At 39.3% G+C, this 57,500-nt stretch overlaps 6 protein-coding genes across 10 annotated transcripts in view; 2 read left to right on the forward strand and 4 right to left on the reverse strand.

The window, feature by feature from the left end:
* Positions 1–11,278, forward strand: part of LOC111337898 (uncharacterized) — an 18,854-nt gene extending 7,576 nt beyond the window's left edge. The window contains exons 2-4 of one of the 3 annotated variants that reach the window (XM_088752273.1): positions 9,444–9,649; positions 10,428–10,561; positions 10,595–11,278. In XM_088752273.1, coding sequence (XP_088608399.1) covers positions 9,444–9,649; positions 10,428–10,561; positions 10,595–10,712 — 458 coding nt within the window. In that variant the 3' untranslated portion in view covers positions 10,713–11,278. Of the gene's footprint in view, positions 1–1,469; positions 1,629–9,443; positions 9,650–10,427 lie in introns of those variants that run through there. The other 2 variants (XM_022944287.2, XM_022944296.2) reach the window with 2 other exon arrangements.
* Positions 11,279–19,714: 8,436 nt separating this feature from the next.
* Positions 19,715–28,545, forward strand: LOC148736543 (uncharacterized). The gene is made up of 2 exons (XM_088752276.1): positions 19,715–20,412; positions 28,074–28,545. The coding sequence occupies exons 1-2, from the start codon at positions 20,224–20,226 to the stop codon at positions 28,326–28,328; spliced, it is 444 nt and encodes a 147-aa protein (XP_088608402.1). The 5' UTR covers positions 19,715–20,223; the 3' UTR covers positions 28,329–28,545.
* Positions 28,546–31,927: 3,382 nt separating this feature from the next.
* On the reverse strand, positions 31,928–38,805 carry LOC111336650 (uncharacterized). The gene is made up of 2 exons (XM_022942775.2): positions 38,676–38,805; positions 31,928–34,420 (listed from the first exon to the last, which is right to left on the reverse strand). Exon 2 carries the CDS (start codon positions 34,411–34,413, stop codon positions 33,535–33,537), a length of 879 nt encoding a protein of 292 aa, XP_022798510.1. The 5' UTR covers positions 34,414–34,420; positions 38,676–38,805; the 3' UTR covers positions 31,928–33,534.
* A 415-nt stretch (positions 38,806–39,220) lies between these two features.
* Positions 39,221–44,990, reverse strand: LOC111337650 (neuronal pentraxin-1-like). Its single transcript, XM_022943996.2, has 4 exons — positions 43,096–44,990; positions 42,470–42,530; positions 40,708–40,927; positions 39,221–40,197 (listed from the first exon to the last, which is right to left on the reverse strand). The coding sequence occupies exons 1-4, from the start codon at positions 43,486–43,488 to the stop codon at positions 39,813–39,815; spliced, it is 1,059 nt and encodes a 352-aa protein (XP_022799731.1). The 5' UTR covers positions 43,489–44,990; the 3' UTR covers positions 39,221–39,812.
* A 147-nt stretch (positions 44,991–45,137) lies between these two features.
* On the reverse strand, positions 45,138–54,439 carry LOC111337261 (von Willebrand factor A domain-containing protein 2). Of its 3 annotated transcripts, none has more exons than XM_022943554.2 (5): positions 54,303–54,439; positions 48,337–48,421; positions 47,515–47,572; positions 46,156–46,517; positions 45,138–45,731 (listed from the first exon to the last, which is right to left on the reverse strand). In XM_022943554.2, the coding sequence occupies exons 2-5, from the start codon at positions 48,397–48,399 to the stop codon at positions 45,438–45,440; spliced, it is 777 nt and encodes a 258-aa protein (XP_022799289.1). In that variant the 5' UTR covers positions 48,400–48,421; positions 54,303–54,439; the 3' UTR covers positions 45,138–45,437. The 3 variants fall into 3 exon arrangements, with proteins under 3 accessions (XP_022799289.1, XP_022799280.1, XP_022799272.1); XM_022943545.2 differs by lacking the exon at positions 54,303–54,439 and adding an exon at positions 49,785–49,942; XM_022943537.2 differs by lacking the exon at positions 54,303–54,439 and adding an exon at positions 49,680–49,934.
* A 1,898-nt stretch (positions 54,440–56,337) lies between these two features.
* The window catches only part of LOC111337634 (uncharacterized), a 21,539-nt gene continuing 20,376 nt past the window's right edge, over positions 56,338–57,500 (reverse strand). The window contains exons 10-11 of the mRNA XM_088752275.1: positions 57,445–57,500; positions 56,338–56,992 (exon numbers count right to left, since the gene is read on the reverse strand). The exon at positions 57,445–57,500 is cut by the window's right edge and continues 72 nt beyond it. Coding sequence (XP_088608401.1) covers positions 56,742–56,992; positions 57,445–57,500 — 307 coding nt within the window. The 3' untranslated portion in view covers positions 56,338–56,741. The remainder of the gene's footprint in view (positions 56,993–57,444) is intronic.

Consider the following 57,500-nt stretch of genomic DNA (forward strand, 5'->3'; position numbering starts at 1 on the left):
TCCCCCATCCTAGCATTAGCACTGCACTGATGAGGCCCAGAAGGCCGAAACAGTACTGTCTGCAGTTAGTTATATATATATATATATATATATATATATATATATATATATAACTGCAGTTATATATATATATATATATATATAGGAAGTCTGCAAGTCGATTTTCGCGTGGAACAGTGCTCAATACGTTGAAGCAGAGCAGAATAAATATTGTGAGAGGAAATGTAGTTACGTCCTTTTTTCCTCTCACAATATATATATATATATATATATATATATATATATATATATCTAGGATATAGCGGTTATAAATTGAAATATATATATATCTATATATATATGCAGTTATACATATATATATATATAAATATTCCATCACCTGGCGCATCCTATCTTCCCACCTGCCCAACAACAGCTCAAGCAAACGATGCAACCTATGCCTTAAAGAGAAATTCCTAATCATCTGCCACCCAGACCTATCAACACTCAACAATCGTAACGAACTCGTCTCTTCCTGCCGACACAGAAGCAAAGCACTCCCACGCAACAGCTGACTTGACGCTTTTCACACTGCATAAACCATGTTAATTAGCAATTAGTGTAATATATAAGCGATGGTATCATCGCATTATTCTGCCATTAAAATCCCCTGATGAGTGGGCAACCACGAAACAGGTCTGAAGGGATGTATATATAGTTGTCTTTTTTCCGACTACCACAGTCCAAACCTCGATAAATGGTAGGAGAAGTAGTGTGGCACACGATGACGGACAACTTCGAGCGAAGGAAGACATATACTCAATAAAAAGTCTAAAAAGTTTGATAAAAAGCGTTTCGGTCCGAGACCTTCATCAGTTTTCAAATTGGGCGGGCATCAAAGGTTCCAGTCTCAGCGTTAATTGGGAATTTTAGTACAATTCTCGCCTTTCAAGTCAACGCTGGTTCCTTTTCATTTTCAGTGGATTCCACAATTTTTCTATTTCTTTTTATAGTGATAATTTTTCGCGTAGTAATTACTGTGTTTGTTTACATGTGTCATCACGCCCTATATAAATCTATTTAAGGAATTTTTAAGTCATTGTATTACAACTGATGAAGGTCTCGGACCGAAACGTTTTTATTAAAGAAACGGAAAATCCGCAGACCGCAATGAATATCAAAACCGAAATACCGAAGTTTTTTAGCGCAACAACCGAAAAACCGATCTTAAAAATAGCCAAAATCGCAAAACCGAAAATCCCAATGCCCCCCTCCTTATTGAATGTGGGTGAATCTGTAGAAAGGAAGCCTGAAAATAAATATTTGCAAAACCTTACACTTTGCAACTCCTGATAACTAAAACCTTTCTCAACCTCCCTCGGAGATTTCGATATTCCCGTTCTTTGTGGATGTTTGGTTATGTTAAGGAGGTCGTTCGTCGGTTCGGCTAATATCGGAAATTTTCCGATTAACACTTCGGCTTATCGGAACAACATAATCAAGTTACATTACCTATAGTGGTTTTTGTGGGTGTTGTAAAACGTAGGTTATACTTCAATTCCCGACAGCGGTGGTTTCGCTCGAGGTTCTCCAAATCAAGATGAACGGCTATCTTCTGTACATTTTGCCATTGCTCACCTTACCAAACAGTAAGTGAATTGCCGATTGAATTCGCATTGAATTCCTGCGATAGATAGTCTCGCAAATTGGGGTAAACCGTAAAGCCCAGAGTGTGGCAGTTTATAACAGGGTTTGCTAAACAGTTGGGAGTGTTTTAAGACTCAGATAGCAATGGACCTAAAAAAGATAGTTCAATGTCCAAAAAAGCGATTGTAAACAAAGTAATCAAAGGTGAATTTTTGCCGTGGTGCTGTTCAACGTTCGTCTGATAAAAGATGTGAACTGATGAACCTCACCGACTTCACGGGCGTTAAACTGGCACGAAGGAAATTTTTTCCCGAAAGGCTAACCTCTGTTGACTAGAAAGTTAGATTGCAGTTAATGCATGCAGTCCTTTCATTTTTCGTCTCTGCCTAGTCAAGGCTGCAGTGATATTTAGACAAGCGAATTCTAATTTACACAAGCGAATTTTAATTTACACAAGCGAATTTCGTCCCGACAGTAGATTCAATTCAATTTATGCCAGCCAGCGCCCTAATTACGTAGGCAGAGACCAACAGCGCACGTTTTTATAGGTTCTGACTGATCTTTAAATTTATTTCATTTAACTAGATTTATCTAACGTTTCCAGTAGCTATTCACGGAGTAATTATTCAGTTTTGTGCCCAATTATGTTTTTTCACTCTCTTAAATTCACACAGATGTGTCACGCGCATACCGTCTGCATGGGGTTGTTACATTTGAACGTGGAATGTTAATTTTTTAGCGAAAGCAGGGCCGAAAAAAAAGGGGAAAAAGTCAGTGTAAGCATTTTTTTTTTTTTCATTCAGTTATCTAGTCTCGTTCCTAGGGCCTTTTCCTTTTTCAGTTATCAAATCTTCTTCACGTTGAATACCGAAAAATAATCGAAATAGACGTGTAGCTGTCGCGCCATTATACGGTGAAGGATTTTGGTTAGATATTAACGTTATTAATATCTTTAATATTGCTGTTATTTCGGGCTGAATATCTTCTTGGAGCGCGAGAAGGTACAGCGGACAGCCAAATCGGAACTATATAATCACGAATATAAAAGAACATGGATTATACTGAAAATCGACTAAGCGGTCACTCCGTTCTTATGATATCATTGCTGTTGTCATAGAAGGCTTTTCCCTGCGCATCCATAAAAACATGGATATTCCTTGTTATCGGATTGAAAATGCATATTTTGAATTTAAATATGCCAAGTTTGGATGAAAATAGCTTGTATTAACCGATCCTCCCAAAATATTGATGATAGCATAAGTGCATCTAGTAGCAAATCGTCTTAAAAGATTGAGATAGCTAAGAATTTAAGTAATAACAATATGATCATCGCAAAAAACGAAACAATGTTGAATCTGTTCAAATCTCAATCCCTACGCTCTTTAAGTCTATTCACAAGAGCACATGGAGTGATTCATCCTCGGAGACCCAGGGGCAGTGAGTCGATTTCAAGTTAAGGGCAGAAGAGCCCCTGGGGACATTGTCCTACAAGACTAGTTCCAAACGGTCGCAGTCGTTCTGGCATCTGATTGGTGCCAGAAAATCTTTGTTTTTTTCTGCCCAATCAGAGTGAAGTGTCGTTTGGAGTCCTTTCGTGTGTTTTAACATGCACATATTGAACAAGCCTGTTGCTCGCTATTTTTGTCTCGCCCGTGCGACGAAGCTTTGCGCGAGGGGAAAAGTTTCAGTCTCAGCACACAATGTAAGAGAAATCGATCAGATTGTCTGCGAAATCTTACCGGAAATTATACTAAATACTTTCGCAGGTATCACAAGAGAACGAGTTTAAAAGTTTGGGAGGTTCGTATAAAACACAATGGTTGAAAGCATTGATATGTCGCTTTAAACGTTAGATGAGATGTAAGCCTAGATCTTTCAAGATTTTTTTGTATAATTTGCTGTCATTGAAACTTTTCCAATCCCGTGAAGCTATTTCGTCGCACGGGCCACGCAGGTATGTCGAACAACTGGCGCTTACGCATTTTTTTGTGCACGCCCGGCCAAAATCTAATCTAATCTTCGCTTGAGAAATTAAAAAGAAAAGCTGAACGTGGAAACTTTTGTTTATTAGATGTGGGTAGATAACCCTGTACTAAGCTGACATTTGCAATAAGGCAAGCTCGCCCTTTCCATCCAATATTTCTTTGTCTTTGGTTTTGTTTTCCCCAATGAAAGCAGCATCAATTCCCAATGATCAAAGGTAATTAACTTGGTCTTCAACTATCGACAAAAGAGGTGAAGTGACAATGACCAAGGGACTAGAAGAGGATCCGTGGCCTTTCGAGCTCAAGAATTTGAACACTCAACGCAGCAGTTGAAAGATTAACTTTCTTCAAACCCCTTCGGTAACTGTCCGAAAACATATCTCCTTTCCACGATGTTCTCGATGATTAGTTTTTGTTCAGATTTTAATTAGCTAACCGGAAACACAGCTAAGCTTTCTTTAAGCGCTTGCTGGAGGTCGTCCACGTACTTAACGTTCTCTGCAAGTTTGGCCATATTGTAAAGACTTTACTACAAAGCAACGATTAGAATTTGGCGCGCACAGAAAGCTACGTAAGCGCCAGTTGCTTGACATACCTGCGTGGCCCGTGCGACGAAATAACTTCACGGGCTTGGAAAAGTTTCAGTCACAACAAATTGTACAAAAAATCTAAAAATATTTAAGCTTACATCTCATCTAACGTTTAATGCGACATATCAATGCCTGCAACTATTATGTTTTAAAACGAATCTCGCAAACTTTTAAACTCGTTCTCTTGTAATACCTGCGAAAATATTCAGTATAATTTCCGGTAAGATTTCGCAGACAATCTGATCGATTTCTGTTACATTGTGTGCTGAGACTGAAACTTTTCCCCTCGCGCAAAGCTTCGTCGCACGGCCGAGACAAACATAGCGAGCAACAGAGCTTGTTGTATAAGTGCGTGTTAAAACACACGAAAGGACTCCAAACGACACTTCCCTCTGATTGGGCAGAAAAACACAAAGATTTTCTGGCACCAATCAGATGCCAGAACGACTGCGACCGTTTGGAACTAGTCTTGTAAGACAATGTCCCCAGGGGCTCTTCTGCCCTTAACTTGAAATCGCCTCACTGCCCCTGGGTCTCCGAGGATGGGAGTGATTTTACGCCGTTGTTGATTCTGATTTAAAACGCATGGAAACGATAAATGGCTTCCCAAACACAGTGTATACTGTGCTCAATCCAAAGTAATCTGAACAATGACGAAAGAGGGTCTGGACGGGGGGTACAAATGTCAGTTGTCAGTTAAAATTTCGGCCATTTATCAGATCTCAGTTAGATTTTAGGCCATTTGTCAGTTGTAAGTTAAATGACTGTTACTAATTGACTTGGCAATTATTAAAAAGGCTATTATTGAAAGGCTATTAATGAAGGCATAGGGTAAAATATGGACTGGACTGGACTATTTTTTGGACCATTTTTTGGACCATTTTATAAGGAGGGAAGCACAACATTAGTACTCAGGGAGGGGTGGGTACAGTCTATAATTACTGAGGGAGGGGTGGGAGGTAGAGTGTTATTACTCAGGGAGGGGTGGGAGGTTGTTGTGATTGTAAACACTACTGGTTGATGGAGCTTTTACTCGATCGTGAAAATTATTTTAATCGGTTTTTCGACTGACTTTTCAAAAATTTGCGCTGGGCCGCGGCGTTTCTTTAATATTTTTGTCATGCGAAAGCGAAACTGCCACGCAAACACCGGACTTTAATTTTTATTGAAAATATCGCGTTTACGATCCTCCGCCGTTGAGTTATGCGTGTGTCTTTTAAGTCGACTTGTGCACCATCAGTTTTCCTTTGGGTATACATTATGTAATTACCAGATTTATCTATCTTCCTTTGTCAGTGATGTTATCAGACGAGGTCACGGAATTTCCGGTCCTTAGCCCTTGCTTAATAGCATATAGAATTCACAAGCCCTATCGCAATTTTAACGTTTATACGTTTACTATAGAAAATAATGGGTGTTACGAAAACGAAGACCCTCGAAAACGAAGACCTAAGACCTAAGACCCGGTCTTCGTTTTCGTAACACGAAAACGAAGACCCTGTAAACAGAAAACCGTAAAAATTACAAGTTAAACACACATTAAACAATAACAACGCTCAGTAATATAATACATTACACTTCACGCGTTTCTTCCATTATCATACTGCCCGTATTACTGTACTGCCCGTATACGGCCCGTCTTGTCAGTGTTCTTTTTCGCTATGCGAGCCAATTTGGTGTTGATATTCTCGAGGGTTTCCTCGGGTAAACTTACCACACATATTATTATTCTGGAACAGCAGGCAGAATTCCAACGGTAGCCGCCTTTGATTTATAGTTAGCATTGCGTGACAGAATAATAGAGAAGGCGTTCTGTACAGGAAAATTTACTCTTGGGTTCTGTCAATAAATAATCAATTTCTACTATATTTCGTTGCTAAAATAGATTCTGACGGTAGTTCAGCTTTCTCTGCTGGAAAATTCTCGATAAAAAATATGCAATTCTTTTGGCTAATGCAGGGTCTTTGTTTTCGTAGTACGAAAACGAAGACCCGGTCTTCGTTTTCGTACCACGAAAACGAAGACCCTGTAAACAGAAAACCGCTAAAATTACAAGTTAAACGCACATTAAACAGTAACAACGCTTAGTAATATCATACATTACACTTAGGTTATGTCAATGAATAATCGATTTCTACTGCATTTCGTGGCTAAAATAGATTCTGACGGTCGTTAAGCTTTCTCTGCTGGAAAATTCTCGTTGAAAAATAAGCAATCCTTTTGGCTAATGCAAGGTCTTCGATTTCGTAGGTCGAAAACGAAGACCCCCGGGCTTTGTTTTCGTAGTACGAAAACGAAGACCCTTTATTAAAAGCAGACAATCTTTGGAGCGGTAAAAAATTCAACTATGTCGGTTTTTCGAAAGTTTAAGCTTCCTCAGCTAATACGAAGAGGGTCACCTGGCAGCGAAATTGCAGAAGGGATTCCATCACAACATGTGGCTTAAGTTTCGCGCAAAAATGTTTCCCTCGGCCACACGTGCGATAGTCGGCCTTCCACTGTTTTGTCACACCACCAACAACAAGATCGTCTTCTCTTACTGTACACGTCCGTCACGCAATGCGTGCTAGGCCGAAAAAGAGAGTACGCGCCCGAATAAAGCCTGCATCGCGTGACAGAATAACAGAGAAAGCTTACTGTACGGGAAAAATGACTCTTAGGTTATGTCAATAAATAATCGATTTCTACTGCAATTCGTAGCTAAAATAGATTCTGACGGTCGTTAAGCTTTCTCTGCTGGAAAATTCTCGTTAAAAAATAAGCAATTCTTTTGGCTAATGCAGGGTCTTCGTTTTCGTACTACGAAAACAATGACCGGGGGTCTTCGTTTTCGTACTACGAAAACGAAGACCGGGGGTCTATTAGCAAGTAGTTCTATTAGCAAGTAGTTCTATTAGCAAGTGGTTCTATTAGCAAGTAGTTCTATTAGCAAGTAGTTCAGTTGCGAGGAGTCATTGTAGCGAAACCATTTCGGAGCCGAACGGAGTTTAGGAGTTCTCTACCCCGGAGTCAAGATCCGATGTAAGTTACGCTTGTAATATTCCTCATTTTTATCATTTATTGTTTCGTAGTCTTTCGGTTTTCCTTATATCGAACTTTCATGTATCCGTTCTATAGTTTTTACCGCCTGTGCTGTACAAAGACTACCAGCTTAAGTGAATAAAGAGTTTGATGCTGCTACTTGTCTAAAGTTGAACACTGTAGTTATACTGGCGCACTCCGGTGCACAACACCACGTGTCTGCGGCATCGGGAACGCGACACAGACCGCAGACCTCGAAAACGTAGACCTCGAAAACGCAGACCTCAAAAACGCAGACCTCGAAAACGCAAATCTCGAAAAATTTGTTATCGACATTTCGAAGAGAACTTTGGTTCACGCGCAGACCTGCAAAGTTGAGCGCGGAACAAAACCATGTATGGAATAGACATTCCCTGGTTTCAAGTCGCGGTGTACGACATTCTTTGAATGCAAATCTTCAAGTCCCTCGGCGATATCAATCGCTGCCTTGGAAAAAAGCGGTAAAAAAAATGTTGAAAGGCTTCGCCTTCTTGTATTTTGTGGAGGCAACGCAATAATTCGAGGAAATCTAAACCTGAACATCAAGACTGACCGAATGCCAGGAAATCAAAACACTCATATTCCATCATTATGGTAACCGGTTTAGGACTGACTAAAATAATTTGTACGATCGAGTTAAAGCTCCATTTACCAGTAGTGTTTACAATTACAACCACCTCTCACCCCTCCCTGAGTAATAACAATCTGCCTCCCACCCCTCCCTCAGTACTACTAGACTGCACCCACCCCTCGCTGAGTTTGAATGGTGTGGTTTCCCCCTTATAAAATGGTCCAAAAAGTGGTCCAAAAATGGTCCAGTCCAGTCCTCATTTTACCCTATGCCATTATTGAAAGGCTCATAGACAGCGTTAACTCAAGAATGAAGTAAAAAATTGATAAAATAAGAACTCCTTTTTCTCAATTCTGAAATGAAATAATTCCAAGATCTTCCAAGTGACTGTCAGTCTTTGTTTGAAAGGTGTTTAAGTAAGCTACAACTCTTCTGCACACAAACTTCTGTTTACCCATGTGCAACATGTACATTGAAGCATTCCAGATCGTCAGAAAAACGATCTTCCTTCCAACAGATGTTGGTTTAATGTTTTGTTTTGCAATACGTCGATTGCGCTTGGCACCGATGAAATGATCAGAAAGGAATATTCTTTTGTCTACTTTTCAATTAGGTTATTAGAGATATCTAATGTAAGAGTACCTTAGAAATCCAAGCGAAAATGGGCGCGAATTGGGCGCCCAGATCTAGAAACTGTAATTAGGGTAGTATCTTTATCCTCTCGGTCAGAAAAGTCATTATCTGAGTCCGTGTCATATTCGTCTGCTTACGTTCGCATTTCAGCAACTGCCACTTCAACAACACGGTCCTCAACAAATTTGACATGTCACATTCCCAGACGCTAAAATGCCGTTTCCGAATCAATTTGATAAAAGATTGCAACAGCCTTTAAAATACCAGCATTGACGGCCATCGCAGAGTTGACGATCGAGTTGGGTATCAAAGATCACATAACCGATATGTAACATATGACCTTGATGTGGATTGGTCATGTGGTAATCATTAACAAAATATGACACTGGCGTACTCCCACTGATATGTAATGAAAAACGTACATTTATTCGACAAAATACAGTTTTTAGAATATTCAGGGCGATCCAGTCTTTTGTCAGCTGTCAGCTGTCAGTAAAAGCCCACCACAAATGTCAGTTGTCTGTTAGATTTTCAGTGATTTGTTAGTTATCAGTTGTCAGTTAACCCCTTCCAGACCCTCACGAAAGCGTGAAATTCTCTTCGATGGAGCATTACTTTTACTCATGAGTATAATCTATAGATAAAGTCTATCGTCTCAATCATTCTATGTGTACTTTGCGGAAAATGAATTATAGTAAGGGAGAAAAAAATTCTGATTGGACACCATCACCACATGTGCCACAAAGCCTCGCGTCATCCTCGTTCCCAGGTTCCTCTCTTTTCCTCTCCGAGAGCGAGGTTAAAATGATGTTTGATTCAAGTCACATTGGATCCCTGTTTGGTATGTCACGATAAAATAATAAATTTTGGGGATCGAATTGTTAAGCAACACCATAATTGCCTTGATCCTGTGCAGTTAAAAATCTGGAATTTTTTGTGCTAAACTAGTAAAGCTAACTAACATTATCCTCTTTTCAGTGGTTATGGCCATCACCTGCTACACTTGCACACCAAACCCACCGACACTGGCATGCACAACAGCGGGTGATTTGAATGTCACCGATTGTGACGCAGATCCAAACATACCATCAGGCATGGCAAACGTATGCACCAAAGTGTTGGCAGTTGTGAAAATGGGACAAATGGGGCAACTGAATGCGAATATGTTTGGCTGCGGGATGAAGGTAAGCTTTGAAACTGCGCAGTTTAAAATTGGCATTTTTGTGCAAAACTGCTAAGGTTAAGTAATAGTTAAAAATTTTTAAAATTTCATGAAACTACCACTTTTTCGTCCTTTCGGCGTTACTAGGAAGCCTTTGAGAGAAGATAAAAAAATCCTGGGGTTGGGTATGAATACGGGGTGGTTCATGGTTGGAGCATAGCCAGGGTGTGGTCTGGGGGTGTCATTCAACCCTTCTCTATGTGGAATAATTTTTGCTTTCAAGCTATTCCACACAAATTTTACAATTCAGGTGCGCGAAAACGCACTAATCCGAAGAATTTTCATAGCATTGACCTTGTCCAGTTCAAGATACTCATTTACCTGGTCTTCTCACCTCGTGAGCTCAAATAAGCTCGAGCTTAATGATACACAAGAGCAGCGGCACAAGCCAATTCAAGTCGGGCGCGCGGAAATAAGCAACCGTACTTCCCTCTGAAACATTATGCTACGCCTCTGTAGTCATGTGGAAATCAAAATACTGCCAGTTGAATTTCGAGTTTCGACACAATTTGAAACTGTTTTTCAATATGATTTAATATAACAGGTTGCCAACAAACACGTTTGCTTTATGATCACAGTAAAAAATTTTCACTTTTCCATAAAGGAAAGTTTATGTCAAGAAAGCTAAAACAAATTCCCCCCTCCTCTCAACTTAGTCCTTACAAATCTTCAAGAAAGAACTCTTTTCGACCACTACTATCATTTTTTCTTTCTTTTTCCTTTTTTAAATCTTTACACAGGCAATGTGCCAAGACTCACAGGCAAAGGGTTGCAATGCCTCGCGACTGCCATCTGGAATGACCTATGAAAAATGCGAAGCCACGTGCTGTGATCAGAACAAGTGTAATGGGCTTGGAGACAGTACCTCAGCCACACCAAGTAGCCCGGCAACCAGTGTTTCTGCACAACCTACGAACGTTTCTGCCACAGGAACCCCACCAAAACCTGCCAGCGGTGCTACCGCATACAACAAAGTTGTATCATTCGCCACCATCTTAACAAGCGCACTTTGTTTTGTTTACTGACTTAAGCAGTAATCATACTGTAAGAGTGCTGTTACCATGTTTGGTAGGAGCTAGAATGTGTTTGTTTTGGTTTGTTTTTTTCACTATTTAAAGTTTCGTAGCCGATCAAATTTCCCTTTTTTTTGCAATTACTCTACATACACTATAAGTGAATGAAGTGACCTGCCGCTGGATTCCTGCCAGCATTAGAGTAGGACAATTTCAGTTAATCGCATGGGACTGTTTTTATTGTTAAACGCTATATAGAACAGAGTGAATTATCCGTGGTTTTTGAGTAGATAGAACACAGATTTCTAAAAGTCAACGATATATTCTGAACTGCAATAGGAAAAGGATTGAGCGAAAATTTCTGACCAAGTTGTTCGCTTAGAAAAGTTTTATGTAACTGAAATGGCTTTGGTATCTGCGTCTGTTGAGGACGTTTAGTTTCAGAAAGGTTCATTTTTCAATAGATAGATAATCAAAGTAATAAAGATTTGGGAATTGGGACGTATTGTTTCCTTAGACAGATTTTCGGTTTGATATGGGACCTGCTGATAATAATACAGTTTTCATTTTAGCTACTATTCTTTTGGCCTGGTCGGAATTCTTAATTTTATCTTGAATCTCAGATTATTTTTGTAAACTACCCAGTAATTTTCCCCACGTAACAGTACGTAACCTGCCTCGCAAGTGAGTCATTCCATCTGCTATTGGTACGAAATGTTTACTTAAACGGGCAACCTCTTTCACTCGGGTTTTATGGTAATGGGTTGAAAAGGTTTTAGAGAAATAATTTACGTCAATTACCCGGTTTGGCGCCACTATGACAAAAAGCAAAGTATTTTCAGTCCGCGACACAAACATCTTTGGCGATGGTGATGACATCAATGCAAAAGGGGACGGCAGGAAGACATCAAGCCAGGTTGTTTGGTCTATTAAATCTACATACTCCTAATTACGAAAGTCTGTTATGGAAAATAGCAGAAAGCAAGTAATAAACAAAAAGTAAAACCCAAATTGAAAATAATTATGCGAATTCAAAATTTCAGTTTCGTCTCGTACATTTATGAAAAATTATCCTGAGACTCTCCCGTTTGTGAAGGAATCGATTGAATTGACATTTCAAGCCATATGTCGAAAGTGATAGTAACCTAAGAAAGAGATTTATATGTTGATGAAAAGCTATCTGGGTTTATCCTTTTGTGCTGGTGGCCTTTTTGCTTACACTCATCTACCTTTGACAATGAAATGGCAGTCAGGCGTTTGTTAAAAGCTGATGTGCAGCTGAAAGTCAGAATGTATTAGGTTCAACGCGTCCATGTGACAACAATATGTGACGGATTGTTATCGCCAAATATCGAGTTTTTGAATTTTTACGAGGCACGAAAGCAAACCCTAGCCGAAAATTTATAAATTTAATGACAGTAAATAGTTATAAATTATTCAATTATGCTGATATGAATTCAATACCTAACGAAAACATATATTTAAGACCAGATCTACCAAAGGCAGTCGTCGGCTAATTTACAGCTCTAAACATGAATTTTTTTTCCTGATTTATGTTCTGTCTGTGGCAGGTTCTATACCTTGTGGTAGGTAAATGTTGTCTAGCGCTTCGTTTTATTTAGTATTTGCTTTGAAATGGGTCATTTTGCTGCAGTTTTCTGTCAAGTTACGTCTGCGCTCGAACGCCCTACTTAGGTAGCAAAGCTAGCCTTTTGAATTTCGGAACTTTAAAATATTTTTTTAATGATTTAACACTCATTGGAAAGATAATTGTTTACTTGTTCCTGACCCTATCCATTTGTTAAGTACTGCGTCTTAAAAAACACACACACACACACACACACACACACGCACACACACACACACACACACACGCACACGCACACACACGCACACACACACACACACACGCACACACACGCACACACACACACGCACACGCACACACACGCACACACACACACACACACACACACGCACACACACACACGAACACACACACGCACACACACACACGCACACACACGCACACGCACACACACACGCACACGAGAAGGAGCTTAATATTGATTTGGACGCGAACAATCTGGGAGAAATAGATGGGCTTTTGAAGATATACTTTTTCTCTGCAACTATTATTTGTTAACTATCATTTATGTTATAAATTGTGATTACTGGAAAAGTTATTTCGTTAAAAAAGAAAGGCAGAGGAGAAATCTGAGCGGTAATAAAGACTAATAGTCTAAAGTTACTGGGCCTTGCACGTGATAATTATCATACATGGTCAGTTTGATAACTTAACTATGTTGAGAAGGTGTAGTCTGATCGTCCGGGTGAGTGTAGTCCTGGGAAGGACTGTTGTCGGTGGCAGTGACTGACGTTTCGACAACCTGTGCTGAAGTCATCATCAGAGTCAAGTGAATGATTGTTGTCAGTAGAATGTTCTTATTCCAGTTCGTGTGAAATGATCGGTTGGTTTTGCCAAAAACCAGACTACACCTTCACATGTTACCCCCGGGTTCAAACCATTTACTGCATTAACTATGTTGAGCTAATCTTTTTATGATTTAACTTACAGAAAAGAGATACAAAACGATTAATAATACACGTCAGGGATTTTGATCCGCGTCATTGGTAAATCTTGAAAGTTGGGGTTTATATACTTTTATGGCGGTGGATGATGAGAGAGGGTTTTCATCTGTTGACAATACATGCACACAATATCTTTTCCCTGTTTGTCTTTGTCAGTAAAAAGGGCAAACATCCTTGTTCACATGGATGGTGGCTACATTCTATGAAAGTCCCACAAGAGGCCTTCTGCACCCCAATTTAACACAAAAATATCTCTGAGAATTGTTTGGTTGAATGGTTTGCTCGTTAGTGTAAATTGTCAAACAGATATGGTTCTTTGCAAGCAATGGTTGTGTTGTACCTTCTCGTAAATGAGATAGGAGTCTGCTCAGTGATATTATAAATTCTCTCAATTCTCTTCAGACGAAATTAATATATATATTTTTTTATGGTGGATGAAATTATAGTATTTAGTTCGATCAACATGCAACTCTTACATCACTTATCGAATGAAGGCAACGCCTACATTTTTCAACATGATCAAGTCGACTAACACAACAAAAGCATTTACATAACGAAAGTGATTTAACAGTAGTTGATGCATCTAGGGATTAACATTATCAACAAAGACGATTTGGTGGCCATTTAATTGATCTTCATAAAAAATTGTGTTATATAAGCAACTATTTTCAGAAGACGTTCTTTGGTTCTTTCTATTTCTCGCTGTTTGTTTCGTTTGATAGGAAAGTGCTGTGTAACTTTTACAAGCATGTCAGGCAGGTTGTTCCCAGTCAAGCGCTACAACTCTAACCCCTCCAAAACGCTTTTTACATGAAGCAGCTAGGTCTTAGGCTTTTTCCAAGCCATACACATTTTCAATAAATGCGCTCGTGCAATGCAAATGGTATGTACTAGTATCGTTATTCATTAGGGCTACGAGGCGCTGCCGTACAAAATAAGCGGGTATTTGAAAATGCCTTAGCATTTTCACGTTTGCCAACCAAAGAAATGGATACCATTCACATTGGTCATTAAAGGAACGAGCGATTTCAGAAGAAAAAGCGAGGCACAATGTGGCTCAAGGTGGTTTTTTTTTTAATTTGTGTGTTTGTTTTGTTTTGTTTTGTTTTTAATAAGGTTCCCTCTTCTAGCGAGACCGGGTCTAAAAAAAAAGTAAATCAATAAGCCCTATCTATCAGAGGTTATTAACATGTAACTTCTGTTTGCCGCCTTCTGTTTGGTTGACATGATAGAGCGCAAGACTGCTGCATATTACGTCGGTGGCTCAGCCCCCCTGAGCGGACCAACGCTTTGACATGTAGCAACTTGCAAAAGAATTGTCATTAATATGCGTATCTGGGCGAGTGCGAGGCGCACATGAAGCGAAAGTCACGTATTAGACGAGGAGCGTGACTCACGCTTCGCAATCTCCTCGGTCTAACCTCGTGAGTGCTTACGCCTGAGTAAAAAAAAAAAACATAAATAAAAGGAAACCTCACGAAGAATGTTTTTAGTATAATTTTTAAGGGGATAACAGAAATGTGCGCGGTCTAATTGATCGAGGATTGCGTTATTTCACGTTATAATCACCTTGCGTGAGGTGCCGGAGTGTAGCAGGAGCACTAAATTTCAAATGGCCGCCTTGCGTTTTGTGTTTCCGAGCAATTGATATGTGGTGTATTTGTAGTGACTGAGTAGTATTGGTTCCAGTCTCCCCCTATCTTTGTGTGAGGTTGTCAAGCGATGCCATGTGCTCGTAAGTTGTCAATATATTAAAAACCGTTTCCCTCGTTGAATACGCTTCAGTGGCGACGAGGATTCCCAAAACCCACGCGTGGGCTTTAAAGGCAACTCTGTCCAGCGTAGAGCTATTCGGAAATACGTTCGAGAAGTCCAAAACGACTACATTTCACTGAAGAAAGTGTCGGGAGAATGGCAGGCAGACCTCCTTTCAACGAGTTCGACGCTGAAACCGAAGACATCGAGAGTTATTTGGAGCGTCTTCAAGAGTACTTCACGGCTTATGACATCAATGATGATGAGGATAACGCAGCCAAACGCAGGGCGATCTTACTGACGTCGATTGGGAGCACTTCGTACAGAGTATTGAAAGATTTAGCGTTCCCGGATGCCCCCAACACGAAAACATTTGATCAGCTGGCGACACTCCTTCGTGCACATTTTAGGCCTACGCGTTTGACGGTAGCAGAAAGATATCGGTTCCACTCAGCTTGTCAAAAACCAAGTCAGTCAATCTCTGAGTATGTGCGAACTTTAAAAAAACTCGCAGGGACGTGCGAATTCACAAATGAGCAACTGAATGAAAGTTTACGCGATCGATTTATTTGTGGATTGCACTCGGAACAAATCAAGCAGAAACTTTTATCGCGAAACTTTACGTTCCAAGAGGCGGTGGACACTGCTATTGCACAAGAAGCTGCACACAAGGACGTTCGTAATCTTGGAGGTTCACACGGAGAAGAATCCGACGAACGTGTCAACAAAGTCCAGCGTGACAAATTTCTGTCACGCAATCTCGGGGCAAGACCAAGTGGACATCGCGGTGCAAACGCCCAAGGCGGAACAAAACCGAAAAGGTGTAATCGTTGCGGTCTAACGAACCACACACATGAGCATTGTAGATACAAAACCGCAGAGTGTTATAAATGTCATAAAATGGGTCACTTACAATCGGAATGTCGTAGCATGAGGCCTTCTTACAGAAAAGGGGTAGAAAATCAGCACGTCCGCCACACAGATCAGGATCCAGAGGGAAGTGAAGATGAGTTCCTCGGTTCTATTTTCGGCGTAAATGAATCGTCCCTGGCTAAAATACAGGGCTCAGAGATCTCAACCCCCGCTATTAAGGTCCCAATCAGGATTGAGGATGTTGAAGTTCTCATGGAAGTGGATACTGGGGCAGGAGCGTCTGTTATGAGTTACGCGGATTACGAGCGGAACTTCAAATACCTAGCACTACGACCAGTCAATCGCTCGTTCCATGCCTACACCGGCACACCTCTAGACGTTGCAGGGCAAGTCCTAGTTGACGTGGCCTATAATGGCCAGCAGATGACTCTTCCGTTACTCATTGTTCGGGCGAAGCGGCACGCCCCTCCACTGTTTGGTAGGGCGTGGATGACGAAGATCCACTTAGACTGGCACAACTTGTTTTCGCCCTCGCATGGCCAACTAGCGGTGGGGCAGGAAAATGACGAGCGAATTGAGCACCTGAAGGAGCGATATGCAGAAATATTTAAGGTAGAACTTGGTACGGTAAAAGGGGTAACAGCCACCTTGCATTTGAAAGAAAACGTGAAACCAGTGTTTCAGAGAGCCCGCCCAGTTCCCTACGCAATACGGCCCGCAGTGGAGAAAGAATTGAAGCGAATGGAAGAGGAGGGGATCATAGAGCCAGTAGAAGTCAGTGAATGGGCCACACCCATTGTCAGCGTTCCTAAGACCGATGGGTCGGTACGAGTTTGCGGGGACTACAAGGGTACAGTTAATCCCGCAATTCAGACGGAACAATTCCCCATTCCAACGTTGGACGAGATTCGGGGAAAAGTTTCTACATGGAAGAAGTTCACCAAGATCGATCTGAGAAGCGCCTATCAACAATTGGTGTTGGATAAGGCCTCTCAACAGCTATGCACGATCAATACGCACAAGGGCCTATTTCGATATACGCGTCTGCCATTTGGCATTTCATCCAGTCCCGCTATCTGGCAACGTTTTATTGAGCAAGTGCTTGCAGGTCTGGAAGGAACTTGTGTGATTATGGATGATCTTTTGGTAGGAGGGATCAACGATGAGGAACACCTTCGTAATTTAGAAAATGTCTTCAAGCAGTTTCAGAAGTACGGGCTAAGAGTCAAGCTTCCCAAATGTGTGTTTTTGGCACCTTCCGTGGTATACTTTGGTCTACGCTTTTCTGAAGGGGGGCTTCAGCCGACGGACGAAAAGGTTAAAGCTATCAGGGAGGCCCCCTCGCCAAGTAACGTGACGGAATTACGTTCCTTCCTGGGAATGCTAGCAGCACTTAGCAACTTTATTCCGAGGCTATCAACTATGGCGCACCCTCTGTATGAATTGTTGGGCAATAGACCGTGGAACTGGACGTCAAGTTGTGAACAAGCATTCGGCAACGTGAAACAAGCGCTCACATCAGAAACTACCTTGACGCATTACAACCCAGAACTCCCTGTAGAACTATCCGTCGACGCCTCGCCTTATGGTCTAGGCGCGGTTATAATGCACGTCTATTCCAATGGCATACGTCGTCCCATCGCTTACGCATCGCGAACGCTTAACGAACACGAACAACGGTACGGTCAGATTGATAAAGAGGCTCTGGCAATTGTATTTGGATTAAAGCGGTTCCATCTATACCTTTATGGTCGACATTTTACGATCCTTACCGACCACAAGCCTTTAGAGCGGATTTTCGGGCCAAAAACGGCAATTCCATCCCTGGCGGCTATGCGGCTACAACGTTGGGCAATAATGCTCGCAGCCTTTGATTACGACATTAGATTTGTTCCATCCAAACAGAATGCGGTCGCCGACGCCTTATCACGCCTACCTTTGTCGTCAACAGCAGGAGGCGAACACGCAGTGTTTAGAGTTGAAGAGCGTTTGATTGATTCATTGCCCGTCACGCACAAGGAAATCGGTCATGCGACACGGGTAGACCCTGTGCTGTCCAAGGTGCTGGGACTTGTGAGACATGGTTGGCCTCAGCACACTGACGACTTGCGCCTAAAACCTTTCTTTAATCGTCGCTTCGAATTGTCTATCGAGCAGGATTGTTTGCTGTGGGGAGTACGGGTTATCATTCCTACACGGTACCAGAATGATATGTTGGAGGAATTACATACAGGGCACCCGGGCATCGTCCGTATGAAAGAGTTAGCTCGTAGCTATATATGGTGGCCTAACATTGATCTGGAAATTGAGCAGACGGTGAGAAGCTGTGGTAGTTGCCAACGGGTTCGGAAATCACCCGCTGTGGCTCCACTTGTGCCATGGTTGTGGCCTAGCAACCCCTGGCACCGTATTCACATTGACTTTGCTGAGTACGAAAAGAAACATTATCTCATTGTTGTTGACGCGCATTCTCGTTGGCCCGAGATTTTCTACATGCCTCAAAACACGACAGCAACAGCGACAATCGCGATCTTACAGGAACTATTTGCCAGATACGGAATACCAATTCACTGCGTTAGCGATAACGGGCCGCAGTTTCGCAGTGAAGAATTTGCTCATTTCCTAAAAGTGAACGGTGTGAAACACGTACGGGTAGCACCTTATCACGCAGCGAGCAATGGGTTAGCGGAGCGTATGGTGCAATCGTTCAAGAACCACCTAAAGGCTTGCAAGGGCAGCAAACTTTCCATTCAGCAACGTATTGCGAACTTCCTCTTATCCTGTCGGTCATCAAGACACCCCACGACTGGCAGAACACCCACTAGCCTGTTCCTGGGTCGCGAACTACGAACGCGGCTAACTCTTCTCCGCCCAAACTTATAGAAGAGAAGGTCATGGATTCCCAAGCAAAGCAGAAGGCCACGCACGACGAACATGCCAAGTTCAGAGAATTTTACCCCGGGGACAGAGTTTCAGTGAAAGACCTCAGAAAAGAGGACACCTGGTGGCAAGGTTCGATAGCTGAGCGAAGTGGACCCAAGTCGTACATAATAGTATTAAATGACGGCAGAGTGTGGAAACGTCACGTCGATCACGTGAGACGGGACGGCATGGGCAGGTCGGCATTAGAACCAGGTGGAGAGAGAGAGTATCAGGACCAGTCCTTGGAGGTTCCATGGGCTATTCCGGTCAGGTCGGATATTTCCGGACAACCCCAGGTACAACCTGGTGCCCAAGAAGGTGTATCAGCTGAAACAGATTCAGCTCAGGATCAAAAGCAGGACGTAACACCGGCAGTAACAGCGGAGGCACCAGCGACGGCTCCTCTCCAGTCCGTGGAAGCGGCCCCCACCCCGTTTCGCCGATCTTCCAGAGGGCGAAGAGCTCCGGATAGACTAATAGAGTCTATCTGAAGTAATGCTGGGACTTCCGTACATTTAACTGTTGTCATCAGACATTCCTAGTTAATGTTGAAGTTTTTACACGGACTGTTTGAACTATGTTCTCGGACTCCGTTCCTTGTTGTTATTTTCGGACCCCGTTCTTTGTTGTTATTTCCGTTGTAGTTCGGTCCAAGAAAGGGGGAGATGTGGTGTATTTGTAGTGACTGAGTAGTATTGGTTCCAGTCTCCCCCTATCTTTGTGTGAGGTTGTCAAGCGATGCCATGTGCTCGTAAGTTGTCAATATATTAAAAACCGTTTCCCTCGTTGAATACGCTTCAATAAACTCAATAGAAGGAAACTCAAGTGCAAAGAGCACGAAAGATGCTACTGAGTTTGGCGGAACACATTTGAAAATAATGATATGACTTTTTGCTGTTTGAATTAAATAAACCTGCTAAAACTCCTCGCTTATCATGATACGAGTAATTACCATAGTTGTGATGAAATATGCGCAAAACTCACTTCGTTTACACAATTTACAACAGAATTTGAAAGCACCTGAGCAGTTATACTTAAATAATTATTCGGCTCAGGGTCAGTGTACAGTGTTAATTAAACCCCTCTGCTTTATCTCGAGGATTAGACAACAATATTTACTTCGCCTTTGGTGAATAATTGTCAAGTAATTTACAGGTTAGGTAGGTTGCTCCCTGTGTTAAAGTCTGTTTTTGTGCCTATATCGCTGTCAGGATAAAGCTTCTCTGAAATTCCGAGAGTTAGCTATTGGCTTTACTCTCCACTACACTCAAAATCTTCGTGTGATTTCAAAAAAATTTTCTACAACAGGCTAGGTAATTGCAGCTTCCGGTAATCTCATCGATCATTATCACTTCTAAGATAAGTAAAGCCTTTATGTTTTATGTCTACAGCGCTGGGATTGCTGTGCAACAGTTGCACCCCAGGGTTACAAGAAAGGTGCACTGGCAGCAACCTGACCGTAATTAATTGCACGGGGATATATGACGCGTGCCAAACAAGTGGAATGCTTGCCAAGGTGAAGATTCCAAAGATATTAGTGAACATTAGAGTGATGTCATGTAGCAAGAAGGTAAGCCTGTTGTAAAGTAGTAACCAACAACCACTTTCTTTTTTTATTTTTCCTATTGGAGTATTGACAATTGTTGTTTCGTCAACACAATGAATTATTAACTTGATTTCTTGATTGACTTTGATTGACACTAAGTCTGCTTTCAGTTCAGATGTTTTAGATTCGAAGTTACGCTCATGTTTTGCTGACCTGTCGCGCTGACCCGTATTCTGTTATACCCTGATCTGTTATATCTGTTGCTGACCTGTATACCGTAAAACAATCCTACTAGACATCGCCAAAAAAGTAAGTTATCAGTGCTGTAATTCTAGGTAATAGTTTGACTCGTGTGTTTATGTATCGATAGTTTCTGTTCAGTTTCTCAAATGTATTTCATTCTTTTCTCTAGATCGAATAATAATATACTGGAATAAATTATGCGATTTGCGTAAGCTAGTTGGATTGCCTGTTTGGTTTATTGGACCAATTGTTATGGCCGGCGCATAACATATGCTAGTTTAAGCGGACCAGTCTGTCAAGTTACAAAGATGAAATAGATTACAATACGAAAGATAAAATAAATAATGGAAAAAGTGGGAAACAATAACAGCAGAACTTAGTTATCTTACGCTTGAAAGCAAAATTTTTGCTGGAAGTTTTGGCTTGATTTGATACAGTTTCATTTGTATTAGTCAGACAGGTTCTGAGATTTTGGAGGAAATTTTGCATCGCGTGACTCGAGGAGGGGGAGGGGAGGGGGGAACTTAACCGAGATAGTTAGAGTGGGGCGGAGGTGTTTCCAATGTTCTCAAACCGTTCGTTTCTTTACTGTTTGCGAGACAACAGATCATGTTATTCATGGAAGCTCATAATGAGAAAACATCTTTCAAAGTTAGATAGATTTAAGGCGCCTTTCGATTGACTATCCTTAAACCAAAACCAGAGTAATCGCAAAAAAAAAACAGTCAGAAAAACTGTCCCGGGGAGCCAATGAGATCTCAAAATAAAAACAAGCACACTGCATGGAGAGCGGGAAATCTCTCGCGACTAAGTTGCGATTGGTTTCAAGTTTGTTTCTGATTAGTTGAGAGGGTAGCTAGATATTTCTGGACTAATAATTATGCGGGGTAAATAAAATCAGCACGATCGCGGAGTACCTTCGATACCAGGAGATTAGAGTCTCTGATTGATATTCAATTGAAAATTTTCCTTTGAGCAATTTATTGAGCACTACCAATGTAGACCACGCATCGCCAAGTCACCTCGTTCAGGACTTTCGATCTAGAAAAATAATCTGTTCAAGGTGCAAAATAGAGAGATTGATTACACTGTTTCCAAGGGTTTAAACCCCCAGATCAAAATGTAAGCCTTGGAAGAGGGTATCGATGGGATGATGCCTCCAGCTAATTTTATTCGCGCATACAATTAAAATTTGTCAATTTTTATGCCTAACGGCTAAATTTTTTGGCTGTTTTTCGGTTGTCCTGCGCCTCCACTGTCGTGCTTCCAGTCTGTGTCGTCAAGCGTGATAAAACGTTTTATCATGTCATCGGAAACGAAATCTTGTCCACTCGATCCTGTCCCAACCTGGATTTTAAAAGGCTGTATTAATCAACTGCTACCAACTATAACGGAAATCAATCAACTCATAACTTGAACTTGAACTTGAACTTTATTTTTATTTAGACACGGTAAATCTATCAGATAAAATAATAATATTATTACAATCTATTATTACAGTTACAATCTATTTTAATCTATATAAACATGATCTAAAATTTAAAAGTAAAATAGAAAAAAATAAAGAAATTCTGCTTTACATAGATGCCGTGTGTGTTTTGTCGATTCAGAGGAAGAAATTGCGACAACCATTTCGGAAGGATTGAAGTGATTTTGCTTGCCGCAATTCAGGGGACAAGCTATTCCATATAACCGTACCGTTATAGCTAAAGCTATTTTTCAGGAAATTGGTGCGAGGCAATGGAACAGCTAGTTTGTTTTCAGAGTTCCTTAGATTATATGGAGGATCATATTTAGTGAAAAGAGAACCAAGATAGTCGGGCGCAAGACCATGTATAGATTTATAGACCATGGTGGCCACTTGTATTTGTCGCTGAGCATCTAACCGTCTCCAGTTAAGTTGCACAAAAAGAGGATCAGCGCTTGTGTCATAACTGGAGAAGGTCAGAATACGGGCAGCCCGGTTTTGCAACTTTTGGAGCTTATTCGAAAGACCCTTGTTACAATGCCCCCAGACCTCGCTGCAGTAATTAAAGTACGGTTGAACTAAGACATTGAAAACGGACTCAAGCGTGGTTCGATTAACAAAAGGCCTACAACGTTTAATTGCTCCAATGCCCGATGCGATTTTCTTGGCTATTTTTTCAATGTGTATATTCCATGAAAGGTTTTCGTCAATATGTACACCCAGAGATTTGACTGAGCTAACTTGTTTAATTATGTCACCACCTATGATTAGTTTAGGGGAAGTATCGTAGGTACCTATCCTTTGCCGCGATCCAATTAACATGAATTCAGTTTTAGATGAATTTAGAGTCAATTTGTTTGCAGTGAGCCATGTGTTAACATTGGATAGGTCGTGATTCATAACATCAAACGAGGCTTTAAATTGGCCTCGCTAAATATCAATAGTCTTTCTGCACACATTGATGAACTAAGAATTTTGCTTTCCGACAGACCTATCGATATCTTAGCCATAAATGAAACTAAATTGGATGACACAATAGGCGATAATGAAATTCATATTTCTGGCTATGAATCTATTCGTAGAGATCGCTCTACTAACGGTAGGTCTGGAGGGGGTGTTTGTTTTTTTATTCGTTCCGAAATCAATTATTCTGTTCGCTCTGATCTAATATGTGAACAAATAGAAAGTCTGACTGTCGAAATCAAGAAGCCCAGATCAAGGCCTTTTGCCGTTATGACCTGGTATAGACCCCCTGATTCTTCAATTGACCTTTTTAGACCATTTGAAGAGCTTATTGGAAAACTAGACTCAGAAAATATCGAATATTACGTCTTAGGAGATCTGAATTGTAATATGGCCGCACCTAAGTTTGACAAAAGTACAAATATCTTATCTAATATTGCTGATGTTTACGGCCTTGACCAGTTAATAACTGAACATACTAGAATTACCGACAAATCACGTACTTTAATTGATCTAATTTTTACAAATACTCCAGATAGGGTCGTCTGCTCAGGGGTCTCACATATAGGCATCAGCGATCACAGTTTAGTTTACGTTTTTCGTAAAGTTTCTATTGAATCGACAACGAATAAGCATACTACCCTGAGATATAGGAAATTTAAGAATTTTAACTCTGATCACTTTCGTAACGATATAGGTCAACAGGATTGGAGTAGCATCGAAAGCTATTCTGATCCTAATTTAATGTGGGCTGCATGGAAACAACTATTCCTGGAATGTGTAAACAAGCATGCCCCACTTCATGTAAAACGGGCGCGCGTCTCAAAGTCACCTTGGATTACACCTTACTTAAAGAAACGAATGCATGACAGAGATATTCTTAAATTGAAAGCATCGCGTTCTAAGGATGCTAATGACTGGCTACAATTTAAAAAATGCCGCAACCTAGTTAATAACGAAATCAAAAAAGCAAAAGAGCTCTTTTACAAAAGAGCATTAGATGAAAACGAAGGCAATTCGCGCCAGACATGGAGGATTGTAAATGAGCTCATGTCGAGGAAAACTAATAATTGTTCCATAAAAGAAATCAAAAGCAACGGTAACTCTATTTACGGCCCTCCTGAGCTGGCCGATGCCTTCAACAATCACTTTTCTTCTATTGGACCCAAGCTTGCTAGCCAGATTTATTCTAATAATGGTCCATCACACCTACATTACCTTGAGGGAACTGACAAACGTTTTGAGTTAAAATGTATTAATCCTTCTAAAGTGTTCTCACTTTTGTCTAAGCTTTGTAAATCGAAAGCCACAGGCTTAGATATGATATCTTCGCGACTTCTTAGGGAGTGCGCCGATCTGATAGCTGATCCATTGTGTTTTATTTTTAATCAGTCCATCAGATCAGGTGTTTTCCCTCAGGAATGGAAATGCGCAAAGGTTATCCCACTTTTCAAAGAGGGAGATCACTCCGACTTAACCAATTATCGCCCAATTTCTATCGTCCCTATAGTAGCTAAGGTGTTTGAGCGTATCATTTACGACCAGGTTTACGGTTATCTCACTGAAAACAATTTGATTTCCAACCAGCAATCTGGTTTTCGTTCGCTCCATTCAACTGTTACTGCCTTGTTGGAGGCCACAAACAATTGGGCCTTCAACATTGATAAAGGCAGTATAAATGCAGTTGTTTTTCTCGACCTAAAAAAGGCTTTTGATACCGTTGACCATACAATTCTTATGTCTAAATTATTTGAATATGGTATCCGCGGTATCGCTTATGAATGGTTTAGCTCATACCTAGATAATCGCCATCAACAATGTTTTGTAAATGGTTCGCTCTCAATTAGTCAAGTTCTCACTTGTGGAATTCCGCAAGGAACAATTCTAGGACCTTTGCTTTTTGTTCTATACATAAATGATCTTCCTAATTGCCTGTCTAATTCAGTTGCACGTATGTATGCCGACGATACTCACCTTAGAACAAGGACATTTTCCATCAAAATTAAAAGAGTCTATTGTTCATCCGCTTTTAAAGAAACCAGCTTTGGACCCAGAAGACAACAAAAACTTCCGCTCAATTTCCGACATGTCTTTTCTTTCAAAAACGCTGGAAAGAATTGCTGCTGTCCAACTAGACAATCACCTAACTAATCATCAACTTTATCCTAAGATGCAATCAGCTTACCGAAGGTATCACAGCACTGAGTCAGCACCACTTAAAGTGTTTAATGATATCAATACTGCCATTGATAATCAACATGAATGCGTCCTAGTCCTCTTGGAATTATCAGCGGCTTTCGATACCATCGACCACAAATTACTAATCAACCGACTGGAGAATAAATACAGTCGACTCCCGATAACTCGAACCTTCACTACTAAATAGTCGCTTACAGGATCTGTGCATACTTATGTATAAAGTAAGGCATAAACTGTGCCCTGCATATATAAGTAACATCTTTAAAAAACCAAATAGTAATTACAATCTGCGGCAAGCAGATTTCTCTATACCTAGGTATGAGACAGTCACCTATGGCAAGCACTCTATTAGATATTTAGGGCCTAAGCTATGGACAAAACTACCCAAGAGTATCAGGGACGTCACAACCCTAACGTCGTTTAAAAGCAAGATACGCCAACTCAATATAAGTGAACTTTTAGATGATGGCTGCGCAGGCTGTAGCCTTTGTTCATTTTGACTTCTGTGTGTTTTTACTATAAATCTCTTAATAAGTTAACTATAGATATTTTATCTACTACTGTATTTAGTTTGTATATTCTCCCCTAATTGGTGTCCCCAAATTAGTAGGGGATTTGTTCCCTGGCTAGACGGTTTTTGACACTTTAATAAAGTTTCTACTACTACTACTACTACTACTCAAGGGAATTTGAAAAAGGTTCGAGTTATCGGGATTTCGAGTTATCAGGATTTGAGAAAAAATGACCAGAAATAAGGGAAAAAAAGGTGTTAAATGTTTTTCTTTATATGCAGTGTACATTTTAATCAAATTTGATTACAGTATGAAGAAGCCGAGTGAAAACAAAGACAATACATCTCTAAATCACTGTATAAATCGGAACGACAATTCGCAAAGACAATTTTCTACTTTTTACGTGCCGATACGAAGAACAACTGTACTGTAGTGGCAACTGGCAAGGCAGTCAACCGTGGAGATGCGGAAGGAATGCAAGTGCCGTGCACTCTGCACTTCAAGGGAGCCAAGAGATTTATTGACATTTTGAAAAAGGAGTTAGGAAGCAACACTTTGTAAAAACCAGCGGAACTTGAACTGAACTGACACGTTTTGTGTAATGTAAAAGAAAGGAAACAGTTCACACGGCTGCTTCAAAATAAATTTAGGTTTTGGACAACAGTGTTTTGACTTGTCAAGTATTGACAGACATGGTTCGAGTTATCGAGGGTAAAATTATATAGGAAAAGAACCGAAGGGAAACGAAAATTGGTTCGAGTTAGCGGGAGTTTCGAGTTATCGAGGGTAAAATTACAGTGGATGTATGACGAAAATCCATGGGAAATCGATTTTGGTTCGAGTTAGCAGGAGGTTCAAGTTAGCGAGGGTTCGAGTTATCGGGAGTCGACTGTATGGGATCTCTGGTCTTGCCCTCGAATGACTAAAGTCATATCTTCAGGAACGACCTCCAACGTGTTGTAGTTAATGGAACTTACTCCGATCCGAAATGTAACATTTTCGGCGTTCCCCAAGGTTCTGTACTTGGGCCCTTATTGTTTTCATTGTATTATGGTCCTCTTAATTCATACATTCCAGCAACGATTCCAACATTTTCCCGCACGTAACGATCCAACGCGGCTCGGATCGCGGTAAGTGATTTTTTGTTGTAAAAACTGCCGTCTCGTTTTTTCGCTGACTGATAAAATTTCTGAAGACATTTGTTTAGCTCTGGTGGCGACATTTCCTCAAATGGTGTTGCAAATTCTTTCTGTATTTGAAACCATTCTGTAAAAAGTACCATTCAACTTTGATTTTCAAGTGAACAAGTGAGGTTACGCAAGATTAATTTGCATTTGTAAACAAAACCTTTTTCATTGGTTTTTATTGATAAACTCCCGGTTACCATTAAGTTTAAACACGGCCAAACCAAATTTAGTCGCTTTCTCTGTGTTTTCAGGGACTGCTTCGTCGTTATTTGAGTGATTTCTTCGCTTGTCACGGATGCAAACCGGCACGCCATTTTTTCGCGAGTTGCTCGGAGGTAAATAGCAAAGGATATTCGGAGTTTGAATCGCCAATCAGAGCGCGCCTTCAACGCTATCCACTGTTTTAGTATATACTAATTTTAGATATGCTTTTACTTATCAGATTATTAGACTTTGAATCTGATCAGATTTGACTCCGTTATTTATAGTTTTCCAGACACTTTGACGTTAAAAAAAAGGAGTAGATGTGAGCCGAAAGTGAGTTATTTTGGATCGTTTTTTACGCTGTTGATATTTTGAGGTTTTATGGAAATTATTGCTAAATAAGGATTATTATATTTTCATTATTATTATTATTATTATTATTATTATTATTACTATTATTATTTTCATCAACAGTTAACCCCACTGAGACGCTCTGGGAAGCGTGTGGTTCCATAACACCCGCTTATAATCTCTTGAAAAAACTAGCCAGTATCTCGAGAAAGTGAAAAACAAATCACAGACGCGCCTGAGAAGAGACTACGGTACCTAACAACATTGAAAAGATAGTACATTTTGGGCTGAATCTGCGAATAAAGACAGGCGTGACATCTTTTGCTACTGGAACGTGCATGGAAGGAAGAAAGAATCCTGGTCTTCCGCAAGGAATCAAATCACAAGAGTTCGCAATTCGTGCTTTCATCTAAGCCCCACCTGCTTGACAAAACGAATAACATCAAGAAGCGTATAACATTTTCCTTTATTCTCTTAGATATCAGAAATCTTTTCACTCCTTATTTCTGACGATGATCTCCAAGTCACTATTAACTCAAAGTTTGTCTTTGTTTTCAGGCTGCGTGCTCCAAAATAAATACAGACGGTTGTAAAAATATGAAGTCCTTTACCAAGTATGTCCCAGGCTCCAAAATAGATGGGTGTGGCATCAAATGCTGTTATACAAACAAATGCAACACCAAGAACCTCGTGGTACTATCGAAACGCACTACTAAATCCATGACACCCTGCACTGATGTGTCCTTGATTACCTACCCCGTGTTCCTCTTGACAGCTGGAATCGCTGTCACTGCGATTTATGTAATGGAATGAGGCGTACCTGTGACTTTGGTTCATTTACAAGTTGTGATAATAAATCGGGATTCGGTATTTGTTTTCAAAGCACAATTGTGCTACCTCGTTTTAAAAACACTGTTCAGTGATCAATTCGGTAAAGAAAAATACCAGAGGTATGGAAATCTAGACAATGGTTTGTCAGCTTTATCTTGATGTTTTTTATTCTTTGTGTTATGAAGTTTAATTTAAATTTTTGTTGAGTACACTGAATTTTCACCTTTTAAAACTATCAAAGAGACCACACAAATCCACTAATCTCTATTTGTTCTTCCCTTCGAAACATATTATTGCCCTTGGAAGGGGTAGATATTCAGCCTTTTGCAAATTTTTTTATCGCAACTTCTACAAAACATCAGACCAATGCGAATTCTTTTTTAGTTTTGGTCCCCGGTCGCTTTGATATTGTTTTATTTTTTATCGATAGACGATATAGAAATGGTAAAAAATTTCCGCCATAAATATTTAATTTTGTAGTAAATCTCAGAAAAAAATACTCCAAATCCCTTGTGTAATCTCAACAAAGGCTTTTTTGCCTGCAAAAAGCTTAACGAAAGAATATTTTATTCCTTGAATTATGAAAAGAAAAGAGTAGTGTAGTGAACTGCAAGATACCTCCGAACAGTAACAAATGATACATCTTCTATGCATGATTCCAACTTTTTGAAAAGAAGAACACATTCGACGAGCTACAGTCTAATCACATAGAAATACATCGGTTACTAACTATAAATGGCCTAACTTCCAATTTAGAAAATCACGTTGTCAGCACTTTTTTGGATTGGTCAAATATTTCTTCTAAGTGTTTCTATGCGAATTATGTCCATCCCCTGTTTTGCCTCTCACCCGTACGCCTGTGTTTGGCTATCAGTGAAGTCTCTTTTGTTGCTGCAAATTTGCAGCCTCAGCATATGGAGGACACGCGTTTGAAGGTCGAAAACCCGCTACTATTCCCTTACCAGATTCCGTCACGGAGACCTCCTAGACTACGAGTAGTCCCACTTCGGCGAAGTCCGTCGCGCGTGTCAAAAAAAAAAAAAAAAAAAAAATCAGTGAAAAAAAATATTTGAACGCGCTTGGAGAACGCTCGGAATGACGCCGATGCGCCGCGGGAGCTCCATGAGTGAGGCGCTCGAATTTTCGAGTGTAGTCTACGGAGACCTGGTATCGACATTAATCTCAATTCGAACTACAGCGTTAGGGCGTGTTGGCTCATTGTAGCTGCCGAATTTGAAAAGACGGGATTAAAAGATTAATTGTCTTTTGAGGATTTTTTTTTATTGATTGGAATGATGAAGGGCTTAATCCTGACTGCTTTACTGCTTGTCGCTATTCCTTGTGGTAAGTACTGGATTGAACTGAATGACATAAAAACGCTTATCAATTTTAATATGGAAAGAGAATCCCATGTTTGATTTGCGGTGCTCGCATAAGAAGACTTCATGCACATGCATCATGCGAGGCCTATGTTATCAAGTGTAGAAACTTGATATCAGTCAGCATTGGGCGCTTGACATTCTTTCTATTTTTGCCAAGTCAAACGCAGATTCCCCAAATTGAAATCTACAAGATTTTTAGTGATTCGTTATTTCACTCAGTCAACATTATGGAAAGCCTCCAATTTCCTGGTCAGCTGTCGACAGCTTAACGACTTGTAACAGGATACCAATGTGTTAAGGAGCTGTTACGTATAAAATCTAGAAATTTTCTTATTTTAAGAATTAAAACGCGTTTAATCCACGGTCCTCATACGTATATATTGTATTTTTTTTTTTTACATAAAAGGCGTCAAAGAGCCCTATACTAACTTCAGTTCACCCGTTGTTGTGACCTCTTTGATTACTCAAACAATAACACACCTTACCTTTACTTGAAAAGAGCAATGGTTGACTCATATATTTTAGTGACAAGTTTATATAAACATTTTCCAATTCGAAAATATATATATGCATATGTTGCGGGTAGAGCCTTATTGCCTTAAGCCATTGCTTTCTGAAGACTTTTCAAGAATGATTCTATAACAAAAAGGACCTAATTTGCTAATTGCTCATTTTGCCGCCAGCAATTATCCTAACGGTCAAGGATTTTAACAAAAGTATCTATTTGTTTTAAAGCAGAATAAAACAAAACTTGCCTTTTGAAGCATATTTTTGCAAGGAAACAAGCGAAGTTATTTTTTTCTAAGCGCCTTGCTTTTTAGAAGCTCAAATAGCTTGCGGGGTAGAAAAGAAAAAATCTTCTGATGTGAAAATGACAAGTTTAAGACGCGACTCATGAGAGCCATTGTGTTTAGGAATTTTATCTCATTACCCGTATTGAAATTTATGCTAGGATTACAAACCAGTTTATAAACCCTTATATATTAATTTATGCAAGGATTTTTCTACTGTTTTTGTAATTACTTTAATTGGATAGAAGTTAGATTTATCGCAGGTCCACATCAGCTTAATGCTGTCAGTAACTAACCTGCGTTACCAAATAAACTATGAATGTATGTGTGAATGTATGTATGTATGTATGTATGTATGTATGTATATAGGAAAAGATAAAAAAAAAGGCATGAATTCAATTGTCCGCCGGCGCAAATAACCTTCTGCTTGTGTGCCGTTGTTTGAAATTCGTCTTGTTGATGCCAAACCTTGTTTCTATATCATACTGTCGTAAACTCAAAATGTCTTCTTGAAAACAAGTTCAGTTTCGGAAGAAAATTAGCGATATGACACCACTACCTCCAACTTCTCGAGCGTAATTTCTATGGTAACAACACATTGCTAACAATGTACTCACTAACGAGCCACGGCTTCTTTTGTGAACAAAACCCATGGGAAGAACCAACTGTGCGGGACTTTTTGACGCATGCGTGACTACTGCACTAATGGTCAAAACCAAATTTGGCATTGAAAAGCAGGCGTTTACTACGACATGCGGGCAAAAGGTTGGTTAAGGATGAATCTGGGAGTTCTTCAGACGGCTAGTATTTCGGTCTGCCTGGTGAATTGATAGTGACTCAGTTACTTTGGCTGGCTAATCATTTATTCATTCAGTTAATCAGTCAGACAGTCGGTAGGTAAGTAAGTTAAACTGTCAGTTAGTCAGTCAGTCAGCTAAGTAGTCTACCGGCCAGTCAGTCAGTCAGTCAGTCAGTCAGTCAGTCAGTTACTCCATCAGTCATTCAGTCAGTCACTCGGCCAAACAGTCATCGAGAAGCCTGTCAGCCAGTTAATCATACCACTCTTCCATCCTATTTAGACCGGCTTTTAATCACCTTGCTTCTCTCTTAACAGACCCTTTGTTCCAAACTTGCAACGAAGAACTGTAGTCCTGAAGGCGTAAGAAAAATTGTTGACATAATTCCAGGAGTAAAAGTCAGCAGGTGTGGAGTAGCCTGCTGACAGACAGACTTGTGCAATAACAACCACCTTGTCAAACCAAAACCACTCCCACCTGCGGCATTGGCTGCGTTTACGAGCGTCTCTTTTATGGTCAGTGGTATCTCGCTTTTGTTGGGATTTGCTCTGATTGTTTAGCTCACCTAACTGACACAGTTTTCGACCTGCAAGTTTTTCTGTCAAGAGCTATAGAACGCAGAAAGCTTTATTATTCCATTTTTCATAAACCATTGTAATTTCAAGGACAACAGTGCTTGATATTTCATGGAAAAAAGTTCCAGGACTGTTTCTTGTTTTTTCAGAAAAGGTGGAAGTACTTTCTTCCCGCTTTGTGATGAAAATCTTCCTTCCGTTTCACAATTGTTCTTGTAATCAACGCTTAATAAATGTAACATTCTTACCCTACTGTCTATCTTACGTGTAAGTAAGTAAAGCATCTGGAATTATTATCCTTTATAGAAGATACGCAAGCCACGAAATAATGCATAATTCAGTGCGTTTTGACTTGAAACCATTTAACTGAGAAGCCCTTGACAGAATAATAAATAGTACGGCGCGGACAAGATTTGAAAGAATGATCGTGGAAAAGAACTTCTACTATCTGGTTGCCTAGCCTGCGTGCAGCCGAACGGAAAACCCCGGTTTTCTTCGTCTGCGAATCAGCGACGAATATCTTGTTCTGGAGTACCGAGATTCGAACACTTCGTTTCGATTGGTTGTTCCTTACGAGGGCGCTCATTGGCTGAAAATCACCCGCACCAGGTTGCCTCATGTGCCATGTTTGTTTTCACGGCTTGGAGTTTATCACGTCTGACTCGATGGGAAGGCATTGGAATATAAGTGACTTGCCAAAGCCCGTCGGAAGATTAACAAATACATGAGATCCCGCTAAAAATGATCGTCTTGTTTTTTTTTTTGTTCGGGTAACAAGTCGTTAATTTCGAATTGAGAGAGAACTTGGGAAAAGGCTTCTCTCCAAACACTTTCTTCGACAGACGCCATTCTCTTTGTGTTCGAAAGACTTGAAACGAGGCAATTTTGTAAGCCAATGAGAGTGCTCGTTAGAAGCACCCAATCAAAATGCAGAACGAAGTACTGATATTAGTACCCAGATCTCCAGACGCCAGAACAAGATATTTGTCGCTGATTCGCAGACGAATAAAACCGGGGTTTTCGTTCGGCTGCACGCAGGCTACTGGTTGTCGCGTGAGTCTCAAAACTTCTGTAATCAAAGTCTACATTATCCAACAAATTGTGGCTTTGTCCAAACTAGAGAGAGTCAAATTAAGTGTACACGAAACGCGAGGCTGGGTATCCAAATCGGTTTTTTTTTTAAATGTGGGATGGGTGAGTTATTGAACAAATTTTACATTGCTAAGCTTGGTAATCGTTCTTTCAATTGTACCAAAAATTAGTTTAGCCCAACAAATTTCCCAACAACCCTAGAAATATTGCCTTTTTGCAAAGTAGCTCGTCATCAAACTTCTGTAGACTGTCAATTCTGCACCAAACAGTAACTGGCATGGGCGAAGTTTAGCACATCTGAGGAAAATTCTCGACTGGTTATGTAAGAAATACATTATTACAGACAATCATAACAATTCTAGAGCTTACTTCGAGTCATAGTGTTATTTCAAAAAGTCCCCAGACAGTCCCCTTCAAAAACAAAACAAAACAACACCATAAAAACAAATAAGATCTCCACCAAACGAGGTTTTGTTTCGAGAAAATTCGCTCGTGAGCTGTATCAATAGTTAAATAGCACTAAAGTATGACCCATTTGAAAATAGCAGAAGTTACGAATTAGCAAGAAAAGACTGCTGCACGCCTTCTGGAAGTTGAGTAAGCAAAATTTCTGGTATTTTGACGTAAAGCTGAGTTTTGAGATCATACATGGCGCCTCGACCTAAATACCCGTACTCTATATCCAGATAGGCTTTGAGGTCATTCATTCCAGTAACTTCCAGCCCTTCAAAAGAATAGGTTTTGAGAGGGAAAAATATTGATTTTGGAAAGGCTTTCTTCCTGTAATCGTAGGCACCCGGTACATTCCAGTTAACACAGAAGCATTTCGGATCATCCGGATGTTCGCTGAGAGTAAAAACGTCTACATGAGCCAGGCCTATATCAAAATGTTCATCAGTCTCAAATCCAAACTGCCTGAAAAGCTTTCTGGTGGCAAACAATTTTAAGCGTTTTCCTCCAACTCCGCAAAATGGAATCTCGTTTCCTTCTGCATCAAACCAGCCTCGCTTGAGGAGGGAGCATTCTTCTGACATGAAAATATCACCGTCTTTTAATGCTGGGAATTTATCAATATTGTGGACAACGTTCGAAAAATCAGTTTCCAGAATAGCCAAATCAATATCGCCATCGTGTTTGATAATTTTTCCACCTTCACGATAAACAGCCAGGGCTGTGCCACCATAAATAAAGTAACGAACGTTTATTCTATTGAAGTAGTCTGCAACTTGTCTCAAGAGATGAACTCTCAGCGGTTTAAAACTTTCATTTTCTTCCAGTTTCTGTTGAAAGTTGTCAGCGCGACAATTTCCCCACATGTCAAGACTGAGGCATCTCGCTGATTCTTCTTCTTGAAAAATGGCGTCCAGCCCCAGTCCATTTAAGAGACAACTGTCAGAACCCTCTGAGAGGGCCTGGTCTGAGATAGACATGCTGTCTCTGAAAGGAAAATGAAAAACCAGTGAGCCGGATTTCTGAAAAGTGTAAAAAATGAGTATGGGTAATAACATGATTTTGAGTGCGATCTGGAGTTTTAAGCACTGAGTAAATTTTCAAAGACAACGTAGACAACTGCAATTTGTCGAAATTTGAAGTCTTTGAAAAAATCACAAGTGTTTATTTACTCCCAATTGAATTCAAATAATTTAAATGAAAAAAAAAGGGAAACATCACAGAAAGTCAAGGCAGATGATTTTTGACAGCATGCATGCTCTTTGTAATATGTACTTTAGAAGCGCATAATTTTTTTAATGTTTATTGTTAATTTTCATGAAAATTCCCTCACTAGGTGTTTTTCAGTAAGACCACTACTTTAATAATTAACAGTGCAATGGTATTGTGTATTGCAGATGATCACAGAACCTTATTAATGCTATTCATTATTTAACTGAAAAATAAGATGATGCCATTGAAACAGAATTCAGATCATGCAGGTTAGTTCACTGATAGATAGATAGATAGATAGATAGATAGATAGATAGATAGATAGATAGATAGACTTTATTAACGTGTCAAAGAACCTTCTAGAATGGGAGATATCCCATACTAATGTGGGGACACAAATAAAATGGATAAAAATTATTTACAAAGAATATTACCTACCTAAGAATAAAATTAAGTCGTATTATGTATGAAAAAAAAAAAAAATTAAATGAATTAAGAAGTACCTAGAGCACAGCCCCTGCAGCCATCATCTAATAGGGAGCTGAGGTCACGCTTACAGATGAGGATTTGAAAACTAGCTAATGTTGTGGCTGATCTGTCATAAGTTGTCAGTTTACTCCATAATTTAGGTCCTAAATAGCGTAGTGAATGTTTGCCTAAGTTATTGTGTTGTATCTAGGAATAGAAAAGTCGGCCTGTCTTAAATTATAGGAAGCGTTGTGTTTCTGAAATATATTACAAATATTCAAAGGGCTAAGGTTGTTTAACTTTGTACATTAAAATGCATATATCCTGTAAGCGTCTGTTTAGTAGCGAAGGTAAATTAGCTTTCTGCAGCAAACGTTCATAGGTGGAGTGTTTATCGTTGAATACAGCCCTTAGGCCTCTTTCTTGAACTCTCTCCACTCTGCGACTATCACTAGATTTACAAAAATGCCATGCGAGATGGCATTAGGTTAGATATAGTAGAATGGCTGCCTTAAAAGTTGTAGTTTTACATTTGTTGGAATCAAGTTGCGGAGTCTCATAAGCACACCAATCCTTTGACTGGCTTTGTTACAAATAGTATTTATGTGATTATTGGAATTCAAATTTGAGTTAATTGTGACTCCAAGTAGTTGGAGAGTAGCAGTCATGTTGATTTTCTCTTTGTTTACTAAGATAGTGCATTCTTCGATGTTATTTTCAGAGTTATTGTTGCTACCAATAATTAAGGTTTGGTATTTTTTTAGTTCACTGTTGTCACATATCGAGGCAATCTCATCTGCTTAGTTTACCCTGTAATTATCTTTTTGTCTCTCAACTATTCTTACAATTGTAGGTTAAATATGCTTGCATTTAGACTGAAAACACTCTTTAGGCAGGAGTAGTTCTAAAAATAACCTAGTAGTTGTAATCAGTAATGTGTAGAAGATCTGGTGGTCTAATCACTCTCCAGGCACTGCTTGATTATAAGGTGGTTAGTAAGAAATCCAGGATTATAAGTTTTACTCAGTTGTTTTTAAATTTAACTTCTAAGTATATTTCTCTCTTCTCGAGCACATATTAGAGCAGAGGGTTTGAGAGGAGTGAGCCTTACATAAAGCAAAACTGAAAAAAGTTTAGTAGAAATACACCCGAAACTTAACTGTCTGTAACTGTCTGCATATCAATGAAGCTTTGTCAGAGACTAGCACTAACCCTGAGTTAACTTAGTTATGTTTTAAACAATCCATCCCAGGTTGACAGGTTAAGGTTAGACACCTAACTGCAGGGTTACTGTGTTGTTTGGCAAGACACCTGTTTCTTTCATATTGAATGGGGGGGGGGGGGTAGGTTTCTACAGACACTGTGGTGCTGCATTGGTGGGAGGTATAACAAGATAATTTGGCCACCAAAAAGAGTTTCTATAGCTGATGTTTTGGTTGTTGGCCCTTCATCAGAGCTGATAGAGGTATAATGGGTTGTGTATGTGTAACACACTAAATGTCAACTTTAGGAATTATTAATGACAGCGATGTTACCTGATCAACCTAGCTGATAAAATTAAATTATCTTATCTCTTCAGTAGCCTCTTTTCACCCAGGAGCATACATGTGGTTCAGCAAACTGCCATGAAAACTTAACATGCTGGGGGTTGGGGGGAACAACAATGGACTTATTATGTCATACACTTAAAGTTGTAAATACACTAGAAATTGTGGTGTGTGTTTGTGATTGATACCTGTGACATGGCATGGATGAGAACAAACCTCATACACGAGTCTGACTGTAACTTAAATCCTGACCTCTTGGGCAAAGTTTTTTAACATTTTCATCAATGACTTATTTTATCATATTACGGAAGTGAAGCTTCATGCGTATGCGAACGATGAACAATTATATGACTTGGATAAGGACCCTAAATTACTAGACAAGCGGCTAATGCATCAAGTTAATATTGTAAACGAATGGTATAAAAACAACGGTATGCTTGTCAATCCCACCAAACACCAAGCCATGATAATAGGAAACTCATATCATGTATTCTCTTTTCCAGTATGTAAATCAACTGAATTGTTTGGAATTACTGTGGATGACAGACTTTGCTTTGATGAACACATCTCTAACATGTGTAAAAAAAATAACTAGTAATCAATTTAATGTTATAAGCAGATTCTGTAAGCTCATACCAGCTACTGTATTACTACGTTTCTACAAAGTGTTTATAATGCCACAGTTTATGTATTGTTCCACTATATGGCATTTTTGCGACGCTACACATAAGAAGAAGTTAGAAACACTGAACAAACCCATTCTTAGGGTCTTCTTAAATAATAACACTTCATCATACATTGACCTCTTGTAACAAATAGGATCTACTGTACTCTTAGCAATAAGTAGATACAGAATATGCTCATAGTATAGTCATTTTTAAATGTCTTAATTTTGAACATTACCCACAGTGCCTGAAAGAATTGTTTACTCTGAGCTCTGTTGACTATTCTATGAGAGGAACCAACATTCTTACTCTTTTTAGACCTGTTACTACTACTTATGGCATAAACTCTTTCAGTTATACAGCTGCTAAGCACTGGAATGCACTACTGGATAACTTGAGAGCTATTTCATCTTCAAATAACTTCATTTCAGCAATTTGTCAACATAATTTTATTATATGATGAGCTAATAATAACGATGATGATATTCTTATATTATTTCTAGTTATTGTAAATAGTAATTCATTTTACTCTAGTAATTTGGATATATCAACATAGTTGAAATGGTAAATTGGCCACCGTAACAATTACAAAAGCTGACGTTTCGAGCGTTAGCCCTTCGTCGGAGCAAATAGAGGAATTGTGGGTTGTGTGTGCTTTTAAAGGCAGAAAATGGAGCTATGTTATTGGTGGGAACATGGCAACGAGAAAAACATGTTCCCACCACTAACGTAGCTCCATTTGCTGCCTTTAAAAGCACACACAACCCACAATTCCTCTATTCGCTCCGACGAAGGGCTAACACTCGAAACATCAGCTTTTGTAATCGTTACGGTGGCCAATTTACCATTTCAACTTTGTTGATATATCCAAATTATTTCGTTATCCCCACCGACGCAGCCCCAAACAGTTTCTTTAGAAACTATCAACCTTTATTCATTTTATTCTAGGATTGAAAATTTTTTTTATTCTTCGGAGATACTAGCCTACCTTTGGCTACTCTTAATTCGAGATGAAATAAAGTTTTATGTATGTATATGTATGTAAAGTTTACAAAACATGATGGACACTAATCTACCAGGGCAGCTCAAAATAAATTAGTGCTCACTGTATTAAATTAAACTATTTGAGTACTGTAAGCACAGTGAGTAGAATGTCCATGATGTAAGTACAGTGTAGAATATCCATGATGCAGAATCGAAAGGGACAGCAAATCGAATGCTGGTATTGTTTGAAAAGTTGTGTTGTAAATTTGGAAAGGTTAATACTAGTACCGTCAAAGCTTTCTTTAAAAAAGGCCTGATAATATAAGCCCTTATTAGAATATAATGTTCCTAAGATCAAAATCTTACCTAATAAAATGTATATTTTCCAAGAATAGCGCCTTTGAAGTCCTGCTTACGCTCCAAAATCCATTACAACCAGCCACTACATCGTGTTTCCGCACCAGGTTGGGTAGAATAATTTTAACCAGGACATATCGTGAACCATACACGACATCTGAAATTCTTAGTATTATGGGATATATTTTGTGTGGGACGTCTTATGGAACTTACATGAAACCTTTACCCCCTGAAGGTGACTCTGAATATTTGTAGGCTGGACTGGACATGGGGAGCACTGGACTGGAGCTAAGAGGGGGATTACTTCGATGGGCCCGTGTTCCTCGTAAACGTGATGTCACTTCACGTATTAGAATGTATTTGCAAAGACATTTAAACCACGCAGAATACTTTCATATTTTTTTTGGTTCAGGTTTTTTTTGTTTTTTACTTATTCACATACATTTTTGGCAAAAAAAAAACAAATGTGTTCCATCAGCAGATCGATAGGTTCTTCAGAACTCTCAAGGCAAGTTCTTCAGATGGTTTCCGCGCACATCACAAGGCAAGCAAAATGCACTTGAGAAGAAGATAATACTTCTCCTTTTAATGAACATGTGAAGAATGTCATCCCTTACAAGTGCATTAATTCAGTTCCTGTAGTAGTACTGCTAAAAAAACATGCTCTTTAGAGTTTGATCGGTGACTTAACCGCCCCGAATTAGAAATGAAGTCCTCCTACGGAAAGCCTAAATAAGAATTATATAAAAGATGAAAAGGTGGTAATTTGAGGCTCAAAACCCCATCCTATCTATTGAGAGTCATAAGAGAGTCAATTTAATTGGATCTTTGTTGGAATAAAATGTAAATAGCAACTAGACAAAGTTGGACACAAATCAGTGGGACCACCAACGTGCTTGAGCTCACCGCCAGGCATGATATATAGCGATCTGCTTGATAATATTCAATTGATTAATGCCTTCAAAATTTCAAAATCTAAAACGTACTCCTCCTTTAAGTTTTAAACTTTAATTTTTTCTTCCTATGCATGTTTAATCCTTTAAATTTTTAGTGCAACGATCACTCCTTTCGTTTTTTGAGTTTTCCCCGCCAAAGCTATGTATGATATCACAAAAACATGTACTCCAAGCATAGTTTGTCTAAACCTCACTTCGCGCACGAAGAAGGCTTTGAAATTTTCACATTCCCATTTGTCTGAACAGATTGAAAATCAGACCACGAAACTACGTCTCCCCGACCTCTTAAACACCCCTTGGCAATCTTTGAAACTTTTATGGCAAGCAAAGAGCGGCTCCAAATGTTAAAATTAGCCAGTTCGCCAACAAATGGCACGTTTTTGAAAGTTTTGTCAGGTTTTTGTTCTTGACCGAGCACGAAAGTTCCCCCAGAGGGAATGACATAACCGACTTTAAGAGAGTTTCCATTTTTTACCGCAACACCATCCTTGAAAAACGACCACGCACCATCAGTGTTGTTCCATATGGTGCAGACGTGATGCCATTTTCCGTCGTTTACTTTCGTCATAATTTTCCTGAAAAACAACAACAACAAAAAAGAATTGTATCGACAAGTCAGTGACACTCAAAGACTTTAGTAAAACGAGAAACTTCAAGTGGAAAATCGCTTAATCCATTATTACTGTCTTTTGTAAACAATAAGAACTAGGTGTGTACTCATTTGTTTCGCTGTTGTTGTTAACAGCTGTTTCCATTTTTATTTTTCGTTTTTACTCTGTTTTGCATTTGCTTTTATTATCGCAAAGGACTGAAAATAGAATTTGCATAACAACTGTAAACATTTTAATCATTTTGTTACAGAAAAAGGTAATTACTTGGTAATGTAACGCAATTTTGCTTTTCTTAGAAGCGTAACAAAGAAGTCTCTTTTTCTTAGAAGTGTTCTCTTTGACAGTGTGTGAGTGCTGGCTGAGCAACTGTTCACCCACCCCTCCCCTAACCCAACCTTGACCTTAATTTGTTATCAGTTGACTGTTGTTGGGTTAAGGGAGGGGTAGGTGTCATTCAACTGTGTTATTTCTTACTTATTTTCTCCTCCTATGGTAAGCAACAAACAGTTCGTGTCGACAACTTGAAGCATTAACTCTATACATCCTTTAGAACTCAGGTAGCTAAAGACGGTCAGACGATCTTTTGTTGCTTTAAGCCAGAAGCAAAAACTCATCTGTGACAAATGGAACTTCAGCCCCTGCTTCTGAACGTAGTTATCAGTTCCTCCATCAATTGGAAACGAGAAACTGAAATCTGAAAACATGATTGAAATCAGATATAAGAACTGTTCGTCCTTCTGTCTGTATCTATCTGTCTGCCAGTTTGTCTGTCTGTCCTCTGTCTATCTTTCCATGTCTGTCTGTCTGTTTGTCGGTGTACCGGTCTGTCTGTCAGTCGGTTAGTTTTTCTGTCTTTTTGTCTGTCAGTCTGTTAGTTTGTCTGTCTTTCTTTCCTAAGTATGTCCAAAGAAGGTACGTTTCTAAAGAAACTGTCGTGCCACGTCGGTGAGAAAGACGAGGTAATTTGGGTAAAGGCTGATAGTTTCGAAAGAAACTGTTTGGGGCTGCGTCGGTGGGAGTAACGAAATAATTTGGATATATCAACAAAGTTGAAATGGTAAATTGGCCACCGTAACGATTACAAAAGCTTACGTTTCGAGCGTTAGCCTCGACGAAGGGCTTTTTCCTCGCTCCGACGAAGGGCTAACGCTCGAAACGTCAGCTTTTGTAATCGTTACGTTGGCCTATTTACCATTTCAACATTGTCGATATGTCCGAATTATAAGGTTATTTGGGTTTCATCAACTGAGTTGATAATGTAAATTGGCCACCGTAAGGAGTTTCAAAGCTGACTTTTCGAGTGTTAGCCCTTCGTCAGAGTGAATGGCGAAGGGCTAACGCTCTGATGAGGGGCTAACGCTCTTTACGTTGGTCAATTTTCATTATCAACTCAGTTGATAAAACCTGAGTGAATTACCCTGTAAGTCTGTCTGTCTGTCTTTCAGCCTGTCTGTCTGTCTGTCTGTCATAATTTGGATATATCAACAAAGTTGAAATGGTAAATTGGCCACCGTAATGAGCTAACGCTCGAAACGTCAGCTTTTGTTATCATTACGGTGGCCAATTTACCATTTCAACTTTGTTGATATATCCAAATTATTTCGTTACTCCCACCGACGCAGCCCCAAACAGTTTCTTTCGAAACTATCAGCCTTCATTGTCTGTCTGTCAGTTTGATAGTCTGTTTATCTACCCTATCTTCCACTTTTATCTTCCCTTCCGTTTCTGGCCTCTGCCTTTTGTCTGTCGATCTGGTTGTTATCTGGGTGCAGGTCTGTTCGTTTTATATCATATCATCTTTTGGTATATGATTGATATTTATTACCGACCCGGTATTTGTAAGCATATTCTTAATGGGAAGATAGAAGGGACAAGAGGAAAACGAAGACGATGTACTTTAATGGACAGGTAACTTCAGGGTGTGGTCAGATAGGGAGAGTAAGGAGGTGACCCTAGACATAGACTGATAAAGACAAATTTCAAGGTTAACCAGGGCCAGAGGGAGCCTTGCGAGAAATCCGGCTTTCGGAAACGCCATTGGGTGACGGTATTACTTCCCCTTTTTGGCCTTTTTTTATTGATGGTTGTGCGACATAAAAAAGGGTTCCTACTTGGCTATCTTGAGCGAAAATGTTAACTTAAATGAAATATTTAATTTGTTGATTGATTGCAATTCTATTTATTTATAAATTTTTGGTGCAATTGCATTCACACTTGTTCCAAATATAAAACCTACTCCTGTTTCCATCCTGACTGCGCATGCCTGTGCTTGTTGACGGATCACAGATATCAGTACCCTAAAAACCAGAATTCACGAATTAGATCTGTCAGAGCGTAACTTTGACCAATTTAAACAGAAAAGTCAATCTATATCAGATATTTTCATCAACTGAAGTATTTTTCTCTTATGATACAATAGGTTTGTGAATCAGTGGTTGAATTTGATACGCTTTGCAAGTCACTACGGAGAGCACTTTCTGCATAACTAATTCTTTGCCAGTGAGACGTTTGTCGCCGAATCAAGTATACATTTTGTCTAACTTGGCACATGGGACTTAGATTTGTATCCAGCCCTTCGCTCGTGAGAAGGTAACATCTTTCTAAAGCTCTATATCTGTTTCAGAATTATTGCCTGGATTTTGTAACAATGTTCGCAAGTTCTTAATTCTGGCTAAATTTGAACAACAACATAGCAATTTCTTTCGACTGACATGACGTTATTAATGTATTCGCAGATATCAAGTATCTCACATTGACATCTGTATATACTTTTCTCAACAAAGCCTTTCAAGTGCACCAAAATCACTTACTGTTAAATTCTTCAAAACATCTTCAAATACGATAGAAAATAAATAACCTTACCTTTTTTGAAGTTAACTGCTGAAAGATAACGCCCCTCGAGTATATCAAAGCGCTTTTTTGGTCACATAAACTCTTTATTCCACAGCTCAGCATTTCACAGACTCCAAGATCGTCCGAGGAACGATCGAAATTGTAGGAAACGCAAATCGGGTCATTGTGACAGTTTATAATGCAGTTCAACCAGTCTGTGTCACTTAAAGAGCGATACACACAGCAAGATCCCGCATGGGGCGCTAAAATACGATTAGAAAACGTTGCTGGATCAAAAGCTAGTGTTACGCCAAAAATTTCAAGAGTGATAAAGAACCAAATGTAAGGGATTATTTTTACAGATCTACGATTGCAAAAACATCGACCCACGTGCTGTTCGCGTGAGAAACGGACAAAATACATTATGAAGGGCCTCTTGTAGGATAAAGAAATTCCCAAAGAGGCTCTTCCGATCCTGAGTTGCAAAGTCGCTTTTCACAATTGAATATGTTAGTGTTGTTGGTTTCTATCAAGCTGCCCTCCCCACCTGTCAGATGTTTTTGTTCCTGTCATTAGAATAAATTACTTTCACATTAAACGTAAAGGAAATGGAGAATGCTTTGAAAAAGCGACAAACATCTGTGTAAACGCGCTTTTGTTTAACCGAAGAAAAAAAGCTATTTCCTAATCGATGCTCCATAACGCCTGAATCGAAGCCTTGCTTTTCAATCCCTTAATTTTTCACTCAATAGGAATGTTTTTGACGAAAAAACAACACTTTTGATAACACTTCGCTGCAACTTATCGGAGAGGTCAATGCTTCTACACTTTTTTGTTCCCCTCATTGTAAATGGCACAGAATAAATCCGTAATTATTGCTCAATCAGCTGACTTCATTGTTTGACTTTAAGGTTACTGTAGCATTATCCAAAAACATCTTTCAAAAAAGAATTTTAGATTAAATTATTGCTTGAATTACCTGTAACTAAACCGATGCACTCAATGCAGCTCAGTATGCTCTCACGTAACTCACTTAAGCCAAAGTATTTTTCAGGAACACTCCTTATCGCAAAATCACATTTTATGACATAGTAGCCATTCAAAAATTATGACGCATATTGAAATAAAATTGCAATTTCCTTGTTATTGCTACACAGTTGATTTGATTTCCACAGCGACGAAGAAAGAAATATACAGATGAAGGGAAGTGGGGCAGACACGGTACGCTGGAACTGATTCTTGTTTAATCTATGCGAGAGATCAGTGAGGGTTAGTGTGGATTCGTGTCGATGGAGGAAGTGAGGAAAGGAAACGAGTCGAGGATAGTTGTTATTCCATAGTTTTTCATCGGACCTCCAAGGTTTCCTCTCTCAACAACTACATAAACATTTCCATTCTCAGTTCGACCAAGATTCGTGCACGGTTTCAAGTTTGTAGGTTTAGTTTCATTGGATATAACATGGATATAACTTCGTTGCGATTGCGTTTCGGCGAGTATTAGTGCTCAGTGGAATATCAGTAAGAAGGAAAGAAATGTACAAACTTATCTTATTACGAATGCACAAATAAAATGAACAATGAAGAAAGTTTAAATTTCGATTTTCTGCTGAAAACTGACTTAATATTCAGGCACACTTGGTCTGATTTATTACCCCCTTTCTCGAGTATGAAAAAGGCGAATGACCACTATATGTTCCTTTTCCGAAAAATATTGGGTAAAAAGTTGAAATAAAAAATCAAATACGCTTATTTTTCGGCTAAGGAAAATATACACTGAGAAAGACTATTGAAAAGTTGGGGTATCCACTTTTTTTTTAATTCCACGTGTAAAAAAGGGAATGTTTTGGTCAACGCTTTTCGGGGTTATAGTTCAGTCCAAGGCAAAACTGAAGAATTGAAAAACATAAATATAAAATATGTCTGCAGAGATATCCAAAACTTTCCAGTGACTCAGGGTTCCCTTGTTCATAACTTTTTGGACAACCCTGCCGTAATGTTTAGTTTTGTACTGGACACTCCTGGAGCGCTTTTAAATTCTACATAAGTAAATGTAGTAAACAGCTGTAAGTCTATTCAGGCAAAAAATAATTTATTTGCCAGTATTATGAACTTAAACTGTTAACACAAGAGAATTTTCTCTAACAACATAAATGTGATTGAAACGACCTTTACGTAAGGAGAATATCATCAGAACTAAATGATTATAACTAGCGAGAACATCGAAGCAAACTTTTTAAAATTAAAAGATGTCTTCTGTTCTACTTATCGCTAACAAACTGCAGTATAAGTTTGGATTCTTCAGCAACTGAATCAAATCGGAGAACTTGTCACTACTACAAGGCTTTAATTAGGATTGGCCTGAGCCAAATGGCTCAAACTGAATGAATGTCGGGCGCAGATAGCTCACAAATGCGCTTTGCCACTTTTCCCACCTCAGTCTGAAGAACGCTTTCATTTACCAGGTAAAAGATGTTGTGGAATTTTTCCATATTATCCGAATCAGCACCAGCTATTTTCATAAGCTCTACAGGATCTGGAAAGCCGATACCGACCACAATGATTTTTACGCCCTTCAGTTCAAGTCTACGGGCGACTGGTGCTGCGGGAGTGTCATGAAGTGGAAAACTTTCATTAATTTGCTTGCCGTCTGTCAGAAGCACTAGAACCTACGAAGGAAATATAGAACTTGAGATGAACTTATGAAATCGTGTAAGTCTCTGTATTATTCTTATGATCCTTCTCATTGGCAGTTAATTTGCAGTCAATTTTCTATTGTCCGCCCTTTATACTCTGTCGCGACGACTGATTCCCCCACTGTTCCCCCCTGAAAACCATGTGATCCCTACAAAATACTCCGACCCTCCCCCCGTGATGAATATCGTCTGGTTCCTAATCATGTTGTATCAGAGTAAACTAAACAAGATCAACGATAACTGAGGACAGATGAAGTCCAAACCAACTTCGTTACCAGGATGCTATCCAACACTGAAATGGTGAAGTGCCCTAGGAACGAGCTTGAGGATTTACATTGACCCCGACGTTCATTACAAAAACATTTCATGACAGAACAATACAGACTTATAAACAGACCTGATCGTATCCCCTAGCTCCACCAGCTTCAGTGAACAATTTTTCACCAGCAAATTCCAATGCTCGATCTATGACTTTGTCACGTGTGGTGTCATTCAAATTCCCAGGGCCCCAGGACTCGAGCTGTTTCAATATGTCTTCCTTGTACTTGTCACTCAACAACAGTTTGTTGAAATCAAAGAGTAACTCAGTGCGCTGATCGAACCCAATGACACCAATGTGGGTCATATCGTGATTGACAGGGAACTTATTGATGAGTGCCTCGATAAAATTCTTTTCCAGGCCCCAATCATCTTTGGTCCTTTTCTCCAATGTGATTCCAAGGTCAATAGCTTTTTTGCATACGGGTGGCGCATTGAGGACTATTGATTCAAAACAATTTTGTCATGTGACTCATATAGTAACCAAACTGTAACTAGTTTAGTTTGCAAATAACTACTTGATCAGGGTCCGGTCGTTATTTTTCACCCGGGGTCGGGGGTAGGAGGTTTGTGTTCTGATGAAAGTGCCTGATCCTCCTTAAAGCTCTTTAGTATTCCAATAGTCTTAACTTGTACATGGTCAATTTTTTATGGTCCTCACTTTATGCTTTGTTAGGAACGACTGTCTACCCCTCCGTTCCCCCTGAAAAACTATTTCATTCCTCTAAGATCCCCCTCCCCCCAAGTGCGAAATAATGATTGTTCTTTTAGATCATTCACAGAGCGCATTGCTCAAAAACCAGTGTAACTCCGAATATATCAAATTAAAAATTTTCCATTTTTTTATGGCGATAAATTGGAAACTTAAAGTCACCAACTAGATACTTTTCACACGTAAATTTAAAATCGCCTCTACTTTGTTATATTAGTGACATTTATCACAGGCGTGTGCTAACTTGTGGGTGCAGTAAAAACAAGAAGAAATACTGTGTCGGTATGACCCCCTTCACGGTGTGAGGAGTACCTCGAATAATTTCGGTTAAGTGGATGGCTATCGCCTCCAGCAACTCTTACGCTTCTTTTGTGCTTAGCAACCTCCCGCGTGGATCCATAACTCAATAGTGTACGCTGTGGTGTTTACCATTTGTTTTATAACATAACATTGATACATTGTAGCTAAAGTGTTCCCTTTTATTTAACAAATCTTACGTGACCAGAAAAAACAAGCGCGCGCGGAAAAATAGTCTTTGCATTTGCTCACGTCAGCAGCGTACACCCATGGGCAAATGGGGGACGCTAAATTGACCAATCAAAGCGCGCGCTCTTCTTTGGGTATGTTATAATATCTCTTATAATCCTTAACTTTTCTCTCTACTGCTCCTCTACAACGGCGACCAAAGTAAGCCTATATAGGAGGGCTAAATATGTTTTATGTTACCTGCATTTCTCTTTAATCCTTTTAGTGCTTTCCACTTTGCAAAGCTTTTTTGTGGGAACTGACAAGTTGGATTACAACAAAAATGAATTAGAAATGTAGAGGCAACAAAATTTGTATTCTACGAGGATCGAAATTTCGCTTCATACTCTGAATTAAATAATGTCAATGTTTTCGTTCCCGCCTTTTAGCGCTCAGTTTCATTCTGTAATTCCCTTATTTTCAATGAATTCGTTTGCTTTGGGTAACACACTCTTTCTTGGGAAAAATGAAATGTTCATGCTTTGTACAATGCAGTCTCTTTTAAGTACTTCGTGATCATTTCTCCATGGTCAGATGGTTTTTCTTTTAAAATTTTAAAACTGATCGTTTCACAGTAATACGAGAAAAATTAATGTAAATTATATCAAAGAGTTTCCCCGAAGTATCGTGTGGCTGACGTTCATTCCCTAAATTTTTAATCATTCTGCTCTCATTTTCTGTATTTTATGCTCTCTGGGTCTCACGGTGGGCGTGACGAGGTCTGCGGCTCTTGTTCGAAAGAATCATGGTCGTTGCAAAGAGGGAAAGAATGATATTTTGTTAGGAAGAGGGATTCCCACACTGAGAAATATCACTTTATGGGGATTGTAAAGTCCTCTAACCTTATCTTTTTTGAAAAATACTTCTTAAAAGTCGACTATATCGACGGAGAAGCATTAACCTGAAAAACTTCAATGCCGAACGAAGGAAAACTACAGGGTATTTATGTAAGTTTAAAACAATAAAAATGATGATTGTATAGTGTTAGCTAAGTTATACTGAGTTACCTTTGATAAAACTTACCATTCTCTCGGCTGTGCTTAAAGCAATCAGCAGGAAAAACACCGAAACTCTGATCGTAGCCATATCGTGTGGTGCTTGAATGCAACTGCAAAATGAAGAATAAAAGTTGCTTTAAGTGTAAAGGTTATTTTGATGTAAGGTAGGTACTCAATCAAAAGCCCATTGAGAATGCATGCTCTGACCTGCTCTGTACGTGATAAGTTAGACAAAGAAAGATTTTTTCAGCTTAGCACATTGAACAAATTGACGGCAGCTTTTCTTTACTTTAATTGTACATTTTGTGCAGTTGATTAATTTTTCTAAAATGAGAAAACACAGATCTGAAGAGCATACATTGTTATGGGGTTTGTGCTCTGAAATTGCTGGTTTATATTTGCTTTTTCAAATTTCAGCTTCTGGTAGCAACGAGCTCGGAATAGTTAGTATATATTTCCTTTTTAAATCCCAACTAATGGAAGCTGCAAAGACAGTTTGCAACATGTTTTTTGTCATTTACATGTATATTAAGTTAGGTTTCGCCATTTTATGCCCTTTTCGTAAGGAGAAGCGAATGATATTGGATGCTTGTTGAGTAGACATGTGATAGCGGGATAATTACTGATTTATTCAGTTTTAAGAGTTCTTGAAGCATTATCTCACTGTGGTCACAGCCCAACTAGTGAAAACAAACGCGCTTTCTTTGCGAGATGTGATAGACCCGGATTAAAAAAAAAATCAGGAATTTGCAATGGTGCTCTGATTATTTTCATCGTTTGCAGTGTCTTTAAAGGGAGCAGGAGAGTTCAAATGAAAATTTCAACCCCGTTTGTATCTGACTTTGATTTGGTCTTGAGGCTTTAAAATCATTCTTTACCGATGAAAGGAAAAGCGAAGCCCTCTGAGGTGTCTTTTTTTGGCAAGTTTGAATTGCAGCTGCAATAGTCGAAAAAATCTCACATTTCGTGTATCAATTGTCAAGCTTACAAAACTCAGCGTCTAGTTTTGGAAGGAAAGCAGAATGGATAATTGAAAAACCTGAACGGTTATTTTGACGATGGGATACGTCATAAACATTTGGGTTTAAGCTCAGTCCTTGATTTAAGACGAAATGTTAGAATAAGCACATCGCACTTTGGGTGATTTAAGTCCCGAAATGTTTTTGTCTTATTCTATTTAACCGGAAAGAGTGCAAAAACATGGAGCACTTTTATAAAAATTTATCATAAAAGAAATATAAAGGGTCTGGAAAGGAGCAGACTTACAGCAATTTTTATTTTTATAAAAATGTAAAGGGACCGAAAAAAAAAATCAGAGCCGACTCATCTATCACAAAATAGGTACACTAAGCACTGACAAATGTTTACCTGGTGCGCCTGGCGATAAAACCCCAGATAATGGACTCTAGGTCTGTCATCAGTACACATTATTTTCGGGGCATTTTACACTCAGAACATACAAAGGGAACTTACTGCTTGAATGGAGCGTGGATGAAGTTCTCTAACTGCGTCCTGCTTCGCTCTACTCAGCTGAAGTAAAGGCTGAGGTTTGTTTGCTCACCTTTTTATCACAGTCCATTCTATTCAAGGCATTCGATATACAACACGCGATGATGGGTTCGCCAATAAAAACCCCCACTCCGACTCGAATTTTGAATACTCGCCGACATTTGTAATATCCAAAATCAAAGCTGACGCTCTTTTTAAAGTGGAAGTATCCGGGACGCCAGTTCATTAATTTTACCTGGGATACAAGCTTCTGTGTGTAAATATTTTGCAGCTAGGATCTGCAAATAAAACTCTCTCATGACTTTTATCAATACAGAGTGGCCATGGCAAGGGTCTTTATTTTCATTCCTGCTCATCAATTCACAATGATTTTATCAATGAATATTGAGTTCACAACGAAAGAGACCCATTAAAGGTTAAACGGTTATATCAGTCACGCAGAATTTCCGCCGAATTTCTTGAATGTCGTAAACTGGAACACACCTCAAAATTGGGAGGAGATCATGCTATTAATAACACGACTGGCCCAAGCCTGTTTTCATGTCCCACCCTTTTTATCCAAAGTTCAAGGACCACGCACTGTAGCTTTCATTTCTTGAAGCAATTTTTATGTGGAAGTATTTCAAGATGTCTCTTAACTATTTTTCATGAGCGAGGGATGGACAATTTTACCAGTTTGCAGATTTAACCGGGTTCGACGGTTACATTCCTACATTTCATGCTTTAACAATACCGACTCTAATTCTTCCAGATTTCTTAGAACAAATTCAAGAGACAAATTCAAGAAACAAATACCGGCCGGATACTTTTGATATCGGGAGTCTGTTGCATGTTTAAGATGCTAAATATACGTGTGAATACCGGCTGATTTTGTTGTTGTTGCTGTTGACAATGTTGTAAAAAAAAAAGCCAAAAGTTCTTTGTAAAACGGCGAAGGAAGTTGAGAAACCTGAAAATTTTTCCTGTTTCAGTGCTCGGTGTAAATGGTATGGATCCGCATGAAGGAGTACTGAGTGTCGCAATTTTTTTGAATACGTCTTTTGGCTTCATCGTGTCAAACCCCATTTTTGATGATAAAGTACTTTGAGAATTTTGATAGGGCTAAAGGACTTGCCGAGATTCCAAATCTATACCTGTTATTCAAGTTTTTTCGCTTTCTAGAAAAATGATTTTTTTAGAGCATGCGATCTACAACTTCTTCTTTAAAAGGTTCTCTTTATTTGTAATAACTATTCACAGTATTAAGGCGGCACATGTTACCGTGAGCTAAGCCGAGCGTCATCAAAAATTGTCAATTATTATTCAGACACAGTTATATCGAAGGGTTGAAAACGACGACTCTAAATCACAGCTCTCAATATCAACAACAACTTTTTCCAGACTTAGGTTTTTTTTTTTCCTGAGGTTCATTCAATTTTCTTAAAAGCCACAGAATTGAGCAGAACAGGCTACATAGGCTAAATGGAACTCAAACGAGGAGACTCACAAATGAGATAGACTTTGTAGTAGAGAAGAAGAATGCTGGAAGAGGCGTAGCGTAATGCTGCAAAGTTTAGAACTTCAAGCCGGTGTAGATTGTAAACCTCAACCTCATCGACATCTTAATGCATCTTTACATTCACAACTGTAACCCTATAACGCATTCTAAAAATATACTCCACAATCCAGGCCAGAATAAGTAAAACAATTTATAATAATTTGATGAAGACAGCCTGAAATTTCCATTGTAAATTGTTTTGTGTCCGATCCAGAGGCAAAAGTTGTGTCCGAGCTTTTTATTTTTTTGATATTAAGCATTTGTTATTTCTGGGTTATTTTCCCAGGCGCTCTTATGTCTTCTATAGATGAACCGCAATGATATTGCGACTCCAAAACATAGCGTTTCACTCTGACCATTTTAAAATTACATATCCGTTTTGTAGTAGTTCTCAATACCATGAATTTGATCTCCTTCAATAATTTTTTAGTATCGAAATGGTTCATCGTTGTGCGTATGGCTCAAGAAAAAAATAGCCAGTAATGCACGACCGAGCTTGATAGTTTGATAGTATAAAGTTTTGAAGGGTTAGAGTACATTTGATACAGCTTCAAATCTTGATTCTCGAACGGACATCTTTAGAGCTGATACGAGAACTCATCAATACGTGATACTGTTGTGCGGGAGGTCGAGGGTTTGAGCCCCGGCCGGACCAACACTCAAGGTCTTAAAATATTTGAGAAGAATATGCTACCTTTCTATAACATCAAGAAATGGCTAGATATTCTAGTCTTCTCGGATAGGGACGAATAAATGAAGGTCCCGTCTCCTGCAGGGTTAGGGGTAGGAGACGTTTTAAAATTTCCCATGCACGAGATTACTGTGTGATGGATGTCCTCCCCTGGGGTGGGATGGGTTGGGATTATTTAGAGGGCCACAGGATCATCATTGTTCCCACCAATCACGTAGCTCCATTTTCTGCCTTTAAAAGCACACACAACCCACAATTCCTCTATCCGCTCCGACGAAGGGCTAACGCTCGAAACGTCAGCTTTTATTTAACGTGCTACCCTGTTGAAATAAAGTTTATTCTATTCTAATCGAATTTGAAGAGTTCATTGAGCGCAATTTGGCGAGAGTTCTCGCGAGTGTCTAATTACAGCTGCCCAATATACAGCGGTTTGTAAATTATTATTCGCCCCTAAATATCATTTACGATATGAAAGGCGTTCTTGTAAACTTTTTTCAGGTGTTTGAAAATAGCTTGGAATACATAACTGATTTTGACGATTTGATCAGTTTCTTGCGGACTTCATAACCTTGGCTTGTTAACGTTATTAGTACAATCGATTAGTAGTAAATTCACTGAACTGACTGTCGAGCAATTTAGGTAATTTGGCCTTCGGTTCAAAACTTCCTTAGAACTGCATGCAAAAAGTTTAAATTACTCGCACTCGACAAATTATTCTTTAAACTGCGATCCACTCAATCCGGTCACTTTTCGGACCATACACATAGATAACAATGAAATTACACAACATTTCAAATTTGTCGTAACCCACAAGAGCGACATACACTAATCAATTGATTAACACGTAGGATTCTAGATTTTTCGGTTTTGCGTCACTTTAGATCATGTGAAGTCACATTTGAATCCTTCGAACGACTTAAAATAAAAGCCTCTGAAAAAACAAACAAGCAAACAAAAATATTACGCCAAACTGAAACCTCAAGTGACTCAAGTTCCGGCAAACGAAAACAACATGGAGAATTTTGAAATAATTTGGATATATCAATAAAGTTGAAGTGGAAAATTGGCCACCGTAACGATTACAAAAGCTGACGTTTCGAGCGTTAGCCCTTCGTCGGAGCGAATAGAGGAATTGTGGGTTGTGTGTGCCTTTAAAGGCAGAGAATGGAGCTACGTTATTGGTGGGAACATGGCAACGAGAAAAACAAGAGAATTTTGGTTTTCAGGCCTTTGATTATCCAGATCCTTATCATTTCATTATTCTTACCTTAACTTAAATTGATTTAATGCCAGTCGCTTTGAGAAGCATATACGGGCACCAAGGCGTATCCTGCCCTACACGGCTGAGTAGTTGTAAAATTGGCGCGCAATCTTCCTTAACCCACTCAGTTATACACTATTAGAACCGCTTCACGGCACTACACGGCTGAGTAGTTGTAAAATTGGCGCGCAATCCTCCTTAACCCACTCAGTTATACACTATTAGAACCGCTTCAAAATTTCATCAATACAACTTCAATGTTAGCATGAAATTAAACACAATTTGAACTTAAGTGGACTTAAGGAGGAGTAAGAAGAGATATCGTCTTTTGCGTTTATCGTTATTTTCTGTGAAGAAAGTTAAATTATCCACATATCTGCTTACTTGCAATCCCTGAGGCGTCTCCTGTTTTGGACATTTTTAATGTTCAGTCCCTGGAATTGCTGTTGAACTAGTTAGGGTACTGGTGATATGGATAAGTAGGAAAGTCTCGAAAGAAAGTGTACATGTGGTGCTGCGTTGTTGAGGGTATTACAAAATAATTTGGTTTTATGAGCTGTGTTGATAATGTAAATCGGCCACCCTAGAGAGGTTTTTAAGCTGACTTTGCGAGCTTTAGCTTTCGTCAGGGCAAATGTAGACCAAGAAAAATTCAAATAAACTCAGCTCAATTTTTGAACAATTAACAGGAACATAGCGGAACGTCAAATGCAGAACTCCAGTTTCTCTATAGCAGAATTAATTTTTCAGGAAGAAATATCATTGAGAAAGGCAAACAGTTTGATTGAAATTGCTTATGGAATGACATGTCATTTGGCGCCTAGTCATAAAGTAAGTGAAACACAATTCATCAGATTTGCAAGAGAGAACTACAGTCTAAAATTGATTAATAATCGTTAGAGATAGGTGTCTTCGTCACGATACTGTAGTGCGGTTTCTTTCACTGATTACTTGAAAATGAGATTTACTAGACCAGGAAAACTATGAACTAACCTGAGCCACAGAATTTTGGCTTTTAGTAGCTTAGCGGGTCAGATTGCTTTCAGCTTGCTGGCAAACAGTTGAGTGACTTGAAATTGTCAGTTGGCGCGCTTTTTAAATGAAGTCTACTGATGCAAATAATTGGTTTCAAAAATCTTTCCCGCAAATATTTTAAACAGGTCGGTGATCAGTCATTTTCAAGTGTCTTTGTGTGGCCAAAATATAGCTACCGCCACAATCTATTGGAGGCACCAAGTCTCTAAATATTTGACCTGTTTTATGTTCTTTCAAATACAGTTACCAACTTTTTGGTATGAATCTTATCAATACGAGGGAATGTAAAAGATATTAATCATCGGCCTTCATGAACTTGTTTCGTGATTTTCCAAATAGGTTTATTAAAAAATTTTAAATCTTTTGCCTAAAAGACAATTAAGGTTGTTATCAGGAGCGTTTTTTACTTGTTTACAAGTGGAAAGAGAAAAAAACAGATCATAACCAGCGGCGCGAAACAAACGTTTGCTAGCATGCTGATAGAGTAATAATTACAATCAAATAATGGGTAATTATTTGTGTGTAAGATCATGATATAGGCGTAGTGAGCCGAGATATTGAAAGATCAGACCGAACTCGAGGCCATTCAAATAGAAGAGGAGAGTTCGGAAAGTATACCATCAGTTCCACATTGTTTAGAGAATGCAAATTATTAGCTGGGAGTTGAAACCACAAACACAAAGGAGAAACTTGCGCCCAAACAGCGATATACTATTTGTCTTCTTTTTACCAGATATTTATGAAGGAAAAACGATTGAATTTTTCCTATTAGCCCCGAATGAAAATGTATGGAATGAATTTTTATCCTAGTGTGTGCACATCAGTGGACCATTCCCGTGACTAGAAGAAGGGGAGGTAGGGTCAATTTTGGTGGGGAATCATTTGAACCTAATTTGTTCCTTTCATGTCTGTCTCGATTTCATCTACATTTCTGGAGAGTAATCAGTTCACACACGCTATTACATGATCATTATTGCAAGGAAACTGCGAGGCCCGTTGTTAGCATGACATGACGAGCTGCTCTCTTTTTCCTGCGTGGCAAGTTTGACATTATTACAGCTGCTTGATAATGGCGATGTAATAAGGTAGTCAAACTCAAAATTAATTATTGTCAAGGTGCAACACATTCCGGCTCAGTGCTTAGCACACTGAGCTTCAGATCGAGAGGTCCTGGGTCTAGCGTGAGTGTTCTCGTAGAAGACACTTCGCCCTAACAATAATGGCTCTCTGTACGCGGGGGTGTAAATGGATGCTGGGTGATGAACTACTAGGAAACCCTGTGATGGACTGACATCCAATCTAAGAGGACCGGGAAAGAATACCTTGTGTCACTTTGCGCGCGCTATGTGAATCTGTCTCCCATGCAGACTTATCGACATGGACCTAGATCAATGGACCCAACAAGGGGTGATACATTTACTTGTTCACTCAAATTTCCCCGATCTCAGTTGTAAAATATAGGAGGTTCTACTCTCGATTACAATATTTGGCTCTCGCTCGCGTATGCGCTTGCCATGTAGGATACACAGGTTACGGAGGCAAAGAGCTAACATCCTCTAGCTAGACTGGAGCAAGTACGAGCAACAGTCCGCTAAGCTTGCTCCCGACTCGAAATTTTCATCGAGAGAGCTTAACGTATGAAAACTTTCAATAGGTCGGAAATAGCATATGCACTCAACATGCCAGTCGTACATGGCTTTAAATCGAGAAAATGACGTTCGCAGAAGTGAACAATGCTCGAACCACAGCGTACGCAGGGTCCCTGTAAATGTGAGGATAACCATCTAGGAGAGAACCAGAGGCTCTATGAATACGACCACTGGTGTATTAATAGCTGGAAAAACCTCAAAGTCTTTGGAGAATCATACGGTAATAAATTAAGATCATCTGAATTGTTAACGAAGAAATTCATATATAGTAAAAAGTGCAATTCGAAGGTGTTACTGTTTCCTTACTCGGAACTGGTCAGCTCAGACGACCACCACAAACCGTATAATTTTATCCAAGCTTTAATAATTATTCGATCTAAGAGAAATACATTTAATTCGAAATCAGAAAACGCAAATTAAGTCTTAATCTCGTGGCAAAATTCAAGAAAACATGGTTGGAAACTTACTTCTGTGGCGGGTCGTGAAAACAGGTTTCTCACTTCAGGTTAGCAGATTCGGGTAAGCGAACAGATTATAAAAACCGACTTCTCTCTCTTACTGATTCCTCTGAAAGCTGGTTTAAAATATGATAAGCTAACACTTTTAAATCCTTGTACGGAATTAATGTCAATCACGAGTTGTGTAATTAAAATATATCTGTCATCGAGGGCAACGCCTATTTCCTAAATGAAACAGTTACATATTGAGATGCGAACTTGAAAAAATCTTCAGTGCGGACTTTATTTGTTTAACAGGAAAGGCGGACAGATTTTACTGAGCCTTTGATGTGAGGAAGAAATTCGCTCCACCGAAACACGTCGCCCACCCCTACTTGACACGACTGAGACATGCGAGTGATTTCTTGGTTTGAAAGCACGTGATCCCAGATATTGACACCTGCCAGTTTCCCGATAAAACTTTGACCAGCATCGAAACCACCTCCCACTGTGTCTTGTTCTTGTCCTAGTGTCAAGTAACCACCTCCCCGTATCGTGTGGCCTGAGGAGACAATGAAATATAATGAGTTACTACCGAAAATATCTTTCAGCTGTTTTTGTCCAATATGACGTCAGTCTTTCCGGCAATGAGAAGTTTTCACCGTAACTGGTTAACGATGTCGACAATTTTTAAGCAAACTGAAATACGTTGTGCTTTTATTCATATTTCACTTTTTATAAAAAAAAAACAGACAAAAAAACATTAACAACAGCAAAAATGGAAAAAAAACTGAAACTAAATAGTTAAGAAAACTAAATAGTTCAATTTATTTCCATTGGTGCATCATTTGAATTTGGTGTCAGATATTCGCCTCGTTGAGATCTTTCCGATGAGATTATCAAAGTAGAAATTTAGTTGGAGATTATTGTTGAGTGATATAATATCATACCGTACTTGGTTCGGGAGTCTTAACAGATGACTGAGTTACTCTATTAAACAGGGTAACTGACTACCTTTACTCAGAACAGTGCCCGAGCTCGCAACTCTTCCATCTTTGAACAGTTTCCAT

The sequence above is a fragment of the Stylophora pistillata genome, chromosome 3 (assembly GCF_964205215.1).
Source record: "Stylophora pistillata chromosome 3, jaStyPist1.2, whole genome shotgun sequence".
NCBI classification, from domain to species: Eukaryota; Metazoa; Cnidaria; class Anthozoa; order Scleractinia; family Pocilloporidae; genus Stylophora; species Stylophora pistillata.

Bases quoted from the DNA above. Each gene is read 5' to 3' on its own strand.
- LOC148736543 (XM_088752276.1), top strand. From the start codon at position 20,224: ATGTCTACAGCGCTGGGATTGCTGTGCAACAGTTGCACCCCAGGGTTA. The intron at 20,413-28,073 runs GTAAGCCTGTTG...CTTTGTTTTCAG, and splicing joins TGATGTCATGTAGCAAGAAG to GCTGCGTGCTCCAAAATAAA.
- LOC111336650 (XM_022942775.2), bottom strand. From the start codon at position 34,413: ATGTCTATCTCAGACCAGGCCCTCTCAGAGGGTTCTGACAGTTGTCTC.
- LOC111337650 (XM_022943996.2), bottom strand. From the start codon at position 43,488: ATGTATTTTGTCCGTTTCTCACGCGAACAGCACGTGGGTCGATGTTTT. The intron at 40,928-42,469 runs GTAGGTTTTATA...TCATGTTTTCAG, and splicing joins CAGTCAGGATGGAAACAGGA to ATTTCAGTTTCTCGTTTCCA. The intron at 40,198-40,707 runs GTAAGAAATAAC...GTTGTTTTTCAG, and splicing joins ACCATAGGAGGAGAAAATAA to GAAAATTATGACGAAAGTAA.
- LOC111337261 (XM_022943537.2), bottom strand. From the start codon at position 49,729: ATGACAGACCTAGAGTCCATTATCTGGGGTTTTATCGCCAGGCGCACC. The intron at 48,422-49,679 runs GTAAACATTTGT...TTCATTTTGCAG, and splicing joins TTTATCGCCAGGCGCACCAG to TTGCATTCAAGCACCACACG. The intron at 45,732-46,155 runs GTCTGTTTATAA...TTTCCTTCGTAG, and splicing joins GAGCTAGGGGATACGATCAG to GTTCTAGTGCTTCTGACAGA.